This window comes from Miniopterus schreibersii (genome assembly GCF_964146895.1).
Source record: "Miniopterus schreibersii genome assembly, chromosome: 12".
In the NCBI taxonomy this organism is placed as follows: domain Eukaryota; kingdom Metazoa; phylum Chordata; class Mammalia; order Chiroptera; family Miniopteridae; genus Miniopterus; species Miniopterus schreibersii.
In genome coordinates, this window is record NC_138112.1 from 9,759,795 (window position 1) to 9,831,883 (window position 72,089).

At 40.8% G+C, this 72,089-nt stretch overlaps 1 pseudogene across 1 annotated transcript; it reads left to right on the forward strand.

Moving 5' to 3' along the window:
• Positions 1-14,207: 14,207 nt before the first annotated feature.
• On the forward strand, positions 14,208-59,401 carry LOC308564869 (small ribosomal subunit protein eS17 pseudogene; annotated as a pseudogene). Its single transcript has 3 exons — positions 14,208-14,419; positions 18,219-18,232; positions 58,986-59,401. The product of its transcript is annotated as a small ribosomal subunit protein eS17 pseudogene (transcript).
• The last annotated feature ends 12,688 nt before the right edge of the window (positions 59,402-72,089 follow it).

Here is a 72,089-nt window from a genome sequence, read left to right on the forward strand (position 1 = left end):
TCCTGGGTTTTGCCTTCTCAGGCAGGGCAGAGTGGTGGTCAGAAGACATGGTGGGGACTCTAAGCCCTGAATCATGTTCATGCAGGGAGGGGAGGGTGGGTGTCCCCTGGCACTAATGAGAGAGGGTACCTGGACCTTCTCCAGGCTCTTTAAGCTGCAGTCAGCAAGCCTCACTAGTTACACTGACAGGTGATGAGTCATCCTTCTAGCCGGAATGAGGCTCATTATTCAAAGCGAGGTGCCAGAGTGCCAGTTGGCATGGTTGGAAATAAATATATCCGACTCTTGTCAGCAATGCCATCTCAACTCCTACTCCAAAAAATTTCAGATGCTTCCCACCGCACTGTTGCAAGAAAGCACTGTGTGGGGGGGAGTAGAGGGGGACTTGGGTCAGCTCTGAGAAAAGAAGTGATCAAGGTGATACCCGTTCTGCAGGTGACTGAGGTCGAGAGGCACCTTAGGAGGGGCAGCAGAGAGCCTGGCCCAGCGCGGGCTTGCCGAGAAGAGCAGCCCACTTAAATAATATCCTCAGGTCTTTGAAGCTTAGATGGGTTTGGAGTTTTGCCACCACATGGATTTGGACAGCTTACTGTAACTTCACTTTCCTCATCTGCAAAACCAGCAGAGCAACAATGTCTCACTGATGCACCTTGGGTGCACAGTGTCTGCACATCACGGGGTGTTAACCCCTGATGATTGTGATCTGAATACTCAGATATAAGCAGATTCACTTTCATAGTCCAGATCACGCTGTTCTACTGGGTCCTTTCCTTCTGGCCCACCTTGACTATGTCCCCCCAGGTGAGCTCCAGCATGTGTGGTAACAACACCTGCTCAGTACTTACTGTGGGCCGTGTTCTGTTCTGACGCTCTATATGTGCAACTCATTGGGTCTTTCGGGCAACCCTCTGAGGGTCTACAGGTGATCAAGCTGAGGAGCAGAGGAGGGTACATGGTCCCCCTGACCGCCCCGTGTGCCTGGCAGGTGGCTGCACCAAGATCCGTGCCCTGGCAGCCCTCCTCCAAACTCATTCCTCACCAGGCCACTGCCTTTTGCAATACCCAGACACCTTCCCCTTTCTCTCCCTCAGTTCACTCCCAAGAATTCTATGGTCAAAATATGTAATCATAAATGTAAACTTCTGAATAGACTTTATAAAATAGTGATTGATTTCTGTGCCTCAGATTTCCTGGTGCTCCCACTTTGCAGATGAGACAACTGAGGCTGAGAGAGAAAGGCTCCTGGGCCTTGGATTAGCCCCACAAGACTCTGTAGCTACAAGTGTGATTGTGACACTCAATGTCTGAAACTCCCTGTCCTGAGCAGTTTAGTCAATTGCTTCCAGCTCATATGTGTGGAGCCTGAATCAGCTCCCTGATTACCTGTGGGATCAAACTGCTCCTTAATTTATTTTTACTTGGAGATGTTTTAAAAATGTTTCTGCTTCACGGCAGCTAAAGCTTTTAGAAACACAGAATGGAGCAAAAGTAGGTTTACACAGTTGTATGTGAAACAGAGTTTATTCTTTTTTTTTTTTTTTATTCCCCACCCAAGGATATTTTTTGCTGGATTTTTTAGAAAGAGTGGAAAGGAGAGAGAGAGAGAGAGAAAGAGAGAGAGAGAAACATCAATGTGAGAGAGACATCTATTGGTTGCCTCCCTCATATGCCCCAACAGGGGCTGGGAATTGAACATGCAACCCAGTTATGTACCCTTGACCTGGAATAAAACCCACTACCCTTTGGTGTATGGGCCAACACTCTAACCACTTAGCCACACTAGCCAGGGCTAGAGTTTATTCTTGTATTATTATTTATTAATTATTGAATTATTTTCCACAAGAACAACTGTAAACCTACTTTTGCCTCACCCTATAGTTTCCCTTCCTCTAATTGGAATTAAATTAGATATGCAAAATTGATTTCTTTTCTGATAAAATACAAGTACTGCCATTATAATAAACTACCTAAAAGCTCTGGTGCTTTAGCTAAGGATTCCTGGTTGTCACCCTCCTGAGTTGGGCTGGTGGCACTAGAAGATCCGGGCTAACGGAAGCATAGCAACAGCTGTGAAGCCTGCCATACATGTTGTGTTTACGGGACACATCTGGGAGCCAAGTGGTCTCATCCCACAGTGTTGATACCATCCTGCCTTCCCTCCCTCACTTATGAGAGGGCACTTATTTCTTCCAAACTTCTTCAGCCAGCGAGGAGACTGCCACAAAATTCAGGGAAAATATTTTAATTTGTTTTGAAAATTAAACATGTGATAAATCACAAGCTAATCAAAACCGTTGTCTAGCACAACTTGGAGTACTCTCTATCTGGAGCCTTTTGCTTAGTGCCTCTTCCTTATTAGACCAATATTTTCTGCGACTTATCTCCAATCTCAGAAACAAGCTAGGGCACTAACCATGACAAATGTGTTCTTAGAAAACCATATATCTAGGAGACTGTGCTGCATACACTTCCAAATAGATATGTGATTACCTAGTGGAACTCCTTCATTTGAATGATGGGGCTGGCTAGCAGGCGTGAGTATTCAGCCTGCTCTTTTGAAATGTTGCTTTTTGAAAATCTACTCCATCTTAACTTGGTAAGAAGAAGCTAAAACTCTGTGAGCCTCACATGCAGACAGTCTAGAGTGTGGTGTCCTGGAGAGAGGAAGGAGTTCAAGTCCCTCTGTGCTGTAAACCAGCTGCATAACCTCAAGCAGGGTTCAAGTTTTCTGCCTTGGCTGGTGTGGCTCAGTTGGTTGGAGCGTGATCCCCTACACCAAAGGTCGAGAGTCTGATTCAAGGTCAGGGGACATACCGAGGTTGTGGGTTCAATCCCCAGTGGGGGCATGTACAGAAGGCAGCTAGTCCATGTTTCTCCCTCTCTCCCTTTTTCCCTCTCTAAAAAATAAAGAGTCAAGTTTTCTGTTTCAATACACTACTCTGTAGAAAGAAAATGGTATAATAACACAGACTCCTAGGGGTCACTGTTAGGATGAGATCAAAGAAGAAAGCGGTTTGTAAAGTCACAATGCTAACTAACCAATTGTTCAAAATGATGAGGAAAGCTGAAAAGACAGAATCCTCTCTTGCCTCCAAATCATCTCCCTTTCAAGCTGCCTCGACTTTCTGGAGTTCCCATAACACTAGTGCCTGGGGTTAAGGTGAGTAAACCTGAGGATACCGAACTGGTGGGTAATGTATGTTTCTACAAGTGGAGTCTCATTAAGGCAAAGATCTCCTTCTAGATTTATCTGTCCCGTTGCTTAATAATAATGATGGGCACATCACAGATCATTAAAATGACCCTCTTGCCCAGCCGGGCGTGGCTCAGTGGTTGAGTGTCGATCTAGGATCCAGGCGATCAGGGTTCGATTCCCCATCAGGGCACATGCCCGGGTTGCGGGCTCTATCAATGACTCTCTCATCATTGATGTTTCTATGTGTCTCTCTCCCTCTCCTTTCCTCTCTCTGAAATCAAGAAAGATATATTTTTTTTAAAAAAATTAAAAAAAATAATAATAAAATAAAATGACCCTCTTTCTGGCTTCAGAGGCCCTGAACAAAAAGCCAACTACCTCCAGATTCCAAAACAGAGTGTTTAGACCACCTATGCAAGACTTTCAAAGACAGTGGCGTACACCTCACTTGGGTACACTTAGTCCATCATCCATGAACAGGGATCAAGTCAGAGGCCAAGGCAACAGACGACATCTGTGTAGAAAGACCCTGAAGAGCTGTCTATTCTACCTCCCCACCCCCACCCGCTTCTGGGAGGAGAGGGGGAAAGTGATTCCTCTGTCTCTCCTTAAGCCAGAGAGGGGGTGCTTCGAGAGAGGAGCTTGAGCACCTCGAATATGCGTGCTGGAACGGGGCACAGGACCGGAGTGAAAGCTGCTGTTAGGTCAGACCCAGGCCTCCACCTGATAGGAAGGATGCACTGGGAGTTCCACTCTCACTAGACTGAGGATACCTGCGTGCTTCTTAGGAACAGGTTTGGCTCCTATGGGAGTTGATTCACCTTGAGCCCTTTTGAATCTCATCCAAGAGGCCTGCCTGGAGGCCGTGTAACCCCAATAGGAACACCTGAGGCCCAAAAAGGAGGAATTATAACGTTGGGTTGAGAAGAGTAGTTACTTATCGGCTGTGAGCCTCAGTTTCCTTGTCAGGGCTGTTACAATTCAAGGACCCCATTGGGACTGTCTCCGAGGAAGCCATAAAGTGTCCTAAGGGAGCAGTTAGCAGGGCATCCTCCATCTCCCAGTTAGGTCTATGCAGGCAAGAGGAGGTTTCCTGTCCCTTACTCTTTTCCTCCTGTGTCTCTTCCACCCAACTCCCAACTCTGTAGGCCCAGGGCAACCTGGGGGGCAGGCAGAGAAGGAGGAGAGCCAGGTGCAGAGGGAGAGAGAAGTCAGCTGTCCTCTGTGCCTCTGGCTGTTTTCTGGCTGAAGCAGGCTGGAGCTGGAGAAGGAAAATATTTTAAACCTGGAAAGAATATAAAATTATGCTCTTATGACTCAGGAATGGACATTCAAATGTTAAAAATGACTGTTCATGGGAATGAAAGTGACTTAAAGACAAATTTCCTGAACATGGTGAGAAAAGCTTTATGATTTGCAGGGTTTTTTAAATATGGAATGTTTACTTAAAAACATTTTTTAAAATGTATCTTTATTGTTGAAAGTATTACAGATGTCCCCTTTTTTTCCCAGTTGATCCCCTCCTCCTCACATCCACCCCTGCCCAGGTCCTCACACACTATTGTCTGTGTCCAGGGTTGTTCATATGTGCATATAAGTTCTTTGATTAATCTCTACCCACTCACTCCCCCACCCTGCCTTCCTTCTGATAGTCTTCAGTCTGTTCCATGCTTCCATGTTTCTGGATCTATTTTGTTCCTCAGTCTATTTTGTTCATTAGATTTCTCATATGAGTGAGATCATGTGAAACTGAATCAGGAAGAATCAGAAAACCCAAATAGGCCAATAGCAACTGATGAAGTCAAAGCAGCAGTAAAAACCTCCCAGCAAACAAAAGCCCTGGTCTGGACAACCTCAAAGGGAGCTTCGCCAACATTTTAAATGTTTGTTGTTTAATTGTACTATCAGAGAAAATGTTCTATGTGGTATTGATTCTTCAGAAAAGGTTAATACTAACCTATATGAGCAGCTTTGGATGTTTGATTTTGGTTTACCTCTCTCTGCTTGTGCTCTGGGAATAATACTACTTGGTCCTATTATTGTAAAGTCACAGAACCAGTATTCTAGGGTCTAATACTTCTTAAGCAGAAAAAATAATTACTAATACTAGCCATTTTTTAGAAATGATTTAGGTCTTTTTAAAAAATATATTAATAATACTATTAATTTCTCCTTGTAATTGGGTCCATTTTTGTTTCACATATTTTAAGGTTAATAGTTAAAAAAAACATAATAGTTGAAAAAAATATATATTTTATATTATGTTTATTATTGTATACCATTCCTTCTTATCTAGATTAAATTATATTTTGTTAATTAAAGTTATTAATTGTGTTAATTCTACTGAATTCTACTTTAGATTCTATTTAGCTTAATATTTGATATGATTGCACCAGATATTTTTTGTTTGTTTTGAATTTATATCATCCCTTTATTTTCAGCCTTTCTATGTCAATTTTTATTTAGTTTATTCTTCTGTATACAGTAAAGAACTTTGATTTATATCTAATATAAGAACCTGTGTCTAAGGCTGACTTCAAAACAAGAAAAATCATCAGGGACAAAGAGTTAAATTTCCCAAGAAGATGTACAGTCCTTAATGTGTACATATCTAACAACAGAACATCAACATACTTAAAGTAAAAACTGATAGAACTGCAAAAAGAAATAGACAAGCGTGTAGTCAGAGATATCAATACCGCTCTATCAGAAATACGTACAGGGTTGGGCAAAAGTAAGCTTATATTTGTGAGTATGTGAAACAGTTTATTCTTGTATTATTTATTTATTATTGCATTATTTATTTGTGTTACAACTGTAATGCAAAGTCAGAAAATCAATAAGGAAATAGCTGAAATGAATGGCACCATCAATCAACTGGATCAATTGACATTTGTAGATTACTTCATTCAACAACAGCAGAATACACATTCTTCTTAAGTTCACATGGAGCATTTACCAACATAGACCAAAATCTAGGTTATAAAGCCATACTTTAACAAACTTATACAACAAAAATCATATGACGTATGCTCTCAGACCACAATAAAGTTAAACTAGAGATCAATAACAGAAGTACAGCTGGCAAACCACAAAATACTGCGGACTACGCAACACACATCTAAATAACACATGGGTCAAAACAAAAAGCCTCAGAGAAATTAGAAAATATTTTTAATTAAATGAGAATTTTTTCCAAAATTTGTAGGATGCAGGCAAAGCAGTACTTAGAGAGAAATTTATACTTTTGAATTCATGTGTTAGAAAAGAAGAAAAATCTAAAAATCAGTCATATAAGCTTCTATCTTAAAACCCTAGAAAAAAAAAAATTCAATCCAAAGTAGGCAGAAGAAAAATAATAAAAATCAGAGCAAAAACCAACAAAATGGAAAACAGAAAAATAAAGTCAATGAACTCAAATCTACTTTTTAAAAAAGTTCAGTAAAATTTATAAACTTCTAGCCAGGCCAACTAAGAAAAAAGAGAGGACACAAATTACTAACATCAGAAATGAAAGAGATAACCACTATTGATCCCACAGACATTAAAATCATGATAAAAGCTACTATGAACAACTCCTTTGCCCACAAATTTGGTAACTTAGAAAAAATGCACTAATTACTTGAAAGAATTTCTGTGCTTTAATGGTTGTGTTTATTTAATTTATTCATAATTATTGTAATTATTTATATATTTGAATTATTTCTGCCCTCTTATTCTATTTTTTGTTTGTAAAATTTTATTTTTTTTTCTTTTCTATCTTCTATTGAATTAATCAAAATTTTTCTTTTGTGCTAATTCTCACCCGAGGATATTTTTTCTCATGTATTTTTAGCAATAGTGGAAGGGAGGGAAGGACAGAGAGAGAGAAGGTGGGGGAGGGAGAGAGAGAGAGAAATATCGTTGTGACAGAGACACATCGATTGGTTGCCTCCCGCACGCACCCTGACCAGGCTGGCGATCACCGCAACCCAGGTACACGCACTTGGCCAGGAACTGAGCCCACGACACTTTGGTGTGGGGGCGATGGTCTAACTGCTGAGAAACACCAGCCAAGGCACCAATTATTTTCTTTTAAATACCATTCCCCCCACCCCCACAATTTAGAGGCTATACATTTTGCTTCTAGTGTTTAAATATTTTACCCCTAAAGAGACTAGCAGAGGCTGCTCGTTACCCTTAATCATCCATCTCCTTCTTTTTTAGTAAGAGAAAGGCTGATTTTAGTTGAGTTACGGTTGCCCGGAGTTAAGACCACACTTCCCAGCTTCCCTGAGCATCCCAGAGGTCACAATGACCTTAACAAGTGTAGTTTGGGAAGTGGTGTCAATGAAAGCCTGATTTCCATGAGATCCATGGAAGGTGAGAGACAAACACAGTAGAAGTAGATAACTCTTTATAGGAAGTTTTAAAAAAATAATTTATTGAGGCAAAATTTATATAACATAAAATTAACCATTTTAGAGGGAACAAGTCAGTGGTACTTAGTACATTTACAGTACTGTGCAAAAGTCCTCTTTCCGTTTGAAGTTGGAATCTCTGCACTTCTCAGAGTGATTTGCAGGAATCTCTCCCCTGTGGCCACTTTAAATGTCATCTTTGCTGTGTCCTATTTAAACAGTCCCAGCGCTTTCCTAGCGGCTGCTTCCAAGGGGGTGGGGCAGAAGGGGAGGGGAAGAGGTCTCTGTTCTCCCTGGTTCCCAGCAGTCCTCATCTAGGCTATTGTTGAGATTACACTTGCAATGCCTCCAAAGACTTCTTAAACTGCCCTTTATAGTCCAGAAATGGATGGGGAGAGACCAAAGGAGAAGAGAAAGCTGCTGAGCCTAGCCCACTCATTTTGTCTCAATGATGCTGGAAGAGAGCCATCAGGATGGGCCCATGGAGGACACTGGGCATCCTCAGCTGGAGGAACTGAGCTCTTCCAAGGCCATGGATGGATTTGGTTCTTCACTGAGAGCGATGGTCACATATGAGTTACGGCCGCTATTCATTGAGCGCATTCTTTAGCCAGTGCTATGCTGAGTGCTCTCTGTGCTGATTCTCATAGGTCTTCACAATCACCTTGTGTGGGAGGTGCTATTATTTCCAGTATTTCCATTTTACAGATGAAGAAACTGAGGTTCATGGCAGGAAAGTAGCTCACGGTAATACAACTGGAATAGAGGGGACACACGTTAGTTTGACTTTAAAGGCTGGTGTAGCCACTATACTAAGTCGCCTGAGTTTTAGATGAACTTGAAAAGCATCTCCAAGATGATGGCTGGGCAGGGCCCCAGGAGAGCTTGGCAAGAGAACCCTGAAAATTCCCTTTGAGGAGGAATTTTTTTGTACACCCATATTTTGTATTCTCCTATTTAAGTCAACTGGAGTGACTCACCATTTCCTTGCATTTCACGCATTTTGCTTTGTGGTTAGAATTGGTTGGATGTTACTTTTGACACCAAGCCAGTGCTTTTTAATTTTTCCCCTTTGCCTTCAGCCGTTCTGTCCCCATTTGCTCCCAAGTCTGTTTGGCTGCCATGCCCATCCATTGTTATTGACTTACTATTTCCTCGCTTGACATTTCATCGGCCTCATTTCTCACTTCCTGCCCTTGGGATGAATGTTTAAGTGCAGCTTTCACACCCTCATTCACACTTGCTCTCCCTCTGCCTCTTAAGGCTGGTGAGCACAGCTCAGATGTCAGCTGTGGGCTCAGGAGACTTTCTCCTCTTGGGCCCCTCAGCCAAAGCTGTGCTGCATCTGGCCACAGGACTGAGCTTTCCTGAGGGCCATTCCCAAAGAGCTGGGCAAATGGTGACAAAACTTACCTTTTATGGGCATCTGAGACAAACTCAGGAATTTCAAGCAGTGTTTAGTTTGTGGTATTGGTGGTGAAGGGGGTTTTCTCCTGTTTTGGCAAACTTGAAGGCAGGGACAAAACAGACGGGAAACTCTCAACCACAAGGAAATGTGTCTCCAAGAACAGGGGAAGAAACCTAAGAGGTGACTGACATGCTTGTGCCTGTAACAGATTATGATTATATAAGACAGTATCTTAGGAGCAAGCTGGAAGAAGGGTATCTGGGAATTCTCTGTACTATTTCTGCAACTTTTTGTGAGTCAAACTATTTTGAAGTAGAAGGTAACAACAACAAAAACAGCAATTAAAAATATTTTAAAAACCTGTGCTTGCTTTTGAATCTATAGCCATAGCCATAGCCATATCGATTTTACTGTATTTCTTACTACTGATTTACACTTGGGAATCAGGAGGAGCCAACCTGGTTATGCCACTAAGGACTCTGTGGTTTCGCATTATTCACATGTCACATTCTGTGTTTTTTAAATATGTATTTTAAACAGCTTTTCTGGGATATAATTCACATTCCATACAATTCACCCAGTTCACTGAAGTGTACAATTCAGTGGCTCGTAAAGTACCCACAGAGCTGTATAGCAACCGTCACCCCACCTAAAAAAATATCCTGGACCCATTAGCAGTTACTCCCTTTTCCTCCCCACACACCTCCCTTCCCCAAGTCCTAGACAACCACTAAGCTTTCCGTCTCTCTGGGTTTTCTTATTCTAGATATTTTATACAAATGGAACCATATGACGTGATATATTTTTGTCAGTGGCTTATTTCCCTTAGCACAATGTTTTTTCAAGTCTCATCCATGTTGTAGGATTTATCAGTGCCTTATTCCTTTTTATTGCTGAATATTTCATTGCGTGGATGTATCTCATTTTATTGATTCATTTATTGGTTGATAGGCATTTGGGTCATTTCTGCCTTTTGACTATTATAAAAATGCTTCTATGAATATTCATGCACAAGTTTTTGTATGGCATGTGGTTTCATTTCTCTTGAGTAAATACCTAGGAGTCGAATTGTTACTTCACACGGTAACCCTGTGTTTAACATTTTGAGGATATGCCAAACTGTTTTTGAAAATGGCGATACCATTGGACATTTCCACCAGCAGCGTGTGAGAGCACCAATTTCCCCACATCCTCACTGCTGCTTGTTAGTGTCTGTCTTTTTAATTACAGACATCCTAGTGGGTATAAAGCGGTGTCTCGCTATGTTTTCATTTGATTTTTCCTGATCGCAATGACACTAAGCATCTTTTCATGTGCTTATTGACCATTTGAATATATTCATTCTAATAATATCTATTGAGAGCCTTCATCCATTTTTAAATTGGGTTATCTACCTTTTTCTCACTGAGTTGCAAGGGTTCTTTATGAATTCTGGATATAGGTCCCTTATCAAATATGTAATTTACAAATATTTTCTCCCATTCTGCAGGTTGTCCTTTCACTTTCTTGATGGTATCATTTGCAGAAATATCTCCTCTTGAAGTCTCGAAATCTTCATGGATATATATGAAAATTTGCTGACTGAAACTCAACCTCAAGATCTCATGAGGGTGCTATGGATAGAAGCTAAAATGCTTTAGTTGAAAGCTGAGAAAAGTGGTCTGTCTTGCTGAAGTTAGACTCAAGACTTCTTGGGGAAGCCTATTCCTTTGCTTTGGGAGAATCAGCTAAATAGGCCCGCTAGCTGCACAATTATAAACCAAGTCCCACCTTACTGCTCTGACTTGATAGTTTTCTTAATGCCAAGGCTCTAAACAGAGAAGCTGGGGTTCTGTTAGGTAATGTAAACTCTTGTATATGTTTTGGTCCAAGCAATGTCTTTGCAGATTTGCTTTTGTTTATTTGGCGGTAGGGTGGGTGGGGAAATGTTTCTTGGCACTGTTTGCACTGTGCCTGCACTGTGGCTCTTTCTGACAGAGATAGATGGTGTTTGTGTGCTAGCCTTAGAGTTGTGTATGTGGGAAGAGCACAGAGAAAAGAAGCCATAGGGCTGTTTTCACAAGAGGCCGTCTGCTATTCTGGGCTCACCCAGGGTGGCTTTGGGGCCCAGGTGCCGGAGTGCGGCACTGAATTGGACAGAGAGTGACTCTACCCTCTCTGTAACTGGGGAGTGGGGGTGTCACAGGTTTTGGATAGCACTGTTGGAACAGACATTGGTGTTTCCACAAAGCACCTTCAGCAGTAGCTACAGTGAGGTTCCTTCAGTGGCCTCGAGCTCAGCAACCCAAGAAGAAATGGAACAGGAGAGAAAGGGAATTAGCAGAGCAGACCGCATGTGGTGACTGAAGACACAAAGTTTGGTGCATCTGAGGAACAACTGGGGTCACCTGCAACGGCAGAAGTTTGGCCTTTAACAGTCAAGCTGAACCATTGTAACTCATGTCTTATGTGCTCCTGTGACTACCCACAGGTCAGTCACCTTTATAAGAAGGGGGTTGGGTCAGGAGTCATGTGCCAGCAGCCTGGGGGACAACTATGGTCACTCTAGGGATATAGTTGATTTGATTAACACAACTTTTAATTACATTTTCACCTAAATACTGATAAGGCACATGTGTTCTCTCTTTATTTTGCCACAGAACCTACCACTCCTTATTGTTTCATACTACCTGATTCACACATTCACGTTACCCATCTAACCTCTGTGGATATTTGGGCTACTGAGTCTGTGATTAAAGTCTCCCAAAGAATCTTCCATTTCTGACATTCTTAGATTCAGAGTGACCTTGGTAAGAGGGCTTTGGATATCCCAGCTCAGCTTGTTCATCTACAGAGTCCACCAGCTATCCCCTACATAGAGGTGGGGTCACTCATGGTGGCCATTGGTCAGCTGTGATCATGGAAGGTAATTGCTGTTTTACTACCTTTTTTTTGCCATTTGTATAATGAACTGATGGACCAAGAGGTGAGAAGATACCGGGGGAAAGCCAGGATTTCTATCTTTTAGAAGAGTGGTACACCAAGCAGGGATCAGCCCCACTCCCTAACACTCAAACCTGCTCCTAGAGCAGGTAGCAGAGCCAGTTTTTAATTTACACCAAAGCTGCGAATCCATGTCAACTTTTCCTCTTCAGAAGTTTTTCTTTGCCAGCCTCAACCTTAACAAATGTGTCCTTGGGATGGGTCACATTTCAAACATCAGTGAGCAGGTCGCAGCGGCATCTTTTGAGTCAAAGATGCTTCCCAAACCTCTTGGAATTTGACCACACAGGAACTGCCTATTCTATTTATCAAGGGCAAATAATGTTAAGGAGAAATCATTTAATGAGGAAATTACCTTTTCTAGAGATGTTATTTCTACCCTTCTAATAACAATACTATCAAATTATAGAAAGAGGGGAGTGGTATTCTAAACATTTTGAAATCATCTTCTGTAACCGTCTCAGATGATTCTAACTCTTATGAGATCGTAGGGCAGGCAGGATCCTTCTGATTTTACCCAGAAGGAAGCTGAAGCATAGGAAAATTAAGAGCCTGCTCAGGGACACATGACCTGTTCAAGAGTCTAAATGGAAAACTTCATGGGTTCTCACACATAATACATTCAAACACAAATTTTAGAAAAATTAAATTTACCTGGAACTCTTCCTCACAGCCAATATTTATATAAGAATCTCAATTTGTGCTTTCCCCCTTCCTATCTGTCCTCTTGATTTGGATGTCTGCAGGCCGGGGCAGCAGCTGTGATGAAGAGAAAGCTGAACTGCAGATAGCCAAGCTCAGTCCAGTGTGAGATTTTATGATATATAACTGAAGGGATGTCCTCAGAGGAAAGGTTAAGTGTGCTGGTGTTGAGAACCACTGGCACAGAGAAAGCATAATGAAATCAGTGTAGCGTAGAAAGACAGTCTACCGTGAACTTGATCTAACGGAATCAAATCAAATAATGTCCATAGTGGCAATCTCTGATCAAGACATGCCCGTGCAGAGGAAGCCTGGCCCAAGGGGCTGACCGTGGCTCGCATTAGCGGTGCTATGCTCCCGGGGGAAGGAGAGATTTAAGGGGAGCTTCAGCTGAAAGCGTGTGAAGTTCAAAGCCGAGAATAAGAAAACAATTAGAAAGAGACATCTCCTGCTTCCCCACAGCTTGACCAAAGGAAAGTGAGGATGGTTTACACAAGCAACGGGGCTCCACTAAAGGAAGAAATTTAGCTATTGAGAAAACCTTTAGAGGAAATTCAGTTTTCCTAGGAAGGAGAAAATGCAGTATTTGAATGAGCGTGGCGGCTGAGCACCTTGGAAGAGTCACAGAACTCTTAAACATTTGTACAAAACACAGGGATTTGTGCTCCTGCAAATATCTACCTGCCAGGATGGGCATGAGGAGGCAGCTTGGTATAGCTGAGCTTGTGGCACATTATGAAGCTTGGTTATTAACTTAAAATAAGCCCCTAAGCAACACTGAGAACTTTGATTTGGTGGAAATATTGACTGTTTACAATCACGAGAGAGTGAATTCTAAGAAATCGTGCAATAATAAATTGTTAACCACTAAGAGCTATAATTAAGGGATAAAGCTCTCATTCAGAAGAAACAAATGGCTGGGAGAATAAACAGGATTCTCCCTGGTGACTCTTCCAATTTATTTTCTTCTGCAGCAGCTCGTTGGCAGAGAAGCGCCGTGTTAGGCCACCTGCGTGTGGAAGGGGTTTTCAGGGCGCTTTTCCTTTTCTGAACTGATGTTCCAGTTTTGGGTCACTCGTTCACATCTAGGCTTTCTCCAGCACTTTTTAATGGATGTTTTGTATTTCATTTAGAAGTGCGGGGAGGACTGGCAGGGGAGGCCCGCCAAAGGTCTGCTTACATGGGAGGCAGAACTCGCCTGAGGAAAAGGAGAACTGAGCACAAGGGTTTAGCTGAAGGATGTGCTGGGGAAGTGTGGAGGGGAAGAGTGCCTCTAAATTCAAGTGTTTGTCGCTCAGCTGTCCAATGACCCAACTGTGGATTTATATCTGAGCCTTAGGTTTAGGGAGCTGCAATCATTAACAAGGAAAACAAGTGGTTTGCTAAAATCTCCTTGGGCTACTGAGAACCCAAGGGATCAGCAGAACAGTGCCAGCAGAAATAGGAGACAGCATCCTTATAGTTGACATCAGTGTCCCTGAAGTGGGGTGAGTGTGTTGTTAGCAGACGCAGCGTCGACATGGATGAGAGTCAGCTCTCTGCTGGCATCAGCAACAGCATCTTCCATGGTCAAAGACAGAGCACAAGGGCCTTTGGCACAAAGACCAGCCTTGCAGAGTTGGCAGCTGTGGCAGAGGCCATGACCGGGCTGGCAGAGCCCTCAGCACAGCTGCTCCTTTATCATTGGCAGCAACGGAAATCATCATTACTGTGGTTCAGAGCAGAGGGAAAGTGAGAAAAGGAGAGCCTGCGTGCCCTGAGTTGTGAGCCTAATGTTAGGAGCAGGATTGATGAATAGGTGCTCCTCCTTGGCTGAATCCTGTCCTCCAAATGGTCTGGTTTTGTTCAGAGGTATTTATTTTTCATATCAGTTGTAGCTTGGCAAGGAGAAGGGCCTGGTAGCCCTCTCAGATTCAGGTGGTGAGCATTCCTCCTTTCACCCGGCTGCAGAGAAAGAGAAACAGGAGAAAAGAAGCCCCAAAGGTGTAGAATATGCAGCAGTTCTGAACTTTGGTAGCGCAAAAGGGAAGCGCTGGAGTTGCAAATGGAAAAAGAAAACCAAGCCACTTAGAAGCATGTGAGTTTTAGGTTCATGAATATAGCAGAAAAGAGAAGAGGAGGGTGAAGTCTGATAGCGGAGGGCAGGTGCGTTTAGGAGAAAGTGGTCATAACTAGAGGAAGTCAGGTGGAGAGCCAGGGAAAGGTTTGGGGAGTAAATAGAATGACACAAGTAATAATATACCAGGCAAAAGGACATATAGTCATTGTAAATTTGAATCAAGAGGAAAGAGCTCCTTAGCCTGGTAAGGAAAGCTGCTTAAAGTTGGCCAAATAAGAAATAATTGAGGTTTAAATGGAAATACGACAGGATATAACAGGGAGTAGAGGAATATGTGGCTGTTGACTTTCAGGAGACCTAGGCATAGGGAGAAATGGGCGGCTTCATTTCATTGCAGGAGCTCCCTGAAGCCAGAGGTCCCAACTTAGCACGTAGTAGACAATGAACCTTATTAAATGAGAACTTGTTTCTAAGATATGCTTGGAAATAGTATCACCAAGTGATGTTTGCATATTGCTTTTCTTCCTTTTCCTGAGTCAGTATTCTAAAATCTCATTTTTAGTTTCAAAGAACATTTTTTTCATTACGTCATGAACAGATAAACATTTTGATTTCCAATGCTTCTCTGGTTTTTATTAAGTATAGACTGAGGCAGTTCAACTTCCTAGTTACATAAGTATTCCAAAATATTACCTTAATGCATAAATTGGGCCATTGACTAAAGCACACTTTTCTTTTTGATTTGCCACCTAGAGTTGGGAGTCGGTGGTGGCATGAAAACAGGGGCATGGGGCAGGAGAAATGAACTTCATTAATCAACTAAGTTCTTCATCACTGACCCTTCTAATTGTTATCCTGGTTTCAACCTTTAACAGCCTAATAACTATAAACAGCTGTGTTGAGCAAGATTAAGCACAGTGGAAGACTTTCATAGACAGGATTACAGCAAACATCATTTTACTGAGGTCTCCGTGTCCTGGCTGACAAGGGGCCTGAATGGAAAGAGGTTAGCAAACTGTCTGTGCTCATAAGAACCATACTGGATATTAGTTCATTATGAAGAAAGGAGTAATATCATTGGAAAATCCATGGAGTGGAACCTGAGCTCCAGTCCCAGCTAGGAGACCTCAAGAATGTCACCTAACTTCCCTCAGTATTGGTTTACTCAGTGCAGCCGAAGTAGATGAATCCTGTGATTCTGTACAGTTCTAAGCAGCCATTACATTTCTTAGTGCTTTCCACAGTTAGAAAGATTAGTGGATCTTCGATTGTTGATTATTTATTGTGGCATTTAACTTTATTCTGAAATGTGAGTAGCCTCTCACATGTGCTCTCAGCCAGAGATTAGGGGGCATTGGGAGAGGGCAAAAGACAGAGAGGCTCTCTATTAAAAACCTCTCTGTGGTCAGTGTTTCACTGTGTACAATATGGAGGGGAAAAAAAAGATAAATGCTTTCATATATGTTTCCTTACTTACCCATATATGAAAGTGTTTGAGAAAATTTAATGAAAAACATGCCTATATATGCTTATATGTGTGTGCATACATATAAATATATACATATATGATATCTCCACGTATAAATCTATTTATAGGTGAATTATATTGAGATAAGAGAGTCATTCATTCACTCAACAAATATTTAGTGAGCAGTAACAACATACCAGGTGCTGAGTTAGGTTCTAATATAAAGTTAATAGGACTTCTAAGGTAAAAGGGAGAAAGCAAATCTCCTTTAAATAACATTTAAGAGTAACACAACAACTGTTACTAGTCTCTGGTAACCCTGAGAAGTGGAAGGAATGGGAAAAGAAAGATGACTCTGATTTGATTGATGAGTTAGCAGGCAAGTCGTCTGCTGAATATAAAGAAGAAAGAAGGATATGGATGCTGGAAAGAGTCCTGAAAGTAGGAAACAACCATCTATAGAAGAATGATTGTGAGGAGCTGTTGAGGAGATCAGTGGAGACTATGAATTCAGAGCAAGATTTTTAACTGTACTGGAAGCAGAGACATAAAATGGTAAGACTGGTCCAAGAGGATAAATTAGGACTCTGATGGCAAGGGACAGAAAACCCAGACCAATCTGAATTAAACAGGAGGTGCATTATCTAAAGAACTGAAAAACACAAGTGTCAGAATGTTAGCTATAAAATCTGGTACAAGGACTCAAATGATGTTACTAGGATATGCTGTATCTCAGCCCTGCTTCTTCTAGGCGGGTTCCCTTCTGAAATAAACAAAAGTAATTCCAGCAGAAACTTCAAACTCATCCTGGTCACTCAACAAAAGCCCAGGCATCCACTCTGATTAGGCTGGATTGGCTTAAGTCCTGTGTCTGTTCTGGACCAGAGTGAATTAAATACATTGATTGGCTTGAACTCCAGTCACATGCTCTAACTGTGACATATCATGGACCAAGTGGTGGAAGGGTTGCTCCCCAGAGGGAAGATGGGGAACTGTCATTTGGAGAAAGGTAAATAGATAGTAGGCAGCAAAACAGCACATGTCCTTCTTTGAGATTTTTCAATTTGCGGATACTTGAAGGAATGATCTAGGGGTGAGGGTTTCAAAGAAAAGAATAAATAAATGATTAAAGTGATGGTCTATGGGTCTATGTTGGACAGGAACCAAAGAGAGAGAAAGGAGTGATGTTTAGGTAGAAAGTCCCAGGGAAGCTTTAGAGTATTTTATTGGAATTAAGAGAGTAAGAGCTGTGCGGCCAGTGGAAGAAAAACTATAAAGGAGAGGTAATTCCAGTCTAGAACGTGGGAGTGCTTTGGTCTGGGCTTGTCCTGGAAGTCAGTGCCTGAAACAAGAGCTTCTGTTTAGACTGTTTATTTTTGGCTTATTTTGTGCAATCCTAGAAAATAGGAGTGAGCTGCTGGGAAGAGTGAAGAAGGAAGGTGGGAAATAAAGGTAAGAGTATGTTAGCAAATTAGTTATTACTGTGGTGCTTGATTCCACTGGGATCTTCTAGGGACTATTTTGTGTCTTAAAATAGCCTACCTGGAGAACAAAAGAAAAGAATTTATCTAGTAGCTACTGCTCCCCATCTGTTGAGGGTTACCTCTTGGAATATCAGCTCGTCTCTATTTCTGGCTTGTGCATGAATGAATCCATCATATTTCCTCAGGCATCCTTCAATGAAGCCCATGGTATGTATTTGAGGGGAGGTTTTGGGCCATAGCCTGCATGGAACTAATGATCATACCTCTGTCTAGAATCAAAGGTAAGGACAAGAGCAGGTTAAGATATTGAACCAAAGGCAACTGATAAAGGTCAGCTCTTTATACCATGTACCATTCACATCTCTTATGGTTCCCATTAAGCCCAATCCATTGGTGGCTACCCACAATCTCTAAAAAACTTACTATAGGTGGGTTAGTGGACTAAGACGCAGTCCGTGCCACTGCAACAGGTTCCAAAGCTGTATGACAGTGTTTCCTCCAATGCCTGTCTTCCCCCAGCCCTAGCTCAGCTGGTGAGTTTCACTGCCAGGTCAGGCAACTCAGGCCTTATCCCCCAAGCGTCTCAGCCCTTGAGTTGTCTTACCATTTTTGGGTTTCGAGTCCTGCAATTATTCATTTACCATTAAAAATGAGCATGGGCCATTGGACGTACATTCACCACAAAGAATCGCTTGAGTTTCCTGTCCCCTTTGTGCTGAGGAACTCAGCTTCTCAAGCGATTATCCTTAACAATACTCTTTTCTTTGCCTGGTGCTCCAGCACTATGAGGAGCCTAGAGAGCAGGTGGGAGTCATAACTTGGGATCCTTAAACATCTTTTAGTGGAAGTGTCCCTTCCTACCCTCATCTCACATACCAGGACATCTAATCTGGCAGAATCATGTGGCGATGGGAGGCAAAAATTCCTCTAGTTGGTCTCTGGGGCAAATTTTATAATCATTCCTTGACTCTGTGACATGTGCATTGTGCATTCCAGCTATTGGGTACCCAGCACCATATGTCAAATGCTGGTTCAATACATATACTGCATCTTGGAAGATTAGCACCCAGATATTGTGGGGAGTTGTTCCAGAGCCAGTGCCTTTAATAGGACATTTCATCATTGTAGGTTGCTGAATCCAGGTGATGAGTTTCTGGTAAAACCAGAGCATCCTGCAATCATGTGCCTATTGTTCTGCCTTCTTTGTTAAAAATTTAGTCTGAAATAATGTTGTGTACTATCCCATGCTGGTGAATCTTCTTGCATCCTGTAAGTCCTTGGGTGTGGTGCTGAAATAAGTCCTGAGGGCTGGCAGTGTGAACCCACAGCCAAAATAGTATTATTAGTTTCATAAAAGGGCTATGGTACAATCAGTCTGCTTTAAATGGCTGGTTTCCTCAGGGGATGATGCCATGTTGAGGGTTTGGTGCAGTCTGTGCTGCTGCTGGCAGTTTGGGCACTCAGCTGTGGCAGTCCTAGATCAGCCTTGGTAAGACAGAGTCTGTGCTGTTGGGCGTAGCCTCCATCATCAATGCCCACCCTGCAAGCACTGGGGTAGCTGATATCCATGGGCCAAGCCATCCTATCATCCTGGTGTTGAGTTCCTCTTCCCTGGTGGGCATTAATGTCAGGCAACAAAGATCTATGTGCTTTGTGCTCACTTCCTTTGGCCCATTCACATGCCTCTGTCCCAGAATTTCCTGTCTCCAGTCTTTCAATCCTGTTCCTTTCAGACCCTAATCAACCAAGGAAGTTATTTACCATGTAGGTCACAATCTCAGGCCACTTCTCCCTCCAAACAAAGTAAATAACCAACTTCACTCCTTGCAACTTCTACCCATTGATGGGATTTCCCTTTGCTACTGTCTATTAGAGTCACCCCAGAGTGTAGGTAAAATGCAGCAGAAGTCCACATAACACCATCACAATAAGCTCACTCATGTGCAAATCAGACTGAGTATTCTTCCTCCTTGCTCAGTCGGTCATAGGGAACCCCTGTGAGGACACAGGTATGAACTGCACAAAGGTAGGTGACATGAAAACGTGGGCCTACTTGCTCAAGATGCTTACTTCTGCTCCTTGAACCTGGCCAGGCCCAATCCTGAGTTTACCATTTCCATTGTGTGATATATCACTGCTGTGTTTACTCAACCTTATGACAAGGAGGATCTCATAATACCCAGGTCGTGATGAGCGGCTCCAAATACACCAGGGCCCTGTAGGCTGGCAGAATCCATGAGCTCTCTGAAGGATGGGCTTGCTCCAAACCCTGGACCTTTATGATTCTCCTGCTGTGGTGTGCCAGAGGCTCCAACAGCATCCTTACATACCAGAGCATCTAGCATTGCAGGATCTGTTGGCTCATAGGCTCAAATCATGTGTGAAACTCAACCAATGTTCAGAAACAAACACACCCCTGAAACCAGTACAGATCAAGGAATAAAACATCATCAACTCGTACTAAATTGTAAGAGGATTTGTCAGGTAGCATCTTACATTGAGGAGCCTCACTGACGATGCCGTCAGCAGCACTGCTGGAGAAATCACAGAAACTCCACAGGGCTGTTTTCTACACTGACTCTGAATAAAGACCGAGAGTGTATACTGCATCCTAAAGCTGTTCTGTGGTGAGCAAATGAGTACACACAGTCCCTGTCTTTATGGAGCTTATATATGGGAGAGCAGGCATTAATTGAATTACTATGCAAATAATTATAAAATAGCTTCTGGAGATGCAGATTTTCTCAGGTTCCCACCCTTCTATTAGTTTGATCTCATATTTTCAGCCCAATCACTTAGGACTTTGACCCCAAACTTGTCCCATACCTCTGGTTCCTTTGGTCTTGACATCCAGCCCTGAATTCCATGATATTTGTTCTCTTGCTTTCTGATACAGTCTCTGGCTAGACCTCTCACCTCTGGCCCCAGGGCTTTGTAAAGTCTTGGGAAGAAGCTGCCTGTTCCAACTTAGGTGCTATTGGAGCCCAACACCCACTTCAAGATCCTGGGCTCCTGGTGGTGAGGTGGAAGCTGCAGGGACAGCAATGTCCCAGTGACTGTCTTCATGCTGGAGGAACCTCACTGCCAGAGACTGTAGACAGGTTGATTCTAGCATTTGGGGCTCAGCTGAGCAGCTGTTGCAGTGCCCCTATGAAGCTGGTCCTGCCACATGATTTGGGGCAGTCCTCCTGGAAGCTTGACCTTAAGGCTATTTCTCCAGCCTGTTCCTAAATTCTGAGAATTACCTAAAAGCTCTAATTAATCTCTTTTCTGCTTAAAATGGAAACTGCCATTTGCAACTAGGAACACAGAATTGCATGCATGGTGGGGACTGCAGTGAGGTAGAATCACAGAATGTCAGCATGAGAAGGTGTCTTCAAACATCAGATTGTCCAACTGCCTTATAACTAGCTACTTTTCCTAATTCATTCTAGCTCCTACAGTTCATTGTCTATAGAAATATGAGGGATTTCTTAAAAAGTTAAATCAGATCACATAACTTACTAGTTTAAATCCTAGAATAAAATCCAAAGTCCTTAACATTGCTACACAACCTCACCTGCTCTAAGCCCTGCCTACTTCTTTGACTTTATTTCCTACCCACTGTCCCCATAGTAGTCATCCTTCCTGACACCTGCACATGCCGAACACAGTCCTGCCTCTTAGCCTTTGTCCTTGTGTCTTTTAACTGCGATTTTCGTTCAGGACCTTTTCATGGCTGACTTCTCACCATTCAAATGCTAGCTCTTCAGAGTGGCCTTCCCTAACCACCCTACCTTAAGAAGACCCCCTATTGCTCGCTAGCCCGTTACTTTATTTTCTCTCTTGCCCTTGCCATTTCTATAATTATGTGTTTCCCTATGTATAATCGCTCTCTATGAGAGCAGAGACCTCACTCATCTTGTTTATGGCTATATCCCCAGCGCTTAGAGGAGAACCCACCACATAGTATGTGCTCAAATAATAACTGTGGAATGTATAAGTAAGTTGTTAGAGAAATAGTTGTGGAGGGCTTAAGATGTGTTCCAACAAAATTAGCATATTCTAATATATTAATATATTAGTATATTCTAGCATATTCTGAACAGCCTTCTGTCAAAGGGAAGGATAGTCTCTTGTTCCTAACTTGTACCAAGGCACCATATGAGCTGGCAGTGGCTGTGAGGTGAAAGAAGGTACAGAAGGCGGGGGAGCTGGGCACACCTGTGCAGCCAGGAAGAGGCTGGCCCGGTGCAGCTGAATGATGCAAGCCTTGAAAGCCAGGCAAAGGAGTCTAAACTTTGTGTGTTAGTGAATTAGGAGCCATTGCTGGTTGTGCTCCCTCTGGGTTTGAGGTTTCTGCTGCCCTCCACAGGTGCCCGGGAGGTGTCTAGGAGGTTCTAAATGAGCACAAGGCTGTTGGGAGGCATTGCTCTCAGGTAAGCATGGAATATGCATGGAAAATCCCTTCTGGGAGAGAGCTGGCCTTGTCAGCGTAGTCATGGGGCAGACAGGTGGGAGTTACAGAGAAGATGAGCTTGTCCCTGGGAAGGTGATGGCCTCCATCATCTCCTTAGTAAACACATGGCCCCAGAAGGCAGAGTTCAACTAATAATCAGACTCCACAGGCTGAGGAGCAGTCTTTTTTTTTGTATCTCTATTTGATACAGATGAAATCTCCTGAGATGGGCATAGCTCATAGAGAGCAAGCTAACAATTACTGGTGAAAAGGCCTCTGGGTAGAATCAACTCCCTTCTTCATTTTTCTCTGTTTCTTGGCAGTTTTTTATGAACACAAATCATGTATTTTTATAACTGTTCTTCATTAAAATCAGTGAGGGCTAAAAATAAGAGAGCCGGCTGAAGCTGATATTACTGCTGAGAGATCTAACTTCTTTGCCTTTCCAGGAACAGGGACTGAGAACCTGACTTAGCTGGACTTGGTCAGACCAGTGGGGTGAAGGGCACACTTTTCCTCTTGAATCCCTCCCACTCCCTCTCTCTGCTCCCTCCTTACTCTTTTTCCCTTTCTCCCCTCACCCTCCTCTCTTCCCTTCCCCTCCCCTTCCCTTTCTTCTCCCTCCTCCCTCCCCCCTTCCTCCTTTCCTTGCATCTTTTCCCTCTTCTTTCCTTCACCCACTTCAGCTTCTTCCTAAGTACCACCTGTGCTGTAGACAGCACACCAACACTGAAGACCAAGAAATCCATGAGGCTTTCCATCCCTGAGGACTATACACTTCAGCCAACCCTTGCACCCTTTAAGGATTTGTCTCAAACTCAGATTTAGGAGCAAATGATTTCGTTTGGGTTTCAAGGGTGCCAGAGCTCAAATATTGCTGGGCAACTCTTTTGACCCATAAGAGATGAGCAGTAAGGTGAGTAAGAGGAGCTTGAAAGTGGACTACTGCTCTATTCTGCATCTGTCTTGTAGGTAATGAGCAAGGTTGGGCTGACAAATATGACTCGGGGATGTTTTAGGAATAATAGCTGGGTGTTCACTGAAGATTGTATTTTTCAAAAAGAAGCATAGCTTAAAATCACCAGGAACATTGCTTGTGTCCCTCTGCTTTTTTCAAGAGGAAGAAGGGATGACAGGCTATTCAACGTGTGCGAAATGTAACAAAGTATGCCTGTCTTCTTAGGTTTTCAGACAGAAGTGATCAGTAGAGGCTTCTGAAATTTTCAAATCTACTTTTTATATTATTTCTAAGGTGTTAGTAAAGTCTGCTAAGGTCACTATGATCATTGTTTTATAGAAAATAATTGAATTTCTATCTCTTTGTTGATAAAGAGAACAGAAAATTAGATAGCTAAATTCATAAGTTGAAGACAGCAAATCAAGGTTCTAGTGATGGTTTAGTCACTAATAAGTTGAATGACTGTGAGCAATTTCTTAAATTAACTTATCTGAGTCTTGGCCTTCTTACTATCAAATGGATTTCATAACGTAATCTGCCCAACGCATTTCACAAGGATGCTAGGAGGATTCACTGAAACAAGAAAGTAAAAGATCTTTAAACAATGAAAATTACTGCTCAGCGAGATGTGGGCATGGCAAACCAGAGGGTCTCAGAATCATGATACACGAAGATGCTGTGACACTTGGCTCATGTACCACCTGCTCTCAAGTGTTACCCCGAGAGGAGTAATCTTTCATTCCTCCTCCTGTTATTTGCACTTGCTGTCACTATGTTGAGTTTTCTTCCACCTTCATGTCTCATCCAAGCTTGGCCCTTTAAACAAGAGTTCCTGTTGTTTATTTTCCATAGAATTCTAATCTGTACTAAAAAAGGAAGCAAGAGTCCTATGACTTTTAACATCATTCCCTCCCTGCTCCTTTGCTTCTAAGAAGCCTCATTCAAACACTCTCTGGCCACACTAAGCCCATAGTCCCATAGCTATCACGTGAGCCCTCTTGGCCTCCCTCACTGTGACCCTCCTACCTCCAAATCATTCCTGCCAGGAAGGCAGTCTCCTCCTTCAAAAGTGACTACCTTCTTTTCAGTGCTTCCTAGGCAACTTCCTCTGATGTGTCTGCTGATTAGGATTTGACAGAGCCTTTACAGCAATTCATAAGCCCCAATGGAAAAGCGAATCAATCTTAAATTTTTAAATAGGCACCTGACTTTGGACCAAAGCCCACATTTCCCAGTTTAATCACTCCTTTTGGCCAACAGGTTTAGTTCTGAAGGACTTTTATCTCTTTCTAAAAATTAAACCCCTGATTCCTAGTATGGATTCATTTTTAGAGTGGAAAAAATTGTGCCATAGATGTTAAAGACAGTTCTCAAAGAGGAGTCATTTGAGTGTTTTAAATAATTTGTTGACTTATGCCTTTAGCACCTGGAAGTTTCCCCTTTAAAAGAATCCCTTATTTGGATTCCCTTAATTCAGACATTCTAATATGTTTGAATTAAAAAACAACAACAACTTACTTTATAATCAGGGCTGTGGCCATTCTATAGCTAGTCACCCAGCTAGGGGCTCTAGATTTGTGACCTACCTGCTTTCAAAAGAATGAAAACTGGTTATAATAAACATGTCTATAACAGAGCTACTAAAATAGGAATTTCAAAACCATGAACAAGGTAAGGAAATAAAATACTCATGAAACATTTATTGTTTTTGAACATTAAATTGAATTGCTCATCAGCCAGTGAGAAAAGCATGAAAGGCGAGAACTCAGTCTTTCTTTTATTAAAAAGGGAATATTTCAGGTCTTTCAGAGAAGTAAGACAGACAGCTGACGTTTGCTTGGCACCCACTCCATAACTGCTAAGAACTTTCATGTACATCTCCTTTGCCACCCACTAGCTGGGAGACAGCAGGTAATTTACCTAATATTTCAGGGCAGGACCTGGGGAGCATGATCATCCCTGATGCATAAGTTTGCTGTGAGAATTCAGTGAGAGGTTGCTAAGGCTCTAGCAGAGTTCCTTGCACATTGTGAACATCCGATAAACCTGTAATTCCTATAACACCCCTCCAGGAAGGTGTCACTATCTCCATTTAAGAAATAAAGTCACATCATTTGTCAGAGTGTCACTAGTATATAGAAGAGCCAGGATTCCAACTGGGGCCTCTTTAATCAAAAAGTCTATGGCCTTTCTACTGTACCTGTCAACTTTAAAAGGAATTTGCCAAGTTGTTTTTCTTTTCTTTTTTTTAAAAGAGAATATTGAATGACATAATGAACAGTGTAGGTAGTGGACTCTCTGGGGTTATTTCTTAGACTCTCCATAAGAGCCATGAGATTAACATTAGGCCCTAGCTCAGGCCTACTGTTTTTGTGAGGGGCCAGGCTACAAAGCTCAGCTCTCCAGGGTGCTAACTTCATGTAAACAGATGATAGTCCCCAGCACCTATTACCGTACACCCAACCCAGGCTGGTCACCTAAGTGTTTTGTAATATCAGTGATAGCTTAATGGTCCTGATAGCTTCTTGATAGGCCTCATGGCAGCAAGAGAGGTGCTCTTCTGGTAACTTCTAGCCTCCTGTAGCCTCTCCTCTTGAACTGGTCCTGGATGAGGTTAGATGTGATTTCCCTGCCCCCAGCAAGCCATCCCAAAGCTGCTGCTTTGTTTTGCTTCTGGCTTTCACATCCTTGGCAACAGGCTCTTTCTAGGCATTCTGCACCCCCTGCCTGCCAGGATTCTAGGGCATATTTCTGGCAGACCCCAGGAGAGGAATAGTATCCTCTGGCCCGTCTCCTTGACCAGGTTTTACTCTGTCAACATACTCTGCTGGAGCTGGCCCAGGGCAGCTGAGGATCAGAGGCTCTGCCCCTCCCAGGCCCTGCCCACCTTGGTCTGCACAGTCTGGCTCCGCCCTCACCTTGGCTCCTGCTCCTACCTTCTGGGGCTAAAAGAAGAGCGGGAGCAAACCGAGGTGCCCATCCAACTCCTGCTCGCTTCTGACCACCAGCTTCTGCTTTAAGCTGTTTTTGACAAAAAAGAATGCCTCTTTTCCTTCTGAACTGTGATGAGTTTGATTACAGTAAAAATAACTGACTGAGCACAAAATAAGTGCAAGTCAGTATTGAATACGTAGGCTATTTTGTTTGATCCTCACAATACAACCTAGGAAGTGTGTAAATCAAAGCTCAGGGGAGGAGAAATGACCTGCTTCAAGGTCATGTAGCATGGGATGGAAGAGGTAGGGCTTAAACCTGGTCTGACTGATCCACAGCCAATGCTCTCTTTTAATGTAATTTACTACCTTCTCTGATTATCTTTGTGGCTTTCTAGGCACAGAAAACTTAGTAGCCATATCTGTCTTCCTCGCCTGAGATTTAGAAAATGCTATTTCCCAGGAAACCAGTGACAAAGGGTCTTTCCAAGGAATTAGTATTACCCACTGTCTGCACATGAGCACAAATCTATTTCTCCTTCAGTAATAATGAATGATGGAAATGGGCTCCAGTGCCTGATAGATGTGCTGTCTCCTGTCATATTTGCCAAGACATGCCCATTCAATTGGCCTTTTCAGCATGGATGCTCAGGGACTTCTCACTCACTGTACGCTGAGTTGTGATGCCGGAATCTTTTTTTTTTTTTTTTTTTTTTGAGTGAAGGCGACTGTAGGGAGCTGAATTTTGAACTTAAGGGGATGAAAAGATAAAATGCAATTTCCAGCTTGAAATTATTTTTTAAACTCCTCAGCGGGGTGGATTTTCACCCTTGGCAGGTTTTGTCTAATCCGACATGTGGGGGAGGCAGCTCTGCTCAGAGCCCGTCCTAAGGCAACACTGCGCAGAAGCTGCCTCCCCACTTTCCTTTCCTATTTCCTCTCCTGCTTCTGCCTCCGCCTGTTCTCCGTAGGGGCCCTCAGCCCTCAGGCCTGTGCGCAGCGTGGGGAAGAGCAATGATGCTAGGGTGGAGGGCCTGGGTTGGATCCCAGCCCTGCCGATGACCAGCTGAGCGACTTTAGAGAGATTTCTTAGCCCACTAGGTCTTTATTTTCTCATTTATAAGGTGGACATGATAAGTATATAACTTCTAGCAATGTCCAGAGACACAAAGGAGATATTGCACATAAAAGTGTTTGCTAATTGAAAGAATTTTGCAAATGTTGGTTACCTTTCTTTTCGCCTTTTGATTATGTTCAGCTACCCTGACCCATTTACCAAGGCTTGCTCTACTTTTATATAAAACTCAAATGTTCTTTCCCCTGCTCCATCCCTAGTGAAGTTTACAATTCTTCAGGTCACTTGAGGAATTGTATAGAGACTAGAGGAAGACCAAGACCTCTAGCCACCTCTTCCCTGTCACCTGCACACAGGACCAGAGGAAGGGGGTCAGTACACTGATGGCCCTGTCCAGAAAGAGACTCGGGTGCTGAGCCACCTTGTGAAATGCTGGTCATTCATCGTACTTGTAGGAAGCACCGCACTTCACCAGGTGGAGGAGCAATGCTGGCTTTTGACTTTATTTATGAAATGTTGGCCTTGTCTTTGAGAGGTGTGGGGCTTCCAGCTATACTTGTTTATATTGTGCATGAATCTCCAGTAGCCAAAGGCTAGCCAAGGTGCCAGACATGGCCAAATCCCAGTGAAACTGCCCTTTATAGATGCCGTCACCTTTCAAAGGCCAAGTCCTCCATCCCCAAACACAGCCTTAGTATCCAGAGGGGCAAAAACAGTGAGGAAGGAAAGGTCCAGAGTCAATATTTGGGTTGGAAACCCTCTGAAGAGATTTATAGTTAACATGAGTATGTTAAATGCTCTGGAAAGTATTGCAGAGAAGAGAGTTATTCTACTTTATCTATTGCAGTGCTTCCCAAAATTATGACAATAGGATTCCCTCCCTCTTTAATTTTTCCCACATAAAGCCTAATAACATTCCACAAACACACTGTGGGAAACCACAGTACAGCAAAAAAAACTGTAGTCAAGAACCCAAATCTTCTGATTCAGAGTAAGACTTAATAATTTAATAATATTTTCTATATACCAGACACTGTTCCAAGTGCTTCACATATATTAACTCATTTAATCCTCACAAGAACCCCATGAAGTACATATTATCATTTCATTTTTATGGATGCAGAAGGTCAGGTACAAAGAGGTTAAACAGTTTGCCCAGGACCACACAGTCACTAAGAGGCACAACTGGGAATTGAACCTAGGCCATCGGTTCCAGTCTTGTCCTTAACCAACACTCTTAGCAAATATTCTTATCAATGAAAGAAAATAATTCACCTTATACAGCCTTATAGAGCTTTTGGAGGTTCAAATGAAATAATGTAGGTGCTTCAATCCTTTGCTATGAGATAGAAACTACCAGCAACACTCAGCTTGTAGGTTTCGTGCAGATCAAATAATACATCATCTATGAGAGTGTTCTGCAAACTTAAGCTCTCATTATTTAGGGGGAGAGGGTTCTCTTGGTTTGTCAATCAATGACAGATTTTCAAGAGTACATATTGGCCCCAAGCCCTCCAGCTGGGTAGGTAGCCTTGATCCCTGCATGCTGGGTGCAGTGGCCTTGATCTGAGAGCTCTAAGGCAGACAGAAGCTTACTCTAAAACGTGTCGTGAATGATAGAGAGGAAATTTTCCTCCTGGAAAAAATGCTAACTAAGCATTATTATTATTATTTTCATGGGACATATTGTTCTTGGAAGGAAATTCTATGGACAGGGATCATGGTTATTCAGTGAAATAGCATGTGGGCCTCCCTCTCCCCTTCTTTCAGTTTCTGATGGGGAGCGTTGGTGGGCGAGGGAGATGCCTTGCCCAGGCCCACACGGTGGTCTACGGAGCCCTTATTCCACTTTGCAGCCTGTTTCAGGCTTTGAGCAGAGCTCAGCTGTCATACCACTTACTGAATCACTTTGAAATTATTTGTTCGCTTGCCGCCCCACTCCAGCGCTAGCAGCGCCTGCAGAGGGTGAACAGGTTTTATTTTTCCCACAGCCCCGGCCTAGCACCTCTTGGCTCAGGGTGGAAGCAAAGGTTGGTCTCTTGCTCATTGGCAACCTCAAGTATTTAATCCTAATGCTGGGTATGAATTTGCTTCTTTAATCAGTTCCTGATGAAAAATTCAAGGTGCTAATTTTCATAACTGGGTAAAGTGTAAAATGCCTCCCTCACTCCTTCCCTTCCCCTCCGGCCTCCTCCTACCTCCTCTCCTCAGCGTCCTGCGGAACTGCTGTTGCTGGCAAGTGACTCTGTTGAGGTGAACATCATGGTGTCGGTGTCCCTCTGGGGAGCACACGGCTGCTAGTGCGATGTACTGGCAGGAATGTGCACAAAAACATTGTTTTCCTCCATAAAATCAATTTCCTCTCTATTTCTTTTTATTTTAGTAGTTATTTAAACTATCAAGTTGACACTTCAACATGGTTCTTTTTTGAAGTGCAAAGAGCTATCCATTAAAAAGTGAGTCTTCCTCCCATCCCAGTTCCCAGCCCACTCAACAAAGATGAACACTAGTAGCAGTTTCTTGGATAATCCTCCAGAAACTTCTACGCATGTACAAGCATTTAAATATAAAAGTGGATATATGCTTTTTCATCTTACACAAATGAGCTCCTTTTGTAATGCTGTTCTGCATCCCGTTTTCAACCCAGCAGTCAGTCTAGGAAATAGTTGCTCATCAGAACCGCATTCTTTTAACAGCCATATAGAACTCTTCCCTTAGAGTCCATCACAATTTAACCAGTCTCCTTTTAATGCTCATTTAGACTCTTTGCAAAATTTTGCTATTAAAAAGAATGCTTCAAAGAGCATTTTTGTGCTTGTAATTTTCTACTGTTAATATTGCTGAATTCCCCTCTCACATGTCCACCGAGCCTACCGGGTGTTCTGTCCATTAATAACCTTTCAGTCAGTAGGCATTATCAGGTGCTTTTATCTTTCCCAATCTGATAGATGAAAAGGTTTATCTCTCCATAATGAAAATTTCGTTTCTTCAACTGTGATAACATAATTATCCTGTCATGTTTTAAGAGAACATTGTTTCACTTTTTATATGTATAAACTGCCTGTTCGTATCTTTCAGTCATTTTCCTATCGGTCTCCTTTCTTGTTAGTATGTGAAACTCTGCATATTAAGGAAATTCACCCTTTGTCAGAGACACGTGTCGAAAATAGTTCCTCTGATTTGTCCTTTGTCTTCTGACTCTGTGTAGGGTTTTGTTCACATAGAAGTTTAAGTTTTGTATGAAGTTAAGCCCATGGATTCTGGTTTTTATGTCACACTTAGAATATCATTACTCAGGATTATATTTTAAAAATTCTCCATTTCCCCCAGTTATTTCCTGGTTTTGTTTTCTAAATTTAAATCTTTGACCAATCAGAGATTTATTTTTGGTGGATGAAGTGAAGTAGAAACTCAGTTTTATGATTCCAAATAGCCAGCAGTCATCTCAACACCATTAATGTGTTTTCTTCACAAAAGTGTTTGTGTCGGATTCTAGATTCTTTGTTCCACCCATTGATCTGCTTATCTAAATTACTTGGATATTCCAGTAATTTAGGGCCATTCTCCCAAATTTATTGTGCTTTTTAATGAGTTTTCTGCCTACTTCCCCATTTTGTTTTTCTTTATGAGTGTTAAGAAGCAGTTTGCAGCTTCAAAAAATTTCTATTAGTATTTTTATTGTGATTAAATTGCAATTATGCATTAATTTAAAAAGCATTACGGTCCTTAAAGTATTATACAGTCCTATAGAAAATAAGGCTTTCCATTTATTTAAAGCTTCTTTGGGTTTTGAGTAAAGATTTATTTCTGTAGGTTTTCTCCATATGTCTTGCATATTGAAGTTTATTTCTAGATATTTTATCACTTAAAAAGAAATCATGAGTGAGATATTTTCTTATATATTTTTCTGGTTCTTTTATGTGTTAAGTCTTGTATATTATATATATTTTTGAGTCACCACAGGGTTATATCTAGTTTATAAGGGAAGATGAGTGAGTGCTTTACCCCACGACCTCTTGCATGTTTGGAATAGCCTACCTGCCACCTTTACACTTGAAAGAAAAATTGAGTAATTCATTATTTTTCAACAATGAATAATGAAGAACCTTTGCTTTTGCTATGTAGGAGATGTTTTGGGGGATACAAGTGCCAGTGATGCTGGATTTCACTGAATTCTTTCTTTATCCTTGGACTCTGAAAACTTTATTGAGATATATCTTAGAGTTGGTTATTTTTATCAACTTTTTTCTGAGATGCAATATACCATTTTAATCCATATATATTCAAAATGTCTGTTATTTTAGGGAAATTTTCATCCTAGGTATTTTTGAATATTATTTTTCTTCTTATTGTTCATTTCTCATTTTTTTTTCTGACAACAACTCAAGAACTTGATCTCTTTATTAGTCTGTCTTCTACTGGAACACCAGGAATTTATTGCTTTTAACTCATGATTCTTTAATATTTTTTGATTTGTATGTTTTTGTTTTAAATCTACCTTCCATGTCTTTATGTTTTTCAGTTGATGTGTATTATAATATTTTGCTATTTTGAACCTGGATTCCATTTCTTTCATGGCTTTATTTCCTTCTGAAACTCCTCTGAACTTTTCCTGTTCAGTATCAATAATTATCTTGTCCCATAATATCACATTCTCTTCTTTTACCTCTTTCTTTAGCTTTTTCTTTAAAAGCCTGTATTTATTTAGTTGATACCAATGGGAAATACTTGTCTGAATTTTTTTCATTTTGTGGAATAATTATATTTGGAATTTTCTCATCTGTGTTGGTACTTGATTAGTCTCTCTCTCTCTGTCTCTCTCTCTGTCTCGCTGTCTCTCTCTGTCTTTCTACCTCTCTGTCTCTCTCTGGTTGTTACCTTGCTCCTCATGGTTGTTCTAGTTACTCATCACTGAATGGGGGCTCAAACTTCTGGGAGAACCATTGAGTAGAAAGCAGTGTTGAGAGGGTGGGAGGCAGAGGGGGTGTGCTGGTTGGTAGCTTTAATTCCAGAGCATTGTCTCACAATCCCTTCTCATTCAATGTGCTGCCTCCTCTGGCTAGAAATACTGCTGTTCAGCCCTTGGTGTTATCCCATTAAGGTAAGAATAAACTAAGAAAGATAAACAATGAATCCCTCTCTGTAACAGGTGTCCTCTTTGTGACTTACCTTGTTTGAGTTGGCTCTGATCAAGAGCTGCAAACCTTTTGTCACTGTTTTCTCTTCTCTTCCTGCTGTACTTCCAGTCAGCAGGTTTCAGACCTGACTCACCTGTCAGGTGCTTCTTTCCCTGTTCCTCCTGCCATCCTGAAATGGGGAATGGACTCAGGGATGCTCCCAGGGTTCTTGCACACCCATAGGCAATGAATATTTGTGTCAGTGATTATTGGAAGGACCTTTGTATCAACCACTGTTTGAGAACTCTGTTTCTTAAACATTATCTTTAAAGGTATGTCTTTGTTTCTTGGAAGCTTTTATTTTTATGAAAAGTTTTACTTTAGGGACTTATGGATGATTTTTCCTTGAGTTGTGCTGAAGATGATGTTTTCTTCTCTATATTTCATGCTTCTTGTAGTTTTTAATTGACTGGAGGGAGGGGAAAGAAATAAAGTTTCCTTTACTCTAACAATTAAAGAAAGAAGTCCCTTAAAATCTAGCTCCAGTTTTTAAAGTATAAAACAAAAATCAACCTTTGCATTTTGTATTATCTCATAGTTAGAAGACTTATTCACAGTTGTTGTGATCCTCAAAACAGCAGTCTTTTGTACAGACACAATATTCCCACATTGCATCTCCCCCCTTTGCATGTGCAGCTGAGTCTGCGGGTAGAGGACAATGGTTGCTCATGCTCGCCCAGGTTCCCTTTCTTCTTACACTGGTAGTAGTGTTCTGCTTTTCTCTGGGAAAAATGTTCCTTCCTCATGCCATGCTGTTTTGGTGTGATGTCAGTCATAGGGACATCGAGGGACATGGGCCCATGACCCAAGGTAATCGCCTCTCTGGTGATTAGATTCCACCTGGCCATCACACAGCAAGAGGTGGACTAGTGACCAACACTGGAGACACTGTCTGTAAGTCACTGCTACTGAGATCCCAGAGGGGTCTTGCATCCGGCTGGCTCACAATTTGTCCACACATCCCAAGGTGTCCTTGCCTCTGTTCCCAGCCTCACCATACACCACCTACCACCCACCACCCACCACCTACCACCCTTTTTTTCTCAGCCACCTGAAACTTCCCTTTATTTCCAGTCTGGAAGGTACTTGCAGGTTGCCTGGCTCTTCTGTGAGATGCTTCCTCTGCCCCAGTGCCTGTTTCTTTTTCCCACTTGACCAGCCCGTCTTCCCCCTGAGGCTCACTCCCCCATCAGTCCTCTTCTCACTTGTCGCTTCCTACCCGAGGCCCTTTCTGTCCCCTCAGGCAGAGTCAGGTGTGCTCTCTTGTGTTTGCAGGACTTTGCACATATTCTAACTGCAGCAATTTTAATGGTTGAGAATAATTTATTTACTATCTGTTGTGCCATTGTAACTATTTCTTATTGGGAAATCCCTCTGTGGCTGGAGCTCTCTTTGGATGCTTTCATGCACCTCTTATATATTGCCACAGTAATTCTATCAGCTGCGTGACATTCTCTCTATTCTTCAGCTCAAGACCTGGAGGCTAAGAGGGATTAAATGCCTTGTTCAAGATCACACAGTCAATTAATGATGAATCCAGATTCTCTCTCATTCTGAAGCCCAAGCTTCAGACAGAAGAATTCCAAACAGAAGAAAGAAAGTCAACATTTCAGTCTGCCCACTCTGATTCAAGTACATATATAATTTTTTTTTTATCATGCTTTCTGAAAATCCATCCCAGCCAAATGCTCTCATGCCTTTGGTTTGAAGCTGTTGGAGGGAGAATCGAGAGCACGCTTACTCGTGACTGTGTCTGTCCAGATACTGTTCTTTCTGAGGAAGTGTTAAAGCCAAATGTGCAGGATGTCTCAGCCATCCTGGCACTGTCCTGTACAGTTCCATCTCTACCTGGGCTGTAGAGAAACTGTCCACACGTCATTAGGTGTGCTTGTCAACTCACACTCGGGAGGTTATCCTAATTCCACTGGATTGCATAGCACAGAGAAAGGACTGAGTTTGATACACCACAGTTCGCCTTCCCCAAACCAACTACCCACTTCTGCTGAAGTCACTTGCCTAAAGGTCAAATTGCAGAGAGAGAAGAACTGGGCATAATGCTCTCTTGTGAGGTGAGATAACCACATATGACCATTCTTCTGGGTGCAGGTTCAGAGAATCCCTTCCCTCCCCCCGCAGCTCTCAGTGCCCATGGTTTACATTCAGGACAAGTCTGAGTGCACAGAATCAGGGCCTCCCTGGATGCTGACCTACTGCCAACATGTTTGTGGGCATCTCTGGCTCATCATGAAAAATAATTTGATTCTGACGTTATTCAAAACGAAAGCATATCTAGAAGATTCTAACCTCTCTCTTCCTAACCTATATCTGAAATTGTTCCAGGGAGAGCCTGCTAGAAGGAGACAGTTCTATGTCCTTTGATTAACAATGATTTCACCTATGTCACAAACTAAATGACAAACATTTTGCTCTAGGTGAAATGTCTTTCATGTTTTTTTACAGGATTATAAAGAGCTGCACAGCATTCATCCCCCCACTCTCCAGTTCACTCTGGGCACAGTTCCCTTACCTCTGCCTCCACTCTCATCTCTCCAGCAGGGAATGATGGGGGTCTTGTAGAGAAACTTTGAGTCCCCTAGAACTCTTCCCCTGGCTCACCTACTTGCCTGTGAGATTGGCTTGGCAGCCCATCCTTTCAGTATCTCCAACCAGGCACAGTGCTCAGTTCCTGGCCTCTTTGCACTTCTCTCTCTCTCTCCCCTTGCTCTCTCTCTGATTCCAATTACTTTCAAATGGTCTCACACATATTTTGGGATGTATTTCATTCACAAACTTAATGTGTTGATGTCTCTTCTACTCAGATGCCCACCCCTTGCCCTTTCTGGAAAGAAACCCCACAATCTCATTAACAAACTATAAATTCCCATCTTTCATTTTGGTGTATCAATGAAGAGAAATGTTCTCTATCCAACTTAGAAAAGTAAAATTCCTCCTTTTTGCAGGAATTGAAAGAAACCTTTCTACAAGAGCAAGGGTCAGTTACTTTATATGATCAATAACTATTCCCTTTAGGTTCAGCATTGAGGGAAGCTTCATAAACTTCGCAGTCAAATATTTCCTTTCAAAATGTAACACAGTTCCTTTACTCAACATATAATTCAGCACTTATTCTGCTAAATCTTTGGCCTATAGTATATTGATTAATCCTCACAATAAGCCTCAGAAGTAGGTATTAATTCATTTTATATATCATGAAAATGAGGTTTAGAATGTTTCATTCATTCATTCAATAAATATTATACACTGAGTACCTACCATTGCACTTAGAAACATGAGTTATCGATGCTCTTAATTAGAATGCTCTCATTGGAGTAAGACCTTGATTGAAGTGGGTTCAAGAAGAAATTATATGCAGGTAGTGACTATTGTATAGACTGCTATTGTAAAGAGTTTTGCTGTGAAGGGAAAGAGAGAAATGGGAGCGATAGCTATAGTGGAAAATTTGATGTCAAAAGAAGGTTTTTAGTAAAATAGAATGCCAGCATGTTAGCATGGGAATGCCTCAAAGAGAAAGGCATTTTGATGATGCAGAAAAGAAATAAATGGCAAGATGTGCTCAGCTGAGAGCAGAGAGGGTTCATCCATAGTAACAGAAATGAGATACAGGAAGAGCGAGGGGTGCGGGAGTTGGTGGCAGTTCTCTCTTCTGACTCATTTTTCTGGAAGGTAGGAAGCAAGGCCAGTAGCTGAGATGAAGGATGGGAGAGGAGGCTTGAAAAGCGTGGGGAAAGTATGAGATAGCTAGGAGAGTGAAAGCAGGCAAAGAGGCGGGTCTAGCCAAGCAAGCATGCTAAAGTGAGAGGGAGGCAAGGAAATTAGGGGCACATGCAAGGGAATACTTACTGAATGACCTGGAATTGTTAAATGGCTAATGAGTGGAAAGAGGCCATGAGGGTGCTGAGGGATCTACGTGTGTAGATGAATGGACTGAAAGCCCTGATGTCCTGATGGGGACTGAGGTGCTGATGGAGTCAAAGTACTGATAGAGTCCGGGAATTGGGAAGGTCGAAGATAATGGTCAGAGTGGGATAGTTGAAACTGGAAAATGGAAGCAAGTTATGCTTCTCAAGGTCACACAATATTATGTTGCAGAACTGGGATTCAAACCAGGTCTCACTGCTTATAGAGCCCAGCTGAGGGCAGAGTGAGAGCTGCAGCAGCTCAGAGAGCCTTCACTGGCCTTTATGGTGTCATCCCTGCAGATGAGAACCCATAGTTTTCTAATATTTATAGCTCCACACAGGACTGCCATGTGAAATTTCCTCTCCCTTCCTCCTCCCCCTCCCTCTCTGTACAGAAATAGTAACTGGTTCAGATGGGCTCGGCTGCTTCCATGGAGAACATATGTTTGCTGATGAGGAGAAACAGGCAAGGCCAGCTAACGTGAAAATATGGGGTCCCTTATGGGTTTGGGGTTTAAATATCAGTTTCTGGTGTTTGTGTCTGTGCGGTTTTCTACGTGAAACTGATCATTACTCTTTCAGCTCCATACCTCCCTTGGGGGTGGTTGGTAAGGGCACCCACCCTCTTCAGATATTAACCACCCTCTAACAGCAAAACCACCACAGGTCTCGTGTGGTGTTATATGTGGGACAGAGTTAAATACGAAACAGGCACTGAGGCACAGTGAAGTCCTGAGGCAGACTGACGACAGCCCGGGAATGCTGAGATGAGGCCCTGCTCTCCGATGTGACTGCTGACGGTAGGAACGTTAACTCTAGACTTCCTGAGGGTTGTCTGAATACAGCAGGAAGCCTTGTACTCTCTCTCTTTCTCTCTCTCTCTCTCACATACACTTACACATGCATCAGAAAACCTGCAGGACTGTGTGTTCAGGCTTCTTGAAAGCTATGTGCCTACAGGCCACCCCATACATTTTAAAAGTTATAAGAAAAATACAACTTCTAGTCCTCAGATCTTTACAATAATCATGTAGATAAAAATTATCAAAGAAATGGGATTTGGTGTTGTTGTGAATTTGGGATATTCTGAAGTTGTGATCTTTCAGATGATCACATAATTTGGTAACACCCCTTCTTTCCCCTGGGTCCCTTGGGCACCCTAAAGAAAGGGCCATGTCTATGCTGCTTTCTCCCCAGCACACTCTCAGTGAGAGACACAGCTTCTCCCTCAAGGAGGTGGAGAGGCTTGGCTTCTGTCCAAGGGGAATTTTATGCCTCATATATTTCAGAGAAAAGCATGACTCACCCAAAGATGCTGTGTTTATCTAGAAAGAGAGTAGCAGAAGGAATAATGCTTGGATGTGCATGAGTGTGTGTGTGTGTGTGTGTGTGTGTGTGTGTGTGTGAGAGAGAGAGAGAGAGAGAGAGACAGAGACAGAGAGAGAGAGAGAGAGAGAGAGAGAGAGAGAGAGAGAGAGGGAGAGAGAGAGAGAGAGAGAGAGAGAGGGAGAGAGGGAGAGAGCTTCGAGGCAGGGAGCAGGGAGCCTATGAGGGAGGTTAGTAAAAGTGTGAGGTGTGGTTAACAGTGGGAATGAAATGAAACTACCCACTCTGTAATTACTGTTCTAGTTGTCTTTTGTGGTCTGTTTCTGAACGTGCATTCTCTTCTTGACCGATTATCCAAGTAATGATCAATAATGTCATAAATGAGGATTAGCTTTTTAGGGTTCTTCTTGTGTAATTGATGTATTTAATAATATTCTGTACCTTCTAGTCTCAGTCCACTTAAAATCACATTAGGAAGAATTTCTTATAGAGAAAATCAATTTGGCAAATCCTTCATGACTTGAGAACAATACCTAACATTATGGTTACCCAGGGCTTGAACTGGGATTATGTCCCACCTGGCTTGTCACCGTTAAGAGGCTGCTCCTGGCTCAAGAAAACATACTGTACCTAAAAAATAAATAAATAAATAAATAAAAATGCCTTCTTGGATACCAATGTTAAAGGAATTAGCTCTTTCCCACCCCATTTTACCTGTTTATACATCTTATTATGTCTGGGATGTCCTTTTGTCAGCCCCATCCCATTGCTAAAGGATGAACTGAGGCAAAGAAAGGAAAGGGAGAGAGGGAGGAAGGAAGAAAGGAAAAAGGAAGGAAGGAAGGAAGGGAGGGAGGGAGGAAGGAAGGAAGGAAGGAAGGAAGGAAGGAAGGAAGGAAAGAAGGAAAGAAAGAAAGAAAGAAAGAAAGAAAGAAAGAAAGAAAGAAAGAAAGAAAGAAAGAAAGAAAGAAAGAAAGAAAGAAAGAAAGAAAGAAAGAAAGAATGTGGCAGGAACGTACAGTTGTTGAACATTTAGTGTGTGCTAAGTAACAAAGAATGAGTCATGGGACTCAGCAAACACCTACTATGTGGAGGCAGATTCATCCCCCTGCCTTTTAGGAGATCACAGGTCAGTTTTCATTGGATAACTGAGTGTCACCAGCCTTCATACCAGCAGGATTAGATTAATGAATGAATGAAACTTAACGTATATAGTTATATAATTTATAATTTTGTGCTCTCTAATTCCAAGTCACTATAAACACATTATGATTCTTAGCCGTTGTGGGGATTCTCACCAAAGGAAACACTGATATGACTAAAGCCTTCACGTGCACCAGGCTCGTGTTTGACTTACAACCAGTTCTCGTATGGCTCACTATTGTTAGCAATAAAAACATGCCGATGGCCTGTTCACATCTGAGTCTGATTGTGGGCTAACTATGAAAGTGCTCAAGTGTACTTGTGTTAGAATAAATAAATACAAACTGAGAACTAGGATACCAAGGCCCATGTCATCTTCAAAAGACACTCTGTCTTAGTATCTTCACAAGTCTCCTGCTTTGGGAGGTTTGATTGCTGCAACCTTGTGCCCAAGGGCTAAGAACATGAAGCAGGAAGTGAGAGCCAACTGGAAGGCCTTTTGGGGTTGGTTCAAAGGATGAGCAGTTCTCACGAGGGGGAGACACTTTGTGTGGTTGGTGGGCCCCCTTATTCTATGAGACAAAATTATCACCTCGAGTTCACCTCAAAAGCACGGTGCCCTACACAGATCCTCTTGGGATTTGCATGGCTTTCATTTCCATTTTTTGGCATCTGCCTCTCTTGCCTGAGTGTTTTCTCTGACTTCCAGGCATGATCTGCCCATAGGAATGGCGGACTGGAAATGCTGAGAATTCTCTGCTTCTGGGAGCAGCCATGAATCAATAACTGATGGGAATAATTGCTCTTTGGCCTCTTGGTTGGGGTAACTCTGAGGCTCATACATTATGCTGTCTTCCAGAACTCTCCAGGAAGATCAAGCTCCAGCTGACCGCAGCAGTTACTTAATTAATAATGCATTTTTATTGATTGCCTTCTCTTCTCCAACTCCTTTTCCCACTATCCTGTCAGTGTTTCCGCCCCCCAATAAATTACTCACACTTATCTTTATCTCAAGGTCTAACACACTGATACACAGATCATCTTTTCTCATTGCAGCTTTTCTCACCTTTTCTAACTAATCACTGTTCTCTTTTCCTTGGTTATAAACCGGTGTTGAAAATCGAAACACCCAAAGAAAGGAGGCAAGTTACATAAATAGGAGAAGTGAGCTGGCCAGAGATTGTGCTCACCAGATGGTGCATACCCGGTCTCCAAAAGCCAGCTGCTCCTCAACCCCAGCCAACTGTTGCCATGTGGAAAAGTAGGCTCAGTGTGGCCATCTCGAGTTTTTTTATGAAAATCCAGAAATCCAGATTTTGTGTACAATCTCTTAATACATAAATGTTGGCGACAAATTCAGATGCTTTTACAACATTGAACTGACCAAGTAAAACACATCTGTGAACCATATTTGGCCCAGGGGCCACCAGTTTGCAATCGCTATTACAGCAATAGAGCCCTTAGCTGGAAAATCATAGCTAGCATTTAAAGTAACAAGAGTTGCTGCTCTTAAAATGGGTTTTCACAGCCATTGTCACATTCTTTTTAACAGGTCTTATTCTCACTCCATCCCTACATGGTTGTATCCAGCATTGCATATCTTCTCAAAAAACAAAACAAAAGAGACCCAAGTGGGAAGGGAAAGCTAATCTTGGACTTGGCATGTGATTGGGGTCTGGATTAATGTGATATTTTTGGAGCCAACTGGAAGGGAAACCACCACCCAAATCCGTCACAACGTATGCTATCACAGTGAGTTTAAATTGGGTGGAAATGTTGTGAGTTTAATAAAATAGAACTGCTGATATGTACACATATATCTGGGTTTAGCTGATAGCTCTTTCAAGGGCATTGTGATGTCAAATGTGTTTGGCAGGTTCAGTTCTCTTAGCACCCACGTTTGCACTGCTGCTGAGACAGGAGTGATTGGAAGCACGTGTGCTAACAGGACCCGCATACTGTGGGAAATTAAGGAAAGGGAGGTTTCCCTAGACTTTCATGGCTCTAAGATGGGCCAGCCCTTCCAGCTGGGGCATGGGGCCGAGGCCTATATCAGTTTCCTTCCTTTTCTTCTCCTCTTCTTCTTTTTAACTTGAGGAAACAACTTGACACTTTTAACTTGCTTTTCGTTTTGGCCTTTAGAACCAAAGTGTGCAGGTAATAAGATTTGGGCCCCTGAGATCCCGTCGTCTCCAGCCAGAAACCCCGGCATCAAGGGGTGCGTTTCAGTTCTGTGTGTCAACCAGTCACCCATGGAGAAAATGGAAAATGCTGTGCTCCTGGTTTAAAAGGAAACAAACTTTATTTCAAGAGAAAAAGACGGTTATTGAAATGGCTGAGCAGTGCTCTTCAAAAGCGCCAAGGTAACAAAAAGGCTGGAAAAGACTCAGGGACTGTCACAGATTGGAGGTGACTAAGAAGACATGACGCTGAATGAAATACGAAGTTGGTATTGGATCATGGAACTGGAAATGGACCTAAATGGAAAAAAATGTGAAATCTTAATGAAGTAAAATATCCTTTACTGAAAACTATCCTTTAGTGAAAATATCCTTTAGTGAAAACTAATAAATAAACTACTTAATGAAGTAGTTTATTTATTAGTATGGTACCAAGGTTAATTACTTAGTTTTAATAATTTTACTATGGTTACATAAAATGTTAATGTAAAAAGGACCTGAGTCAGGGATATATGGGAACTCTGTGTACCATTTTTGCAAATATTCTGTAAATCTAAACTGTCTCAAAATTTAAAAAGTTTTTTAAAAAGACAAACAAGATTATGGTGCACAAAAAGACTACACTAAGTAAGCAGAACTTACAAAATCCTGCAGCAATAGGCTTTTGAAGAGGGAGGATCTTGGCATGCTAATATAACACAGAACGGTATTTTAGTTCCATTTTTCAGACAGAGAAACTGAAGTTCAGAGAATTTTACCTGCCCAAGGTGACCTAGCTAGTGAGTACATGGATAGCAAAGGTGGGTGATTGGTAACTCCCACTGTGAACACTTTCTGGTCCTTAAATGTTTTATGATGGTGATTCTCAGGCACAGGAAAAAATAAAAAGATAAAATAGACAGCTCTAAAAGGCCAGATATAGGAAGTACAAGTAAGTGTAAGAATTTTTAGAATGATGAAGATGACAATCTTAAGTCAGTGGGTAAAGGATAGCTTATTCAATAGTGTTAAGACAGCTGAGTCTACAGTTAATTTGCATTTCCCTGATGGCTAATAATGTTGAACATTTTTTCATGTGCTTATTTGTCATTTGTATATACTCTTCAAATGTGTTTTTCCCATTATCTAATTGGATTGTTTCATTTTTCACTGTTTAGTTTTGAGAGTTCTTTATATATTCCAGATACTAGTCTTGTTAGTTATGTGATTTGCAAGTGTTTTCTCCCCCTCTAGCTTGTCTTTTCATCTTAATGGGATATTTTGCAGAATAAATGTTTTAATTTTGATGAAATTGGATTTTTCAAAATATTCCTGTGGGTCATGCTTTTGGAGTCAAGTCAAAGAAATCATTGCCTAGTCCTAGAACCTGAAGATTTTACTAAACTCTCAAATATCTAACAGGAAGTTAGGTGTGCTGTGTATATGTATGCAAAGCAATGATTCCCGTTGGTTGGCAAAGCGAGGGACAAGTACCAACATGTGGGGGAACAAAGAGGCAGAGCTGCCAGGAGAACCAGAGTCCCCCAAGAATTCACACAGGCCTTGAAATTGGAAGCAGATGGGGTATGTTCAAAGCATTTTTACTCCTCTAGAGCTTAAGGACAATCGGCTTTACTCAGGTGAACTCTCATTCTTTATGATGCATGAGAATGAAACTGTTAAGCTCTATCTGTGAACCAGGGGAGCTGAACAATCTGGTGATCCCTTCACTCTCTAAAAAACAGAGCAACTTGCCACTGGTCACACCCAGCATGTTTAAAGCCAAGAAAAGAACACCGTCTCCGGATCCAGACATTTTCACTATAGAAGAATAGACTCTGGGACTTCTCTCGTTGCTCAAGAGTAAAATATATGGCAGATATTATTTGCCCTTTTGTCTAGAAGAAAATGTACTGCTACTTATTAGTCATCAAGATATCTCTTTTTAACATAGAACAAAATGATTAGATATGATGACTTAAGCTTCTCTAGAACAGAAAAATTCATATAGTCAGAATAAATTTATTTAGATGATCCATTTACCATTTTCTTCTTATATCCTTTCTTCAAGAGTCCTTCCAAGGTTTCCAAGTAAGCATAACTTGAAAATCTGTCCAACTTTAGCCCACTGGGAGCAAGTTGCCTTTCTGCATTATTGTAGATGATCTGGTTCAACCTACTTTCCAGTGTGCTGATGAGTCCTACGGACCTGAGTCCCATAAACACTGATGGTGCGCTGGCATAGGCAAAGGACTGAAAATTGCCCAAGAAAGCCACCTTCTGGATCTTTGCTGTTTTTGAACAGAGAGCAACCTGTGATCTCTTGTTGTTCTCACCCCTTTCATAAATTCATCAGATTTATCACAGTCTCTAACAAGCCCAATGTTTCTTGATAAAGCACATATTGCAAACAACAAATGAATAAGAAAAAGAGATTGTATTAATTGAATTAGTAAATTAAAAGTTATAATGTAGTTGTTTTAAATTTTTTGATTGAAAAGGAGTACTAGAGCAGACAGACTCAATCTTCTGGAATTTATTTAAAAGTTTTGATGATCTTGCTTCAGGATTAAGTACTTATTTTGATTCCCAGCTCTTGTCCCTTGAAGAGTAGCCTTATTTAAGAAGAAATATCAGATGGCACAGGCCCTGCAGAAGTGCTCTGTAGGAAAAATCTGGAACTCACTTTTGTCTGAATCCTATCCTAAAGGAACAGAACATGTCCTCTTAGGAATAAACTCAAGGAAGATGGGGAATAAAGGCCTGTGCTATGCCCAGTGTAGCAGGAAGAAATTTCTTTTTACTTATAAACTTGCCTTTAAAATATATTTTCAATTATAACTGCCTTCCCTGGCTTCTGGTCCTCACCTCTACTGAACACCATCAACAGTATACTAGCGTCACTGTGTTCTTCACTGCCATGCACTCACAAAAAAAGGAAATGCCAGTTTGATTTAAGAATGACCTTGATGAAACAGTAAAATGATCAATTTAGATTAATAAATTGTTTTTAAAAATCAACTAATTTATAATAAAATTATAATTTGTAACATAATTATTAATTTTAACAAATTAATAAAATATTTAAAAATAATTTAACCCTTGATTACTCATCTCTTTATTATTCTGTATTTTGAAATGAGAAGTAGACATAAAGGAATTCCGTTACACACTAGAATTACCAGTTGTCTCAAGACAAAGCACTTGTGCAATTATTTGTAGAGTGAACAAAACTGGCATTTTTTCATGAAATACCATTTTCACTGGAAGAATGACTGATAGACAAACTATGGTTATTCAGACTTGGGTATTTTCTTTAAATAAACCAAATGAGTTTGCCATTTCAAAGAAAACAATTGATAGCACACATTGCTTGTGATAAAATTTTAAACTTTCAAGCAAAAATTAGAAACTCATATCTTTCACCATGAGCTTGACAGCATCCCAATTTTTAAAGACTTTCCTGATGAAGTTGGTGGGGATATTAACAAATGAAAGTGTTATATGTTGTATAGTGAAATGGATTAAGACTTCATAGGTCAGCACAACTCAGTGAATCTATTTTTTCCAGATGATCAATGCATGATGTTAAAAAATCACACATGGCAAAAGATCCATTTGACATGCAAGACTGACCAGTGGATTTTAATATAGCAGGGGAGGGAAGTTTCACTGATATGGTTCAGACTTCACACTTCAACTAACCTTTAAGAGCTACCCCTTTAAGAGCTACCCGTGTTGAGTCCTCCCCTTGTCTATGTGAAGCCAATTTCCTTCATATACTTTAACCAAAATAACACATCACCACCAATGGAATGCAGAACCAGCTATGCGAGCCCAGCTGTTCCCTATGAAAACAGACATTAAAGAGACTTGCAAAAGTGTTTAAAAAATAAAAGGTACCCTTCTCACTAACTTGTTGATCTGTTTTAGAAAATGGAGTTATTTCCATAATACACAGGATGTCCCCCAAAAAGGTATACACACTTTAACAGCTGATAACTCAATTTTGAAAATGAAATGTATTTTAATAAACATTGCCTTTATAATTATTCAAAGTGCGTGTATACATTTTTTTGGGATACCCTACATATTATTTATGTTACTATGTAGTATTTATTAATATTTTTTAAAGAAATTAATAAATATTTAAAATTTTTCTGCTTTAGTTTCTTTTTTTTTAAATCATCACCCAAGGATATTTTTGAAATTGATTTTAGAGAGAGAAGGGAGAGAGAGAAAAACTGACGAGAGAGAGAAGCATCGATCAGTTGCCTACCATAGGTGCCCTGATCTGAGATCGAACCCGCAACCTAGGTATGTGCCCTGACCCGGAACTGAGCCCACAAACTTCTGTTGTATGGGGCGATGCCCCAGCCAACCAAGCCACCTGGCAGGGCTGCTTCAGTTTCTAATACAATAAACTGTAGCTCTCTATAATCTCCATAAACAAAAGCTTTTGGAAGTCCTCAATAATTTTAAGGATGTAAAGAGGTCCGGAGACTAAAAGTTTGAGAACCGCAGTTCTAGATCATCTCTTTATAACTTTGTTCCTATTAAGAGTTGGGGAAAATATAATTACTTTAGGGGACTATTTGGGATTTGCTAGTTCTTTTTGTTCCTGGTTGTGACAGTAAGCAAGCTGGTGTTGGCCTAGTTTTGTGGCAAAAGGAAGAGAAAGGTCTGGTGCCTGCCCCTTGGTGGCCCTGCCTGAAGGCCTGACACAGGCGGCTTCAACCAAACTAAATTTAAGAGGGTCTTCCTCCGACATTTGCTTTGTTTGACACGATTTTTCTGGCTTCATAATATGAATCTGCTCAATATCTTAATTCAATAAAAAGTTATTCAGCACCAACCAAGTAGAAATCACAGTGCTTTTTTTTCCCCCAATCCTCACACAAAGATATTTTTTCCATTGCTTTTCAAAGAGCGTAGAAGGGAGAGGGAGAGAGAGAGAAAAAAACACATCTATTGATTGTTTCCTACATGGCCTGGGGCCCCACCCTGCAACCGAGGTACATGCCCTTGGCCAGAATTGAACCCGGGACCCTTCAGTCCTCCAACCAAGACTAACCACTGAGCCAAACTGGCCAGGGCTCATAGTGCTTTTGAGAATACATGTCAAGTAAGATATGGCCCTAATAGCACAGTCTACTGAGAGAAACAAAAAATAATAGCAAACTTGTATGTGGTGCCAGGCACTATTCTGCTTTTCCCATGGTGTTTTCTGATTTAATCCTCATAGGTATACCCTATTTTAGAATAATTCCCATCTGTCAGAGGAGAAAATTGAGATTTAGGAAAGATTGACATTACAGTAAGCTGCAGAGCTGGGAGAAGAACCCAGATGCATTTGATGTAAAAGTCTGAACTTCAACCGTCCCTGAAAATGATATTGAAAATGTTACAACAGAGTTCAAACAGAGTGAGAGGAAGAGACCAATTATAAGGGGGGGAAGACCCGGCATTGAGCTGGACCTGGAAGGAAAAGTAGATCTTCCGCTTGAGGAGACCAGGGGGAGGGAGGGGCACTCCAGGAGAGGCACACTTGAACAAAGGCCCATAGCCACTAGGGTGTCCGGCTCATTTGGAATACTGTGACTTGAGATTGGAAAAATACATAGAACAATAGTGGGGAAAGCTTTAAAAAGGAGGTTGAAAGACTTAAGACTTTGCTCCAGGAGGGTGGCAGCCTTAAAGAACTTTGCAAAGGGAGTGCCATGCTCCCAGCGGTGCCTTGGGGAGATAACAACTGCACACTTAGACATCTGCATCTGCTCAGCCACAAAGCTCAAGGGTTGTAAGTCTTTCTCCAAAGGAATTCCTAATGATTTAATTTGCAGCAGGCCAAGGCTCCTGCCCGTTTGGCATTAGGGTGTTGTGTGTGGCTTTGTTTTGACAAACTTTGGCCACAATTCGCTAACATGAAGCAGAGCAGGGTCGTGACTCCCTTTGCAGCAGGAAGCTTCCTGCCAACTGTTAAACCACGTTCTCAAAGAGAAGTCTTTCTTCCCCGACCTTCTTCTATCTTGCCTTCCCCCTTCATGTGGTGGGTGTTTCCCTACTGAGACCTTTGAATTCTTGCAGGAAGTTGACTTTTAACCACTGGTATTCTCAAGCAAGCCCTAGCAGGGCCAGAAATAAAGAAGCAGGAATCTTGTGGCATCCACCTGTAACCACTCAGGCTGTCACCTACACCTCCCAGGGAGAGCCGAGACTCTCCATTTGGAAATTTAGGTGGTTGCTGGGTGAGATGCTACCGTTTTTCAACATTCCACTGTGCACACATAACTTATTGATAATAGTGTGGTGGCTTGCAATAATAAAAACCACATGAAATTATAACATTTAAGAATAAAAACAGAATGCAAATGCAATTCTTCAAAAATCAAAAAACAAATGTGTAGGCATACCTGCTAATCTTTGTGGGGACTAGGAAGGAGGGGTGGTGAAGTATGATTTAAATTGTAAACTACTTTTAAAAATCACAATCTCAGGAAGTCTTCTCATGCACCATCTACATGCACAAACAGTTCCTAAAAACTCCAGCTAGATTCAACTAAACCACCCATTATTTGTGGAAGATGACAGTGTGGGGAAGTCAGTAACTGTACGACTGTTAGATTAAATTAAACATTGCCTTTCTTTTTCTTAACTTTAAAAAAAGAATTGTGTTGAACATTCCAAGGAAATGAACAAAAAAGTTAAATAATTTCTTTCCCAGGTGGAGGTAACTGAAGCAAAAGACAAGAAGAAAGTTCTTAGCTCTTGTATGAGAAGACAAGCATCTTTTCCCTTATGACAGCCCTGGTACATGCAAAAGAAGACAGGCCGGGAAGAATGATGGGAAATTCTGAAGTGGTTACAGACCTCACAGCAGGAGCAAAATACATCCATCTAGGATGAATTTGGTTTTGGGAACTACTTGAACTCTGTAACAATTAGGATCTCTTGAAAGCAGTTCTCTTAATTAAAATGTTTTCTTTTTCTTTTATAAAGCATCAGTTTGAAATTTAAATGGATTTTGTATCATCACCGAATTGTGGATTTTTTATCCATTTAAAACACATGTACCCATTTTATGTTCTTCTCATTAAATAATTTTTGATTATGTCGTCAACTGCAAATTGCTGGCTTCCACGTCTCACAGTGTGATGTCTGTGACTACAAGCACTGGAATTTCAAGTGTCAGCTGAACTTTTTCAAGTGACTTTATCTTTCAACTTTTCTAGTTTGCTGTTTACAGAAACTCTAAATAAAGATGGTGTAAATGAACTAGAAAGATTGCTTGATTTTTTCAAATTACTGTGGCATTGAGTAAACATACCTTCATTCTGATTTTTGCCTTGGCAGATGTCATCAATGTGGCAACCTGAGATATCAAAGCTAATACAAGACGAGCCCGATGATGCAAAGGAAGCTTCTTTCTATTTGTTTGTCTGTATTGCTATGTCCAAAGGAGTTTACAGCTGACCAGCAGTGTGGAAAGCACACCATCATGTTAGGAGTAGTGAATATCACTCCTGGCCGGGTAACTCAGTTGCATAGAGTGTCCTCCTGATACACAAAAGTTTCAGGTTCAATCCCCTGTCAGATCACATATAAGAATCAACCAATAGCCCTGCCGATGTGGCTCAGTGGTTGAGCTTTGACCTATGAACCAGGAGGTCGTGGTTCGATTCTTGATCAGGGCACATGCGCGGGTTGTGGGCTTGATCCCTAATAAAAGCTTGCAGTAGACAGCCAATCAATGATTCCCTCACATCATTAATGTTTCTATCTCTCTCTCCCTCTCCTTTCCTCTCTCTGAAATCAATAAAAACATATTTTAAAAAAATAAAAAGAATCAACCAATGAATGCATAAATAAGTGGAACAACAGATTAATGTTTCTCTCTCTTCCTTTCTCTCTCTGTCTTAAATCAATTTAAAAAATTGGGTGTTTTTTTTTTAAGAGTAGTGACTATCAGACCAGGAAGAAAGAATAGGAGTACCTGGATTTCATCCTCAGGAGACTTGGAACATCTCCCAGAATCATGTCCAGGAAACTTGAAAGTGATGGCTTTTCTTTGTAATTGGCTATGGGAATATCAACAGTTTCTGGTGCCTGGGACTATTGGCTTGTTATATCTTCCTCAGTGACCACAACTTTGTGTGCTCCATCCATCCACTCAGAATCCCTCTGTCTCACTACTTTGGGATAAAGTTCAACTGCCTTGGTCAAATATTTAGAGCCTTTCATAACTGAGTCCCCATTAGCTATTCCAGCATTACAGACACTAGAATGCTGAGCACTGAAGGGAGAATAAACTTGCATTAGGCAAAGATGGTTATGGAAGAAGAAAACCCAAGTGCAAGGCAGAAGGTGGCAAAAATATACAAGCTTGGGAAGTCAAGGAGTGTTTGGAGAAGGGTAAGTTATTCAGTGGGACTGGGATGTAAGATACACAGGGAGACTCAGGAAAGATGAATTCTCAAAGAGAGGTCGGATTGTGTAACATAGGATCTAGGAGCCATGTTAATGAGGTTGAGTTGTGCCATTGGAGTAAGCTGCAAGGATTTTTGCAAGAAAAAGTGTTATAATAAGTGCTGGGTTTTAGAAAGGTAACTGGCCACAGATGGATGTCCTAATTGAAATTGTCAGAAAGGGCCAGATAACCTCCAAAGGTCCTCTTAAATACTGTAATTCCACAAAAACATTTTACATTTGTTAGAAATTACAGAGATTACCAAGTGGCCCAAGACCTCATGGTGAAAATATTTAGAAAACTGGCAAACCCCTCTTTCTCTATACATTGTTTCCAAAGAAGATAATCTCCAATCCTCTCCTTCATCCAATTTTATCTTGTCTTGGAAAAATAGGCCAACAATGTTTGGGAAAATGCACTCCACCCATTTTTATTTTTATTTTTATTTTGGTAGGAGCTGGTTTCTTAGTACCTACATGAGCCAAATTTTAATCCACAGGAATTTCCTTAGAAAAGAGGTTCTTCCAAAATGTTCTAATCTAATTCTGGTGGGACTCTATGGTAGGTGAGTATGAGTTGTTATAATCATAGAATGTAAGAGAGGAAGGAAAACATTAAGCACACTAAATACTCAATACTAAAAATATATTATGAAGTATCTGATACTTTTTTAGTCCATGTTGAAAATTAACAGCTAGGCAAAAAAGCATGAGGACTTCAGAGCTTACATAATCTATATTCCAGTACTCCATCAGGTTCTTATTTATTGACAGGGATTCTTTAAGAGCATCACATATATACAAGGTTTCCCCCTAAAAAGGTGTACACACTTTAACAGCTGTAGCTCAATTTTGAAAATGAAATGTATTTGAATAAACACTGCCTTTATAATTATTCAAAGCAGGTGTATACATTTTTTGGGACACCCTATATTTTTGAGGACTGTGCAGAGCACTGCAGATATACTGGTGAAAACAAACACAGTTCCTGCCTTCATGGAGCTTACACCTAAAATCAAGATTAAAGGAGAAATAAGCAATTATAATAATATCACATAATAATTATAGCATGAAAGTGCTTTGATGGAGGAAGCCCAATGTGATCTAAGATCATACAGAGTAAATGTGGAGGACGGGGAGCACATTCTTGAATAAATTGCATCTAAGCTGACATCTAAAGCATAGCAGAACATGACCCAGCAAATCAAGTGGTCAGGGAGGAGGAGAGTGGATGCTAGTAAGGGCTGAATTCAGGCAAAGACCCACAGTCAATAGAAATAATTGCATTCTGGAAACCACGTAGTTCGCCCCAGCTGGAATTTACATATTCACAGTGTTTATGCTGAGGGTGGGGTGGGGAGCAGAGTGGAGTATCTATAGATGAAGCTGGAGAGGTAGGTAGATAAGGACCACATTCTACCAAGGCTTTGACCATTGACTGCTTTTAAACAAAGGAATGATCATGATACTATCTGAATCTCTGAAAAACCACTCAGACCATGGAGTGGACAATGGATTGGTGGATGTGGGAAAGTTGCCTAGTATAGAAGGATGTGATCATCCTCAGGAGAGGTGATGAAAGTCTAAACAAAAAGAATGGAAATGGAAACAGAAATAGATCTGAGAGGTATTTACAAGAAATACATGTAAGACTTGGTAATTGTTGTTCAGAGTGAAGGGGGGAAAAGGAGAGAAGGTTAATTCCCGGGTTTCTGGCTAGGCTAGCTATTAATAACTATGTGCTAAGATAGGGCACTTAGATAGAAGGAGTAGACAAAGAAGTGAAGACAAGGAGTTCAGTTTTATTTCTGTGTGTCTGATGGACATTCAAACACAAAACCTAATAGGTAATTGGATATATATGTGGAGCTGGAACTCTGATTGAGATCTGAGAATTATTAGCAGCATATAAATGGTCATGGGAGACAACACTTGGAAGGAATGCTTAAATCTTCTAGTTAATAGAACTCCTAAGCATCCAAGAGTACTGCTTAAAATGGGAAGGATTGCCCCATTTCTCAGTCCCTTTTACCATAGCCCTGCAATGCACAAAAGCCTGCCTTGACACAGTCAGAACTTTTTTAGAATCCCTTGTTCCCAAAGATAAAATTGCTTTTCTAAAGTACATTTGGTTTCTAAAACTTGGCATCTCTGAGCTTCTGGTGTCAAATACAAAGAGCACATACATATTCCAACAATCCATGGATTGTTGTTGGTAAAAGGCATTGGTGCCTGGCCTTTGAGAGGAAGGGCACAGCACATTTCTTCATAGGGGGAAGTGATGGAGCTATTATTACTTTCAACATCCCTGGCTTGTCCATTCAGAAAGGCACAAGTCAGGCTCTGTGGCCATTCAAAAGAGGAGGCTGTGAACATGGGTCCCCTGGTGACACTTTGACTGCCAGCCTTTCCCTTGAATCTTCCCTGCAGCAGAGGGTTCCCAGACCCGGGTTTGTTAAACTTGACCTCTCCTATCACCATGGAAATGCAACACTGCCAAGGGAACTTCCTCTGTGATTATCATTCAGACTATAAAAAAATCAGAATAGAAAATAGAATAGGAAAAACATTGGCCATTTCATCTTGCCATTTGGCCTTTTTCTTTAGATGAAAGAGCCTCCCAGCAATTTCTTTGGAAGTTTGGTGTGGTGGCTATCAGACTTCTACTCTGCAGAGTATTCATGTTTGAGGAGCTGAGGCTCGCCTGCAGTATTGTATTACTGCAGTATAGTATGTGAAAATACTTGGAGTAATGATGATATCCTTAAACCATGAACTCCTTGGAACTGTGGGCAAAATATACAGCATGTATGTGCATGACACTTAAAAAGGGTCCACACCTTTCCTCATAAATTCTAACATCCAGAAAAGATGAAGAATTGACTTGGTCCCATACCCTCATTTAACAGATCATCAAAATGAAGCCCAAAGAGATTATGTCCTTTCACTTCCTCCCTTCCTTCTGCTCCCTTTACTTCTCCTCTTACTCCTTTCTCTCCCTCTTCCTCCTCTTTTTCTCTTCCTAAAATGACAAAGCTGTATATTTTGAATTTTGTGTTGGTTTGAATTCATGTTAAATCAGAGTGGAAGAGTTCCACATGAGAGACACAGTGGTCAAAGAATGGGAACGCAGTTGGAAGACTACCGAGACTCACAATGAAGATCACCAAGAAGTAGGCAAAGTATTTCAGAAACACTGGAGTTTTGGTCATCAGTTAATGCACAGGCCCTGGCAACCCAGCAATCAGGACTCAGTTTGTTCTTGATGTGTATTTCCCAGTCTACTTGTTGTTGTGGCAATTGAGTCTTCCCTTCTATTTCCAAAAATTGAGCAGATCAGCAGAGCTCCCAAACTTACTAGGGAAAGAATGAGATGGGACGCTTGAAAATTCTAGGGCTTCTTTCCAGAGTTGGACTCTGCCTCTCAGGAGAGTAGAAAAGAAGTACTTTACTTATCTTAATGAGGTGAACACAGTGTGCTTTTATTTGCCAAGTTTCGTTATAAGCTGCTATTTGTTTTAAGCCTTGAAGTCCCCAGGCACACTAATACAGAAAATGTCCCCCTTGGCCTTTGGGGAACCAATAAGTTAGAGTAGTGGCCCCAACACTGCTGGCCCTGGGCAAGTCCCAGAGCCTCTGTAGCTATTGTTTCAAGGGATGGTTAGGAGAATTAAATAAATTAAGGTATATAATGTGTCCAATAAGGGGTCTCAGACACAGTAATGGCTTCCTATTGCCTCTCCCCCAGCTCCTGGCTCTGTGTCAACAACACAACTAGCTCAGAGTATAGAAAATGCTGGAGGAGATTTTTTTGCGCTGTTTGTTCTGTGCTTAAGAATAACAAAGAAATATTCAGGCCTCCTTTACTCTTTGTTTTTGTTGAACCTCTTAGGGGAATCAGAATGGGCAGGTCTGGGAACACACCTGGTGCCACCCCGTTCAGTTAGGAGGTGCTTTATGACACTAGGGAACTTCGGAAGGGAGAAGTTCCCAACATTCTCTGACTCGTCAACTTCTTTTACAGTACAATCTTGCAAGCCCCTCCCCCTTTGTTATTTTAACAATTATTTTTTCCTTTTTACATCACATGTATTAAAATGTTATTTTAAATTAAACATAGACTTGTTTAGATCTATGCTGCAAATTCTTAAGCTAGGTACTGAGAATATGGGTATTCGTTATTTTATTATCCACCTTTCTGTGTTCCTGACATTTCATCACAGAAAAGAAAATATTATGCCAATATTTTATTTTCATAATCTAATAATTATTGGATTTTAGTTCATTTTTTAAAACTTTTAATTGAATTTTTAGAGAGAGAGAGGAAGGTAGAAAGAAAGAGAGAAACATCAGTTTGTTCTTCCACTTATTTATGCACTCATTCGTTGATTCTAACCCACAACCTCTGCATATAGGAACGATGCTCTAATCAACTCAAGTACTCAGCCAGGGCTAGTCTAATAATTATTTTAATAAAGAGAAAATTTCAGTAATGTTTTAATTTATCAAGTGATATACATTCTAATTTATTTTAACTTAATTCTATATAAAAAAGACTGTTATCAACAAATAATTTATGTGCGTGTTTATATCCATGAGAGATATTGGTGTAGTTTTCATTTTCTGTGCTGTATTGTCTGATTTTGCAAATAAACTTGAACATGACTCTATATCATATTTGACTTTGGGACCAAAAATATTTTTAGTTGGATTTGAAGTCTAACTATAAGTTCTAGAATCGACAATTGCTTTCATAATTTAATGTTTGAAACTTCTCTTTTGAACTTAAAACAATCAACTGATATTCTTTTTAGATATATATAATTTTCAGTTTTATTTCTTTCAAAAAAATTTTAAAAGTTTGTTTTTATTGATTTTAGAGAGAGAGGAAAGGAGAGGGAGAAGGAGAAGAAACATGGATATGAGAGAGAAACGTCAATCAGCTGCCTCCTGCACACCCCGTACTGGGGATTGAGCCCACAACCTGGCATGTGCCCTGATGGGAACTGCAAGATTTGGTGCACAAGACAATGCCTAACCAACTAAGCCACACCAGCTTAGTTGTTTCTAAATTATAAGATGAGGAAGAAGGTTTCCGGCTAATTTGCTAGCACTTCTCCACAAATAACACACTATAGCTGTGGATAGGCTTTATTGTCAATAGAGGGAAATTCAAACTGTGATAATAATGCCTATATTTGTTGTATTAAATACTATTCACTATTAAACTACTGGAGACAGCCTGATGTGTGATATGAGAACTTTGAATGCTATCTGTGGATCTTGAGACAAATTTACAGAATTATTATGTTTAACTTTCCCTTCAACTTTCTGTATTTCAACAGCAGTATTCCTTACAAATTAAACAATGTATGACTAAGAATAAAAACAATATAAAACGGTATTTGTGTTGCTGTTGTAACTAGCTAGCTAATATTAATAATAGAAGAAAGCAAAGAGAAGGCCAGACATTATGAGCATGGCCATCTGGGCAGCTACATCAGGAAGCTGCAACTCTATACTCCCCAGGGAACCGCTGGTTCATTCCCTACAAATCCACCCATTCCCTGAAAATCCCTGGAGGAAGGAGAAGACGGGTGCATGAGCCATGAAGTTGGGGTGACTTAAAGAAGGTGCTTGCCTGTCAGTCTAACCTGGGAACAAAGAACACTGGCTGAGAGGGTGGACCCCAAAGCAAGCCTGTGAAACTCTGAGAATATAATATGTAATCCCCAAAGGAATTCTCCCTCCTTTGTTCCTCTTGTTTCTCTCCTGCTTTCTTGCACTTGCTAGATCTGAGACCCTTGCTAGCCTGTCATGTGGCCCTAGAAGCCACACGGCCACATGCAGTGGTCTGCAGCTGGGAACACAGCTAACCTAGCCAGAGGCCAGGCTGGACTATGCAGATATGAGATGGAAACTCTGATCTTAACCCCCCTACTGAAGACAAAATTGGACTTTTTTTCTTTTTTTTTTTTCTTTTTTTTTTTTTAGTATATCTTTATTGATTTCAGAGAGAGGAAAAGAGAGGGAGAGAGAGAGATAGAAACATCAATGATGAGAGAGTCACTGATTGAGCCCACAGCCCGGGCATGTGCCCTGACAGGGAATCGAACCACGATCGCCTGGATCCTAGGTCGAGGCTCAACTGCTGAGCCGTGCCCGGACGGGCTGGACTTTTTCTATGGTGAGAAAGAGGGAGAAGGGACCTTGGAAGGGAAACCCCTTACTGTTACCTCATCAATAGAGTTTTTCACAATGCCACATACTCCCATGGTGTACTCAGGAAATTCTTGTTCTTCTGGTAACCCAAGAAGCCCGCTTCCACTAACAACAGGTGGTGACATGGAGGACTCTCCAATGATAACATATTGATCAAAAATATTGTGGTATGGGATTTGGTATGGGGTAAATGTCTGAGTGACAGAGTCATGAAGACCCTTGCTAATGTCCACCAAATCCTGTGTGCTCACAGACCTAGACAAAGGAACCAGCGAGGGCAGGAGCCCCCATTCTCCCCCCTTTAAATGCCTTCACTAGTCCTTAATATTCTTAAGCCCCAACTGGGAAAGTTGCTTTCTAGTGATAACCTGATAACAGAACAACAAACGAACCAATTCTATTGCATGATCACCATTAGACTGGAACACTTGGGACCAATACCATTATTCCAGTAAAGAAAAGACTAGAATTCCACAGACCCCTGACCTCTATGGCTTGTCAAACTGATAAAAAAATCAATGATTTTGGTCACAGAATAAGGGGGTTCCAAGAGTTTAAAAAAGTTAGAAATAATTTTCACCATTTAGGCAGTTGTTACTATAATGGATAACTCACAGCAGTTATTTCAATCCTGTTTAGTTTTCTCAAACCACAGACCCACCAGACTTACTCTCAGCAGATAGCTTCACCTAAACCTACTGAGAAGATCAAAGTCAGAAAACTTAAGCTTTCTCATCTTTAGTCACTCTGAACCTCCATTCCCTCTTCCACGGGTATTCCAGCCCCCTCTCAGCCTATCTCCCTGAACAATGGCCTTGCCCTGAGCCTTGAGCTCTCTTGCCTCACTATTGATTCCCACTCTCTTCTGTTCTTAAATCTCTCCATCTCTTCTGGATTTTACTTTAAACTTATAACAAGCCGGTTGTCATTTACCCTGCCCTGTCCCCGCCCCCCCAGCCTCCTACCCAAATGTTCTCCAATTAGTTTCATTCTCAAAATATTAGGTTGGCTCTTTTTTCCCTTTATTGTCAAACTTACTGCACCCCCACTCATGCACCTTCCACATTCTCTCTGTCCATTCCTCCCTGACCATTGCAATTTAATTTCTGTCTCCAGCGTTGCCCTGGAGTCACCAACAGCTTACTGAAGGACACTGTTATCCAATGGCCTCTTCCAGATTAGCCTCCCTTGCCATCCTCTCCATGATGCTGCCAATAGTCATTCTCTCCTGCTTTTCCCCTCCTCTTTCACTTACTCTTTACTTTCACACCTTCTGAGTGTAGATCTTCAACTACATTTTCTCTTTGGTGCTCTTCCCATCTCTCCTTCAATTCTCTCTCTCTCTCTCTCTCTCTCTCTCTCTCTCTCTCAGTTATCTCTCTTTCTGTCTCTCTGATTTATTTAATCCACATCATTACTATTGTCAAGTACACGTTGCACGCAGATAACTCCAAAACTGAGTTCTCTTCATGACCGACCTTCGCCACAGGCTCAACAGCCTTGCCTGCCTTTCTCCTGTCCATGATCTGAAACTTTAGTGTCAGTTTTGACCTTTCACTGATGGCTTCCACATCCCACTCCATTTATGAGGCCTGCTGATTCAACCTCTGAAATGCTTTTCCCATTTCTCCCTCTGCTATTCAATGCTCTGCTGCCCACTGCTGTCCCTGGAGATCAAGACATTATCACCTTTTCCCTGAGAAAATTCACTCGTCAACTTGTTACTCTACAGTGCTGCTCCAACCCAACTTTCTGGCATTATCTACATATTAACTCTCATAAAAATGCTTACTCTAATTTTTTTTTAAACTCTGGTTTTTTATCTTCCTAAAACCCTCCTTGCTTTTCCTCTTTACAAGCTTTCCAATGCTGTTCCCCTTTCCCAGAGCCCCCTTTGCCCCTCGTTTAAATCTTACCCATATTAAATGCTAATTCCTCCTTGAAGCTTTTCCTAATTTCCACCACTGAGATGCCAGCACTTCCTTCATTAAATATCCCTGTCCTCTGTTCTTACCTCACACACTTGTACTTTGCCTCATAGTGGAATCAAAGGGATCACTTGCACAGATATTTCGGGATAATTCTGCTTTCAGTTATTCTGTCCTTGGGACCTGTTGGCCTAGATACAATACCTTAGTATCCAACCGACATCCTCCAGGTTGTGTTTTGTGACTGGCATCTGTTGAAGATCTTCCACAAATACTCCTCTTCTACTGGTAATAGCACCTCTCTCTCACTTTAGGAACCATCTCCACCCTACTTTGTACATACTTTTGTAGGGTTGTTAAAGTGTCTCTCCCAGCCAAGAAGTGGGCACATTAGAATGTTTATCCCAATATAACTTGAATTTTATTCAAAGTAACAAGGAAAACAAAAGTTATATATTACTTAGCCCATTAGTATCTCCTGAAGAGACTGAACTTAGTCCCTTCTGCAAACGTCTTTGGTTCTACCAAGTTCCTATTCTTTCCAAAGTTCTTTCTTTGATTCTGAGCTGGCCGATCTTTGCCAATACATTTTTTTTTTTTTTTTTTTTTGCGTAATTTATCCAGAGTTGTGTCTGTTACTTGAAATCCAAGAAGCCTGACTAATACACTGTTGTAGTTCAAGTGTCAAAAATTCTACTATAGCATGTGTCTAAATTGGGGGTCACTGTAAATTATTTCTGCTACTGAGCTTATGTCCCTCCTATTCTAGAGTTTTGGAATTTGAGAGATTTTACTCATCTTGTCATCTCCAGTGGCAACTAGGTCAATCTTGGTGTGGAGTAAATATTCCATAAGTGTTAGGAATTTAATGGATTTGAATGGCTTTCCACTAAGCAGCAGATCAGACTATAGCTGTGGGGGAGGCAAGACTTACAAATCAGAGTCAGTCATGATCTGGAACTGGGATAGAGGCTTAGTGCTGCAGCTGTAAGACATAGGAATCAGCAAGCAGGCACCTGACTCTGGACCCGCTCCCATTGGAACAGGACACAAGCCAGGGAATCTGACACAGTGGTTTTGCTGACAGAGACAGCTCTGTCTGTCTACAAGTACTGTTTCTAAGGGACATGATTGTAACTGTTCACTGATCAGGCAGTAGTGAAGCTGAAGGAATGGGCCCTCTTAGCTGGCATGTGGAGCGCACTGACCAGAGGTCAGACAGAGATTGCTCAGAAGTCCAGTAGTTGATGAGTAAAAGTATAACTCAGGGACTAATATTAAGGCCTTGGGAAGGAGGTTGGTAAAAGCAAGGCAAGGGTTTGAAATACTGAGGAGTGGAGAAGCCAAATTTACTAGTAGCAAGATTACAATGTTGAGCAAAGAGGTGCTGGTTGACCAGAGAAGTTCATTAAAAAACAATTACTGTCTGAAGCCTGACTTAATCATGGAAGTGTGAGTAGGGCTGGACCTGCAGGTAGCCTCAGCAGAGGGCAAGAAAGAAGGGAGCTACTTCATTAGGGATCTGCCAAGATGAGCCTAAGTTCGTACCAAGATTATGAAGAAGGTGGCCTGGATCATCATCACAAAGTACTACATACACCTGGGCAACGTTTTCCACACCAAGTACGTGTGCAAGGAGGTCACCATTATCCCCAGCAAGAAGCTCCACAAGACAGCAGACTATGGCACCCATCTGATGAAGCAGAATCAGAGAGGCCCTGTGAAAGGTATCTCCATCAAGCTTCAGGAAGAGGAGAGAGAATTATGTTTCTGAGGCCTCAACCCTGGATCAGGAGATCACTGAAGTTGATCCTGACACTAAGGAAATGCTGAAGCTCTTGGACTTTGGCAGTCTGTCCAACCTGCAGGTCACTCAGCCTACAATTGGGATGAATTTCCAACACCACATGGAGCCGTTGAATCTCTGCAGTACTATAATATTTTCAATAAACCATAGACAACCAAAAAAACAAAAAAGGAGAGAAATAAGCTGGAAACAAGGCTGAGTCAAATGAAAGCTTCTGTATAGTAGTTCTTGTCTTGCTTCCTGAGGCCAATGTTTTAACCGATGTGTGAATGACTTTTTGAACTTATCCTGTATTTTAAGATCTTTGGTGTTATAGACTAGTATTAACTACTATTGCAAAGAAAGTTTGGGCTAAGAATAAAATGTTTCTAAGATCCAAGTAAATGACACATATACAGGCTTCATAAACTCCACTTTGTTTTATTTATTTGGGTTCTCTTTTTTTCTTGCTGAGTCTGGTTAAAGGAAAGTCAATCTTTTTTATCTTTTCAAAAAATCAGCTCTAGGTTTCATTGATCTTTTGTATTGTTCATTTAGACTCTATTTCATTTATTTCTGCTCTGATCTTTATTATTTCCTTTCCTTTCTCCTACTCATTTTGGGCTTTGTTTGTTGTATTTTTTTCTAGTTCCTTTAAGTGTGAAGTTAGATATTTATTTAAGATGTTTTCTTGTTTCTTGAGATTGTCCTGTAATGCTATGAATTTCCTTCTTAGGACTGTTTTCATTGTGTCCTATAGATTTTGAGTTGTCTTCTCATTTTTATTGGTTCCAAGGTATGTTTTGATTTCTTTTTTTTATCTCATTGTTAATCCACTCATTGTTTAGTAACATGTTCTTTAGCCTCCATGTATTTGTGTGTTTTCAGTTTATTTCTTATGATTGATTTCTAGTTTCATATCACTATGGTCGGAGAAGATGATATGATTTCAATCTTAAATTTACTGAAACTTGTTTTGTGTCCTAATATGTGGTCTCTCTTAGATCATGTTGCATGTGCACTTGAAAAGAATGTATATTGTGCTGCTTTGGGGTAAAATGATCTGAAAATATCAATTAAATCCAACTGCTGTAGTGTCTCATTTAAAGACACTATTTTCTTGTTGAGTATTTGTCTGGAAGATCTATACATTGATATCAATAAGGTGTTAAAGTCCCTACTATGATTGCATTACTGTCAATCTTTCCTTTTATGCCCATCAGGATTTACTTTATATATTTAGATGTTTCTATGTTGGGTGTATAAATGTTTACAAGGGTTATATCCTCTTGTTGGTTCGATCTCTTTATAATTATATAGCATCCTTCTTTGTCTCTTATTATAACCTTTGTTTTAAAGTTTATTTTTGTCTGATATAAGTATTGCTACCACAGCTTCTTTTCATTTTCATTTGCATGAAATATCATTTTCCATCCCTTTACTTTTAGTCTGTGTGTGTCTTTTGTTCTGAAGTGCGTCTTTTATAGACAGCATATCTGTATATGGTGGGTCCTTTTCTCTTTTCCATTTAGCTACCCTATGTCTTTTGATTGGAGCACTCAATCTATTAACACAAGATGATTATTGATAGGTATGTATTTATTACCACGTTATTCTTTATATTTATGGCCCACCTTTTTTTTCTCTTTTCTTAAAGAAGTTGATTTAACATGTCTGTTTGGTGGTAATAAACTCCTCTAGCTTTTTCTAGTCTGGAAATCTCTTTATTTCTTCTTCAATTTTAAATGATAGCCATCTGGGTAAAGTAGTTTTAGTTGTAGGTCCTTTGTTTTCATCACTTTGACTATTTTGTGACAGTATTTTCTGGCTCAAAATGTTTCCATTGAGAAATCCACTAACAGTCTTATGGGAGCTCCCTTGTAAGTAATTGTCCTTCTCTTGCTGCTTTTAAGATTTTCTCATCTTTAATATTTTAATTATGATGTGTCTTGGTGTGGGCCTTTTTGGATTCACCTTGTTTGGGACACTCTGTGCTTCCTAAACTTGTGTGTTTTTTTCTTTCACCAAGTTAGAGAATTTTTGTCATTATTTTTTCAAATGATTTCTCAACCCCTTGCTCTCCCTCTACTCCTTCTGAATCCCTTATGATATGGATATTGTTATGCTTCATGTTGTCCCGAAGGTCCCTTAAACTATCCTCATTTTTTAAATTCTTTTTATTTTTTGTTTCTCTGATTGGGTGTTTTCTGCTGCCTTGTCTTCCAAATAATTGATTTGTCCATCTACTTCATCTAATCTTCACATTTCTGCTGATTCTTTCTAGTGTATTTTTCATTTTTCATTTCTGACTGGGGTTTTTTATGGCTTCTTTGTCCCTTTTATGTTTACTATCTCTTTGTTTAAGTTCTCACTGAATTCACCCATTCTTCCCCTAAGTTCTTTGAGCATCCTTATAATGATTGTTTTGAATTCTGTATCTGGTAGATTGCTTGCCTCCATTTTGTTTAGTTATTTTTCTGGAGAGTTTGCCTGTTCTTTCATTTGAAGCATGTTTCTTTGTCTCCCTACTTTGGCTACCTCTCTCTATTTGTTTCTGTGTATTATGTAGATCTGCTATGTCTCCCAATCTTGGTATGGTGGTCTTATGTGGTAAGTGTTCTTTGGGGCTCAGTAGTACAGTCTTCCTGATTACCTGAGGAAGGTGCTCCAGGAATGTCCATTGTGTGGGTTATATGAGCCCTCCTGTTGTAGTTAGTCTTGATTGCTGTTGGTCTGTCTATGCATGGGGTTGACCCTCATTGTCCCAGTAAGATCCAGTGCATGCCAAAATTTCCCTTTGGGTGTGTGGCTTATGGAGCTAATTGGGTTGTGTTCTGATGTGGTCTGAGCCTCACCACCAGGTTGGTTCTGGGCCTCTTAGGAGGTACTATGGTGCAGGTCAATGTCAAGCACTGCCTGTGATGGGCTCTGGGCTACCTGTTTTGAACTACAGAGTGATCCATAGTTTGTGGCTGCCTCTGTTGAGCCTGGGTATGCATGGGAGGGACCAAGCTGCCCACCAAGGCTGCCCACTATTGGCCTCCACTAGCACCAATCACGGGGGCTGAACAACAAAGGCCTAAGGGACCCTGTCATCCATGTCTGCCTGCCAGTCACCTGTTAGGCTCAGTCACTGATAGAATCTCAGAGGATACATGAGTTGCTTGTGAGAGGCTCTCAGTGAGTTGCAAAGTAGTGATGAGTTGCGTTCTCCAGATTGAAACAGATTCAAACTCTGTACCAGGGCTGAGTCTAAGGCTACTCAGCAAAAGTCTCAGGGTATACCAAGACCAACTGCCACCTGCCAGGTCATTTTTGGTTGGGCAGGGTCTCAGGCTGTTGTCAGGATGAGGCCAGCAGAGTTCATCAGACCCAATTAGACCAATATTTGGCAGTGTAATGGGAATGGTAGCACCAGTTGGGTGTGTGAGGGAAAATTGACCCTTGTCCTAGAGCCACACAACTCAGCTTATCTCCAAATCTGCCCAGAACACCTATAGAGCTTCCAAGACAGTCTGCATTGAAGGCCCAAGCTGGGCATAGCCAGCTTACTCCTCTGCACGGTGCAAGCTCAGTAGGGCGGGTCCACAGGGAATTGAGAGGACGGGGCTAGTGCACTCCTCCAAGCTGATGCAGTATGGAGGGAAGTGCTCCATCCAAGAAAGATAGTGTCTATGGGTAATGTGGGAGAGGAACTTTGCCCAGGGACCCTAGTGGCTGTCCTTTCAGCTCTCTTCCTGGAGCCACACAACACAGTTTCTCCTTGCATGATGATTCTAGTTCACTTTCAGCCATCTTCCCTCTGCCAGAGCCCAGTGTGAGTGGCTGCAAAAATATTTTGTGCAATAGCTCTGTAAGAGGGCACCTAGGTTTCTGGCAGACTTTTGTCTCTACCTGATGGACAGAATGAATTCCCTCTGGTTTTCACAGCCAGATGTTATATGGGTTACTATTTCTGGTGCCTCCTGCTGGGAAGAGCAATGTGGGGTTGAAACTTTCATGCTCCTCAGGGGTGACCTCTAGATTCTCAAATGCTGAACATGGGTGCTGGGCCAGCTTTTTTTTTGGGGGGGGCCTCTGCCCTTCCTACCGATGTTGATGTTGCTTGTTCTGTAAATCCTTGGTTATAAAACTTATTTTCAGCTAATCTTCAGTTGGGTGTTCAGGTTGATTGTTCTATAATTTAGTTTTAATTCCAGTTTAAACCTGGGAGAAGGTGAGGGTAACTTTCATCTACTTTGCTGCCTTCTGATTTATTCTCCGCATTAGCATCAGAGTGACCTCAACACACCTGACCAAGTTACACTCCTGTTTACAATCCTTGGTTATAGTATTCATTTTTGTATTCCTAGTTTGCCTGGCACACATTATTCCTAAATAAGTATGAGGAGTATTTTTAATGAGACAAAGAAGAAAAAGAAAAGGAGAAATAATGCAAGGATCAGTATATTAATTTGTTTATTCAATATTTGAACTCCCACTATGTGTCCAGCACTGTGCTTGGTATTTACAATGGGGAACAAACTATAGAGTTCCTTTCTGCAGGGAGATTTTAGGCTCATTCATTCAATCTAAACAATGAAATAGCTGAAACGCCCCAGGCACTGACTATAAATTAGGTATTATACTAAGTGTTTTACTGAAATGACCTCCTTAGGTATTCACAACCACCCCAATGAGTTAGGCTCTCTTATTATGCCCATTTTGTTCAGAAGACAACTGGGGCATGACAAAGGTAAGTAATAAAAGATGGAGCTAAGATTAGAAACTAGATAGACTTCAGAGCTCTTTCTTAATTCAAATCAATGATATACAGTGACTAAACCATTTGTTAGAAGAAAAGACCAGTGATTCCTGAAGCAAATAGGGGAACAATATAAATCAGAATTTCACCAAATATCTAACTGTATAAGACAGACTTCCAGAGTCAGGCATCACCATGGTCTGCACTGGATTTTCCGAAGCCTCTAAGATTCCTAGTACATAGTAAGAAGACAATTACTTTCTATGTCCCTCAGCTCTTTGTCTAAACATGTTGGCCAAGTTTGTTCTTATTCCAGGATTTTCAGATCAAGAATTATCTAGCTACCTATTCTACATGTTTTTTTATTCTTTTGGTTTCTGGTTTTAATAGCCTATTATTCTTAGTTTGTACCCTTCAAAAATAATTTTATAATCTTCAATCTTTTTAATGTTTAAATGTTTTTAAGTCATTCTCCTAATACACTTTTACTTACCATTTTCATTTAAATTTTTTACTATCTTTTAATTAAACTTCTAAAGATATTTTTACTTTCCACATCTCCATTTTCCTGAATTTGCTTCATTTTTGCTCTTTTCAACCATGTCTCCAACTGTATTCAATTTTATTATGTGAATAAAGGCAATTAATTTAATGTGGTTAAATTGTATGCCTTTTTAGAACTTTAATATAAACTTTTGAATAAATAAAGAAAAAAGGGCCTGTGGAGGATGAGTCCCAAAAGATGCTTCAGGAGATGGTTTCCTTATGGCGAGCCAGTCCAGAAGGCAATGTGGCCCAAGCTGGTCAGGGCTTTGTGTGTGAGGTCAGTCGTGAGGGAGTGTGTCAAAAATCCAGGCTATTGTCTCAGTTCTTTCACTAACTGCTTTTGTGACCTTTGGCAGACCCCTTCCTTGTTCTTCTTAGCAGTAGCAGGAAGAAGCTGAAATAAATTATTTCCATCCATCCAGCTTTAGTAGTGTGTGTGCCCCATGTTTCGGTTGGTAGTGAATTAGCAGAACAAAGCGGAGTGTTTTGATGGAGCTGTGTGAAAATGAATATCAAATTATCAGGACATTGCTTCTTGTTATTTAGTGGCATTCTCAAATAAAATCCCGGATGTATCCCTTACCTTATGCTTAAGCCTTGCTCTGGTCCTCAGCTGTGAGCTTCATCAAAATGTTCCTGGCATCAAAATGTCAACATCAAAATGGTATGAGCCCTTTGGAGAATACCAAGGCTTTTAGTTCTGTAGAACTGGATTTGAAATCCAGGCACAGTTACTTCCTTACCACTTAGCTGAGTGGCCTTGGGAATGAGACACTTCAGCCTTAGTTTCCTCATTTGTAAATTATAGTACTGATGCCAGAAATGTGAAGTTCAGAAATGAAATGTGTCAAGAGCCAATGCATGCTTCATCACATATAGAAAGGAAATAAAGCTTAAGGTAATTTAATGCTCCCAAAAGAAGTTCCTAAAAGAAAATCATCTGTGTTTCACTAAAAAGTTTTAAAATAATGATTTGTAGGTTGGAAGAGTCTTGGATTTCAGAAAGGCCAATGGGCCCATGGACTGAGAAGAAATCAAGGGCTCAAGTGGAAAGAAAAGGCAGAGATAAGACATTCAGACACTCTGAGCACGTACTGAACTTATCAGATGTACAAAGAGTAAGGAATGTTTATGAAAAACAAGCCCCCATGTCTCATTCACTGCTGTCCCCCAGACTAGAGCCCTTGTTTCTGAGTCAGAAGCGAATATCAGCATTTAGAAATGTTATTGTTTACCAGGGGCATGTATTACTATGATGCAGCAACATTACTCTTGAGCTCTGCGTCACCTTGACCTTGTCTGGCCCAGAGGAATCTCAGCAGACTCACTTGTGGCATTAAGTAGTGTTTAAATCAGCTAAAAGGCCCAAAGATAAAGCATATGTTACTCCAGCAGGAAGTTTTGAAACACTTGGTGAACTTGAGAGAAAAAAAAGATATTATAAAATTTGGTTATCTGGTAGCTGAATCCCTGAGGCAAAGCAAACAAGGAGAGTATTAGGCTATTGGGGAGGGTGGGTTAAAACTTTAGCCTGGATAATGATGATAATGACGATGATTGTGGTGATGCTTTCTTGATAATCACAAGGAGAAGGAATGTATTCGAGTTCTAGAAAAGCACCCATATACATGTTCCCAATTTTAATAGGGTCCCTTACCCCCAAGAGAAAGCTTGACCTGAACAGTTATCTCACTTTGAATTTTCATTCTTTTGAAAAAATATGTGGGCACCCACAACATATTACAAGCCTTTCTAGGTGTTCAACATATCAAATCAAGTAAGACATGGGAATTCCTGGATTGAGTTGACAGTCTTATGGGGGTAAAAAAGCTATTGGCAGATCATGGTGTAATCTAATGTGGTGGATGTTATTATAGAAAAATGAGCAAAGTGCTGTGGTTCATAGAGAATGGATCAGCCAACTCTGCCTGTGATAATTATGAAAAGTCTTCATAAAAGAGGTAATACTTCAGCTGGTTTCTTGAGATTTTAGTTAGGTGCAAAGCTTGTGCAAAGAAGGCATGGAGTCAAAAATTGGTATGGCATAGAGTCATGGGCCTAATACGAACCTGGAATATGACAAGAAGACCATAGTGGCAGGAACTTAAGCTACAGGATAGAGTGATAGTAGGGAGAAAGTCTAAAAAGGCACTTAGATGATAGCCTCAGGCCAAGCTAGAGAATTTGGATTTTATCTATAAATTCCAGGAAGGCTAAGAAGAGGTTTTGTTGTTTAAGGTTTTTGTGTTTGTGTGTGTGTGTGTGTTTTATTAATCTGGAATGGGACCTAGTGACTTTGTTTTAAGTAGCATAAATTTAATGGAAAAAAAATGTTTAATCCATTTCACTAAGGAGACTCTGGGGCAAGAAGACCATTTCACAAGCCATTACATCCCTTAAAATTAACAGTTTGGTCCTGGAAGAAGGGATAAATAATACAGTTAGAGAGAAGAGATTGGATTTAAACACACTGGATGACAGATCAGATGTAAGGATATTGGGATAAGATAGAGTTCTTGATGATGGCACCAAGGTTTTAGTGTTCAAGATAGGGTTCACTCATGGGCAAGCAGTCATCCGGTGGGTCAGCCAGGGCTGGCTGATTTATGATCACTTTGCCTGGGTCAGCTAGAATGATGCAAGCTTCTCTTCACATGTGTAACAACCAACAACAAAACCTCATTACTGCACATTTAGCATCCATTAAATCATTAGTGTGCATTAATAAACATGTTATTTCTCATGAGTCTATACATTAGGGAGGCAATTCTGCACTTGTGTGCTGGTCTAGACTCATCTCAACTGAACTCTTATGAACCTGTGGTCAGATGATGGGTTAGCTGGAGGCTGACTGGTATAGGTTGGCCTCATTTGGTACAACCAAGCTCTATTCCTTCATATGATCTCTCATCCTCCAAAAGCTTTTCCCAGCTTGTTCATATACCATACCAGGAGAGAGGGAGAAAGAGAGAGAGAGAGGAGTACAAGACCATTTGAAACCTAGACTCAGAAATGGCACATTTGTATTGGCTTATATTGGCCCAAAGAAGCCACCTAGCTGGGTCATATTCAAGAAGTAGGGAAATAGGCTCAGTCTCTTAATGGGAGCTGCTGCAAGGTCATATTTTGTAGGGTGTGAATATGGGAAGTGAATAGAGAATAGGGGCCATTTGTATAGTCAATCTATCATAGCACCCCAAATATGGAAACCGCCTCACTTGTATTTCTTCTACACATAACCTTAGCTGAATGTCTAAAGCAGATAGAAACTTATTCTGTTTGCTGTATTAATGATATTGATTACTTTGGTGCTGTTCAGTCAATTTCTTATGTAATAGCTCGCTGACCTGGGTTAATGTGGAAGTAACATTTCACCTCACTATTTCTCAAAAGCTGAGCATAATCGGGTGACACACTTATTTTGTTTTTCCAAAGTTATAAGACATAAGAGAGATTAAAAATCCAGGCCAAAGAGTGATTCATTTGCTATTCTTTCTGAGCAGCCTGTGAGCAGAAAAGTTTACAAAGCACATTACACTGGACACAGGAGTAAAGCTACATAGTGATAACCCCACAGAGCTGTCAACTTGAAGATGAGGAGGAACTGGAGCCTGTCCAGTTAGGAAGTGGTTTTCCATATATATTGGTGTATGACCATTAACCTGCACAGATATCTTCAAAACCCCTCTCTCTGGTTTCCATTTGCCTGACTCTCCCCTACCTCCCCCATTAGCCCTTGTGAAATTTAGTAATATAGGTTAAGTGATAATCTCACATAAAGGTAAAATAAAAGGTCACAGGTCACTCTTAGACATCAGACATAGTTCATCCTTACCAACAGATGGGGTGTGCCCAAGCAGGGAAATCCTTATGTGTGTGAATTGGTAGAAGCATTAAACTGACTAAAATCAACACGGTGGGTTAAGTGAATATAGAAACTTTCCTTATATCCCAGGAGTTTATGGCCATGGAATTTAGGGGAGGGAGGCCCAAGAATCTAGATTTCAGAAGACAGAATAACTATCTCTAGAGGAAAGGTTTCTTTGACTAGACAATGCACTCCATGTTTTAATAAACAACATACTCCATGTTGTGCTCATCCACTAATCCAGTCTGCTGACAAATGTCCCCCAGACAATGATGCCTTTGAGAATTACAAGACCTGCAAGCATTTCCATTGGAAACCACCTACTCCTACTAGTACCTCTCTCTCCTTTCATTGGCACACATTGGCAGAGTACTGAAGAGTTTCAACATGGACAAGGCATTCACCATGAAGTTTCCATTGGGACTTTTCATTTTTCCTTAATTTAAAAAAATTTCAAGAAAAATGTAATCATGTTAATGATACTTTAGAAAATATGGACACACACCCAAATCCAACTTTCCCTAAGACAATGGTGGTTAAATTTATTTGCTCCCCATATTTTTAAGTGCACAGGCACCCTTAATGCTTCCATTCTTTCAGGCTGTGGGTTGACTGTATGACCTGAGGGACCTCAGCGAACACAATCTCCTGGCTGGCCTGAGTCAAAGCCCTTTCAGGTGGCAAGGCCCCAGAGTTAGGAGTTTCTTGCTTGGGACCATGAAATTGCTCATGTGGGAGAAACTTGGAAGATACAAAGCCTAGAGCTGTCCAAGTCACCAGACTTTTCATCAATAAGTTGATTATACAGCATGTGACACCCCTTGTGACAGAACAGGTAAATGAACATGAGTTAATGCATAAACTAATGGATCAATGAATGAACAAAAAGAGGAAATATGAGTCAAATCAACTGCTTTCTACCAGTTTATTAAAAATTTGGTATAAAACAATTCTCGGGGGGGGGGGGGAAGATGGGACTATAATGATTATTTATAAAATAAATATATATAAAATAAAAATAATAATATATAAAAATGTTATAATAATATTAGTAGATTTTGACTTTGAAAGGTTTGGATTATCTTGAGATAAACGAGAATTTGATGTATGTAATTTCAGGGAATTACTGAATTACACTACTCCTTTTCCCTATGAAGAGAACATATTTTATTCACCAGAAAATAGCATCCAGATGTTATTTTGTTGATAGTAATTTTTTCAACAAGTATTTATGAAGTACCCTTGTGCTGTGCTGTGAGTTGGGACTACAGACCCAGTCCCCAGTCTCATGGAACTGAGAGCCTCATAGAAGATGCATTGAACAAGCAATTAAAATGATCACAGTTGCTACGAAAGCTATAAGCTGCCATGAGAAAGAACACAAGACAGAGGCATTTCATTCATTCTCAGAGAATAATTTCCCTGAGGAACAGTTGTTTCATCTGAGACCTGAAGGGTAAGAATTTTCAGGGGAAAGGGGTTGGTGACAATGGGAAACCATGCTCTCTACACAAGAACAACATGTGCAAATGCCCAGAGTTAGGGCATATTCAAGGACCTAAAGGAAAATTTGCTGGTAAAAGGAGAAGGCTAGGAGGGCTGTGTGTAGGGATGGGTGGGCTCCCATAAGCTCTATTAAAGGTTTTATTTAGAGTTAGTATTGTTATTAAATCCTTCTTACATCATTTACAAGTAAATCAATTTTCAAGGGAGGTTTTTTAATGCTATTCCTAACACCTTTAGGCATGTCTGTCTATCCTCAGATATACCTATTTCTCTTGTCCCTGGGCCACTCTTTGTCTCTTCCCCCTTTGTAAGTATCTTGAGAGCTGGATCGTGGGAGACCTTACCCTACACTCACTTTGTCATCTCTCCTGGCAGGTTTCAATACACATGCCTACCTTTACGCTAGGCTATTCAAATTCATTGTGCTAGTAAATTTTCATGGGACACTATGAATGTTTCACTCATATACAAATATGTAGAATTTATAGTATTCTATTAAAATAAAAGCAAGGAAATGCAAGGAAAAGGTGAACTAACTGAACAAACCTAAGCAGACCTCTCTGGTTGGCTTGCAATATTTATTCCTGTTAAATGCAAAACGTGTGTTTCTCCAGATGCTGAGCACCTTTTCAAGTAGCTCTTGGCCATTTGTATGTCTTCTTTGGAAAAATGTCTATTTAGATCCTCTGTCCATTTTTTAATCAGATTGTTTGATTTTTTTTTTGTTGTTATTGAGCTGTATGAGTTCTTTATATATTTCAGATATTATGTCCTTATCAAATATATGATTGCAAATATTTTCTTCCTTTCCATAGGTTGCCTTTTCCTTTTGTTGGTGGTTTCCTTTGCTGTGCAGAAGCTTTTTAATTTGATGTAGCCCACTTACTTATTTTTTGCCTTTGTTGCTTATGCTTTTGGTGTCAAATCCAAAAATACTTTGCCAAGGCCAAAGTCAAAGAGCTTACCATTTATGTTTTATTCTAAGAGTTTTATAGTTTCAGGTCTTATGTTCAAGTATTTAATCCATTTTGAGTTGGTTTTTGTGCATGGTTTAAGATAGGGGTACTACAGAACTATTAAGAGCCATTTGCTAATTTAGATGTTGGCCTCTTTGCCCAGCCAGTATGGCTCAATTGGTTGAGCATCGACCTATGAACCAGGAGGTCATGATTCGATTCCTGGTCAGGGCACATGTTCAGGCTGTGTGCTTGATCTCTGGTAAGGGGAGTGCAGGAGGCAACCAATGGATGTTTCTATCTTTCTTCCTCTCCCTTTCCCTCTCTCTCTCTTTCTCTAAAAGTCAATAAAAACATATAAAAAAATAGATGTTGGCCTCTTCGAGATGTAAAGTTAGTCTTGAAAAAAAGTGAGGGCTATATTGCCATAACTGAAATTGAAAAAGCTTTTGTGTCTTGAAAAGGTGTTACACAGTTCTTCTTATTGAGAGTTTACTGTTACATATATTCTGGATTATTTTTCTTATTTAACTATGAATAAATATAATTAAAATTACTACTAAAAATAGAAAAAAATGAAAAAACAAAAAATCTTTATGTTGAGGATGTCATTTTTAGGAGAGATGAGGTGAAATATTTTGATGTCAGCAACTTGCAATCAAATGGTTTGATTTAAGATATGAGTATATGGGTGTGTGCACATATAACATACGTGTGTGTGTATTTATATATTATAAATATATAAATGTCACAAATAATAGAATTTTCTTCTTTTTATGGCTTAATAATATTCTAGTGTATATATAACACTACTTCTTTATCCATTCATATGTGTGTGTGTGTGTGTGTGTGTGTGTGTATACATAGAGAGAGAGAGAGAGGTTGAGTGAGAGAGAGTGTTGTTTAAATGTTAACCACTTGTTGAATCTTGGTGGTGCTCACTGTACTCTCCTTTCAACTTTTTTGAATGTGTGAAAATGTTCAAGGTAAAATGTTTCAGAATAATTTCAAAGCAGTGTGCTAAGTGTCCTGGGGGGAACTATGCAGAGAGTAGGGCTTAGAGAAAGGGTGAACTCAATCTAGTCTTGGGGAGGGACAAATTCAATGAAAGCATATCACAGAGGTAATGTTTGAGCTGACACACTTTATATGTGTTAACTCATTTAATCTTCAAGTGAACCCCTGTGAGGGAGTCACAAATATTACTCAGTTTTATAGATGAGGAAACTGAGGCAAGTG